The sequence below is a fragment of the Rattus norvegicus genome, chromosome 7, assembly GCF_036323735.1.
Source record: "Rattus norvegicus strain BN/NHsdMcwi chromosome 7, GRCr8, whole genome shotgun sequence".
Taxonomy (NCBI): domain Eukaryota; kingdom Metazoa; phylum Chordata; class Mammalia; order Rodentia; family Muridae; genus Rattus; species Rattus norvegicus.
In genome coordinates, this window is record NC_086025.1 from 71,161,918 (window position 1) to 71,234,006 (window position 72,089).

The following is a 72,089-nucleotide window of genomic DNA, read 5'->3' on the forward strand; positions in this document are numbered from 1 at the left end:
ACATGTCCAGCACTTGATTGAAAAACTACTCATGAAAGAAATCAAATATCTAAATGAATAGAGGGATACCCATGACTATTGATTGAGAGACTTTTTTTTTTTCTTTTTTCTTTTTTTCGGAGCTGGGGACCGAACCCAGGGCCTTGCGCTTGCTAGGCAAGCGCTCTACCACTGAGCTAAATCCCCAACCCCGAGAGACTTTTTTGAGTAATGCTGTTACTTCTGCCCTCACTGGCATGAAGCTTGCATGTAGTTCCTGTCCTAACCCCAGAATGACTTTGAAAGCTCTAGTATTCTAAAGTAACAAAAGTATCTTTAAAAATTTAATAAGACAAGAACAGTGAGAACTTCAAAATGATGTTTAGCAATGTTTACCAAGATTATATGGCATTGGTGGAGAGATTGGTTTAGGTCAACTAGGAAACTACTGGATTACTGAACTTACAGACAGAACTGATCCATGCATACAACAAGTTTCTTACAAAACTGCAATAGGAATTCTATAACTTTAAATTTTAAATTTTTATTTTTAGGGGGCTGGAGAGATGGCTCAGCGGTTAAGAGCACTGACTGCTCTTCCAGAGGTCCCCAGTTCAATTCCCAGCAACCACATGGTGGCTCACAACCATCTGTAATGGGATCTGATGCCCTCTTCTGGTGTGTCTGAAGACAGCAACATTGTACTCATACATAAAATAAATAAATCTTTTAAAAAAATATTTTTGATGGTGGTTCTTTTTTTTTCCCCCACTGTCTCCCTTGATGATGGTTCTTAAATATTTACTCTTTCTTGTAACCCACCACCCAACAGTGGTAGTGAGAAAGAAAGGATATGAGGGAAGTGAACCTGTTTAGAAAGTTTCTTTGGAGCAACTCCTGTCTGTGTTGTCTGGAAATTGGCAGTTCAGTTCACAGGTTAGCAGGCAGTGGCAGCTCGTTCCACTCACAAACACCTCAGGTATACACCAGCAGTCATGTGACATGACTTAGCAGAGACAGCCAGGCCGCAGCCTTAGCAGGAGTCAGCAGGAGGGACCAACAGGAACACTAGGAGAGGTTCTCAAGCTGCGCCTCTTTCAGAGAAGTGAAGATCAGCAAAGACACTAGACCACAATTGTTGCACAGCTAGCTGTACCAGCAAGCCAAGCTCTGTCTCTGTCACTCAGTGGAGTCCTGTTTATGCCCTCCAAACATCATGTGTCCTCCATGTGTCTTGCCTCAGCACGTGCACCCAATCAGCCGGAGTCTGCAGACACAGTAACCAACTGCACCACACCACCAGAAGTTTTTTGGTGTGTTTCTCTCTATGACGTCCTGACAAATGCAGCTCAGCTATGAGATGTAAGGTGGACCAATAATGTGCATTGTCAGTAAAGAATCCTTCATTACAGGGGTTGGGAATTTAGCTCAGTGGTAGAGCGCTAGCCTAGCAAGTGCAAGGCCCTGGTTTCGGTCCCCAGCTCCAGGGGAAAAAAAAAAAAAGAATCCTTCATTACGAGTTCTTTCACATGCGTGCTTCAGCAGAACATCCTCTCTCCTGTGTCTGCTTCAGCGAAACACCATCCAAACAACTTTCCAAAAAGCCCTTAAGTTTTTACTTCAGAATTCAATATCTTTAACAAAACAAAATGCCAGAATAATTCAATAGGCTAGGGAATAACGATGAACTTGACCTCATACAAATATTAACTCAAAATAGATTACAAACCTACTTATGATGTAATCTGCCAAGTTATTGGTAGGTGTATTGGTTAGTTTTCTTGTTCTGTGATAAAATTCCTGACAAAAGCAGCTGAAGGAATGGTTTATTTGGGCTCATACTCTGAGGGAATAGACCGTCATAACAGGTGAACACGTATGCACACACATGCACACACACACACACACACACACACACTCATGCGTGAAAATAAAGGAAGAAACTGGGCTGGAGAGACGGTTCAGTGGTTTAAAGTGCTTACTGCTCATCCAGAGTACTCAAGTGGTTCCCAGCACAACGTCCTGTAACTCCACGTCCACCTCAGGCCTCCATGGGCAGCTTCACACTCGTGGATATGCACCCCCTTCCCCCACATACACATGATTAAAAATAAAATGAATCTTAAGTAAATAAAACAGAAACAAGAGAAACCGATGAGAAGAGTAAATGAATAGAAAATAACAACACAAAAATCTGTGAATTTAACAATGCAAATTAAAAGCACAGTAATCCATTTCGGCACACCTTTCAAAATGACTAATCCAAACTATGCCAGCACAGAATGCTAGCCGGGGGACTGAGTCACTCACACTCACTGATGCAAATGAAAAAGGACACAGCCTCCCCGGAAAGCTGTCTGCCATATGCAAATGACATAGGCTCCAAGCAGTTTCCCTACTGGGGGAGGGGGAGGGTTACCACAGAGAAGCTGAAGAGTCGTGTTAATGAAAAATTGTAATGAATATTTATAGGCACTTTGTTCATAATAGCCCAGATTTTGAAGTAAGCCAGCTGTTCTCCAATGGATGAACAATTGAACAAGCCGTGGTATATCCGTGCTGTGTTTTTCTGTTTTGCTTTTTGTTTTTTTCAGACAAGGTCTCACTAGGTAGCCCTTGGGTGACCTGGATGTTAGGCCTCAAGCTCAGGGTGAATGGCTGAGGTGCCTAACAAAGCCAGGCTCTCCTGAGTTTCCCTTCCCTTCCCCAGCTCTTCTGATTTTCATATAACCTAGCCATGTGGGCTACTGAGATCGCTTGTTCTCTTGGTCTCTTGGCCTCTGGGTTCCTAGGTTCTCTCTAGCCCTTCCCTTTCCTCTTCCTCTTTTGCTGCCCACCTCTCAAGGTCAGGTTCAGTCTGGACCTTTTCAGAAGCCTCTGGCTATGCTCTCCCTCATAGCTACAATAAATCTCCTCAGCCCAAATCTAGGAGCATCGTGTCCTCACATTTTCACTCACCGGCACTCTGTGTAGACCAAGCTGGTCTGGAACCTACAGAGAACTTCCTGCCTCTGCTCCAGTACAAAGATTAAAGGCATGGGCCACCACAGCAGGCAAGAACCACTTTAATATTGGTTACAAGATGTCTGAATCTACAGAGGGATACACTGAGTGAAAACAGCCAGCACTCGAAGGCTAGAGATGTAACACTCTTGCAATAATAAATGATACAAATGGGAAGCCATCTGTGATTCTTAGGGCAGAGGAAAGACGGGAGAGGGATTTGGCTCTAAGAGAGTTAGGTCATGACAACCCTCACCATCTGCAAACATCTGGGGTCTCAACTCTATGGACATCAATATCCTGGTTGTAAACTTTGCAACCCGTCTTCACTGAGAGCCGTTGGGTAAATGAGAAACAGAATCTCTCTGTGTTATTTACCATAACTGCATTTGAATCAACGGCGATTTTAAAATGAAAGAGTATAATTCTAAAAGAAGAAAACTCTTTTCTTTTTACTTATTTGTGTATGTGATGCATTTAGCTGTGCATGCAAATGGCAGCAGAGGGTAGCCTCCCTTCCCTCTCCCCAGTCACTCCTGTGGGGCAAGCTACCTCATTCAACCTGGGCCTTGCATTTTTTTTTTTTTTCAGCTAGGCTGGAAATGAGAAAACCCTAGGGACAGTCTTCCTCCATTCCCTTCTTACTTGGGCTTCCAGGCATTTACAGGGATGTCCAACTTGTTAGGTGGGTGTTGGATCCAAAACATTGGTCCTCTTGGTTGTGGACCAAGAGCTCCTAACCACCAGACAATGGTAAGACTTAACCTCGAGACTGAAATCTGACTTGTTAGATGGTTCATGAAAAGGCAGCCCAGTTTTACTTTTTATAAAGTGTAGGGGCCAGTGAAACGGCTCACTGAATAAAGACATTTGCAGTTTGAGCCTGGTGATTTCAGATTAGACCCCAGAACTCACATAAAGATGGAAAGAGGGAATTGACTCCATAATGTTGTCCTCTGACTTCCATACATATGGATGTCTCACACCCTGCATCACACACTCGTGAACACACACACACACACACACACACACACACACACACCAACTACTTCTAAATAATATTTAAACATAGTTACAAAATGTACACAGTGTTGTCATCAGAAACTGGCTTTATAGTGAGGAACAGGGTTTAAGGTCGTAGATCACCTCCAAATCCAGCGATGACCGTGATGTCCTCCATAGGCAACATGGACCCACGCAAGCATCCACCTGGCCCACCTCCCACTCTTACCTGCAAGCAGTTATGTCACAGCCCAAATAAAAGGCAGACCCTTCCTGACCTTTTTCTCTCTTCATCTTCATTGCTCCCTTTTGTCCCTTTCCCACAAATAAACCTCTCTCCTGTGGAACTGTACTGGCCTGGTGTGATCTGTCCAGACACGAGCCATGATTCTAACACAACACATAGGACTGGGAGTATCAGTCAGTGCCAGAGTTTGTTCTTAGCACTCATGAGGCCCTAAATTCACCTATAAATAAAGGAAGGAAGGAAAGAAGGAAGGAAGGAAGGAGGGAGGGAGAGAAGGAAGGAAGGAAGAAAGGAAGAAATATGCAAGCAAGCAAGCAAGCATAAGCCTTGCGTTCCTCAGGCCTATACTTACCTAGAGAAGGTGAGGGCTTAGGTAAGTTCCACTAGAAGGTGCCAGTGGAAAACACCAGTGTTCTAGGCCTGGACTTCATGGTCGTCAGCTGAGCCTCACTGACTCCTAACTGAGTCCTATATCTCTGACCACAGCCTCTAAACTCTTCTTCCTGTGACCCCTTCCCTCATGTAAAAAAATTTACATAACCCAGGATATGTAGGCATATAAAATATGTATACAAACCAAACATTTACCATTAATACATTTTTTAAAGCAAGCCTTTGGTGTGCATATAAACGTGCCATTTATTAAAAGTGAAAGCAAGTTGCATGCTAATGAAATGAATGTGCTTGGTTTTCTTTTCACAGGAAGAATTAAATCTTGGCTGAACATTTCATACTGTTGAATGTGGAATAACTTCGTCCTTCAAAGTTGATTGATACTTTGGCATTATGATTGTCGAACACCACTTCACATAAATATGTAGTACAAAATGGCAGATGTCATAGTTATGATCATTTCAGAAATTATTAAAATCCACTCCTAATCCAAAGCCAATATTCACATAATGATTTTGTTTTATGAAACTCAAATCAGCCACTCAAAAAGTAATTATAAAAAAATGCAACATTCTAACACAATACAACCCAAAGACCTAGGGAAACAATCTTTCTCTTTTGTAATTAAACCATTGTGTGGATAAGAGTATGGAAGTAAAGACGCCATCATTCTTAAAAATCGGAGCTGAGGTGTAGGGCCAGCATTCATTGGCTTTACCTGCTGTGACTGTGTGTGCTGTGCAATGTGCTCAGACTGTGTGTTCAGACCTAACAGTTCTGTGTTGTCACATGATAGATCACAAGGCAAGGGCCCCATTAGTACATGCTTGATTTTTTATTTTTTTGATTTATTTTTGGCCGTTGTGTGTTCAGAAACACTATACTGTTAGTAACTTTTCTACACTGCTCCACTAATTATATCATCCAATGTGGGGGCGTGACCCACAGTCTCCGAAACCATGAGAGTAGGAGTGGCCTCTTGATAGACCAGATAATTTCCAGTGGAACAAAACAAGATGTTTGGGGCCTTTCCTTCAGAGCTACACTTAAGTCATAATCATATTTTGATCACTTGGGGTCAGCTGGGATACATAACTTCCTGTAGTAGAAGTACAAAGAGACAAACATTCCTCCCATGCAGAAGACACATAGAAATCTGTCAATACAGGGATGGCCCCAACAGGCTTTTAGCCTTCATGTCTAATTAGTGCCAGAAACAAAAGTTCCAGGCCAACCATTCAGAAACAAACTTCACTATTTTGGAAAGATGTGCCACAACTTTGTTGCTAGTTTATTTCATTATGTTTCCTGGGAAAGACATTAACAAATGTCTTTTCATCCTGGAAATAGTAGCTATGACAGACCAAAGAAGCACGCCCACCCTAATCTACCCTGGTAAAATTGTCAGTTATTGGGATGACTTAGGGAGCATAGGTGAGGGGTGATTGTCAGGAGTATGAGTGACCCAAAGATACATATAGCACTAAAAAACCAACCCAGGCATGGAGGCAGCATCCTGGGGCTCCCAGCCGTTGGACATCTGAAGCCTCCTCCCCTAGGCAATTGTTTATATGACCTCTGGGAGGGGCCTCACAACTCCTGTAACTCCCAGGAGCTTCCTGAGACTTGCATAGTTGTTTGTTTTAGATTAATTTATTTTATTTTGGCGTATGGAGGGTTCTGCCTGCATGTGTGTATGTGCATCACATGTGCCCAGTTCCCACAGAGGACAGAAGAGGACGTATGATCCCTGAAACTAGAGTACAGACAGTTGTGAGACACCATGTAGGTGTTGTGACTTGAACTCAGTGGTCTGCAAGAATAGCCAGTGCTCTTCACTGTGTAGTCATTTCTCTAGCCCTCCTTCCAGAACCTCCTTTCTTCCTGTAGGAAGGAATGTGTTTCAGTTCAGAGAAAATAGCTATACAACATAGGCTATCTCAAATAATCTGAAAATATCAGTAAGTTATATTATATTCCAAGTCTTAGAAAAAGATGAGAGGGTGCACTGGCCTCGGAGGACAAATCCATGGTCCACTGGTTGCCTCTGGTTTAACATGGATAGAAACTCAGTGTTGTGTTTTATAAAAAGACTAAGATATGTTTTGTAGAGTGCAGAATGGTGTGTGGGTGTGTGTGTGGGTGGGTGGTGGGGGGTACCTTGGTAGGGCATCCCTTCCCTCTGAGTATAACATATGACAACTGACCTGTATAGTATAATAGTATAGAATAGAGTTTATTTGGGGGCATGGGAGGGGGAGGTAAGGAGGGAGTAGAGGGAGAGAGAGAGAGAGAGAGAGAGAGAGAGAGAGAGAGGAAGAAGGAGGAGGAGGAAGAGAAGAGGGGAAGGAGGAGGAGGGAGGGGAGGAGGAGGAGGGAGGGGAGGAGGAGGAGGAGGAGGAGGAGGAGGAGGAGGAGGAGGAGGAGGAGGAGGAGGAGGAGGAGGAGCCAGGAAAGGCCAGCCAGAAACACTCCAAGAGAGATGGGGAGAGGGAAGGGGAGAGAGAAAACAGGAGAATAGGGAGAAAAAAGAGTCAGAGATGCAGAGAGGAAGCAGACAGAGCGAGGAGGGACCACACATCCCTTTCTATTGCAAGCCAGGCCTACCTGGCTGTTGCTAGGTAACTGTTGGGCAGAGCCTAGAAGGAACGCCTCCACTTAGTTTGTCAGTTATACTCATCTGAAACAGGCAAATGTGATGTAAAAGCACAGTATGATACATTAGCACTGAGTCGTTACCCAGGGACACTCCATACGTGCTTTGATGTACTTCGAAGACGGTGCCCTGTAAGGATCAGGAAGTGAGGATGCCCACTGAGACGTTCGTCGTAACAGGAAAACAGAGGCCATAGACAGCATGAGTAGACCAGGTCCTCTCAGTTGTTACTTTGTGTTGGAAGCCAAACTATAGCAATGTTTATTTACAATGTCAATAAAGATGATTATCATGAAGATGAGAATACATCATGGCGTCTTCATCCTCTTGATCTTTCCCTGTAGAGACACTGACCAACCGGACGCTGGAGCAACGAGGAGACTGTAACCATGGAATGCAAGCAAAAGGATCTACATTAGTGGGTGCTTAACAGTGTCGGGCACACATGGCTACTCCCAGCTCACTTTAGGGAAGGCCTTCTCAATGGACTCTGAACCCCTGGCACATTCGATGACAGGATCGCACTTCTCACACATTAAGAATGGCTGTGTGGCAGAGTCGAGATTAACAAGTTGTTGGCTAACCTTTCTGCTTGGTGGGCACTGCTTATGTTTCCTCTGTGCTTGCTCTAGATAGCTACCCTCTGTCTGAGTCTCATTCGCTTTTGAATATTCATGCTTTAACCTTTTGTACTTGGTTTTACAGTTCAGCCTACAGAGGACCATCTTCTTCCCAGCTCTCCCCATGCTGCTCACCAGCCTGCGAATGCAGACACACAATGGCTTGCAGCTCATTGATCTTAGAAGCCACTCAGAGAGGCTCCGAGGTACAAATCAAAACACATTTTAATTTTATTGACTTCTGGTGTTCATTGGCCCAACTGTTTGAAGCCAAAATGATCCTACATTGTATGGCTTGAAGCCTTGGGGCTTTTCCCACACACGGTGTAGCTGACCAGACTCCCACCATTTTCTGAGTTATTAGTTATTCTTCTTTTTATTGGATATTGTTTTATTTACATTTTAAATGTTATTCCCCTTTCCTGGTTTCCTGGACATAAGCCCCCTAACCCAACCCCCTCCCCTTCTTCTATAAGGGTGTTCCTGTCCCCATCCACCCCCCACCCCGGGCATTCTTCTACACTGAATCCTCTGCTACATATGCAGCTGGAGCCATGGGTCAGTCCATGTATAGTCTTTGAATAGTGGTTTATTTGGTTTAGTGGTCCCTGGGAGCTCTGGATTGGTTGGCATTGTTGTTTTTATGGGGTTGCAAGCCCCTTCAGCTCCTTCAGTCCTTTCTCTAATTCCTCCAACAGGGATCCCGTTGTCAGTTCAATGGTTTGCTGCTAGCATTCGCCTCTGTATTTGACATGCTCTGGCTGTGTCTCTCATAAGACAGCTAAACCAGGCTCTTGTCAGCATGCACTTCTTAGCTTCATCAATCTTAACTACTTTTGGTGGCTGTATATATATGGGCCACAGGTGAGGCAGATTCTGAATGGCCATTCCTTCAGGCTCTGCTCCAAACTTTGCCTCCCTATCTCCTATGGATATTTTTGTTCCCCCTTTTAAGAAGAAGTGAAGCATCTACATTTTGGTCATCTTTCTTGAGTTTCATGTGGTCTGTGGATTGCATCTTGGGTAATTCGAGCTTTTGGGCTAATATCCACTTATCAGTGAGTGCATACCATGTGTGTTTTCTGTAATTGGGTTACATCACTCAGGATGATATTTTCTAGTTCATTCCATTTGCCTATGAATTTCATGAAGTCATTGTTTTTGATAGCTGAGTAGCACTCCATTTTCTGTATCCATTCCTCTGTTGAAAGGCATCTGGGTTCTTTCCAGCTTCTGGCTATTATAAATAAGGCTGCTATGAACATAGTGGAGCATGTGTCTTTGTTGTATGTTGAAGCATCTTTTGGGTATATGCCCAGGAGAGGTATAGCTGTGTCCTCAGGTAATGCAATGTCCAATTTTCTGAGGAACCTCCAGATTGATTTCCAAAGAGGTTGTACCAGTTTGCAATCCCACCAGCAATGGAGGAGTGTTCCTCTTTCTCCATATCCTCACCAGCATCTGTTGTCACCTGAGGTTTTGATCTTAGCCTTTCTGACTGGTGTGAGGTGGAATCTCGGGGTTGTTCTGATTTCCATTTCCCTGATGACTAAGGATGTTGAACATTTCTTTAGGTGCTTCTCCAACATTCGATATTCCTCAGCTGAGAATTTTTTTTTTTCGGAGCTGGGGACCGAACCCAGGGCCTTGCGTTTGCTAGGCAAGCGCTCTACCACTGAGCTAAATCCCCAACCCCCGAGAATTCTTTGTTTACCTCTGTACCCCATTTTTTAATAGGGTTATTTGGGAGTCTGGAATCTAACTTCTTGAGTTCTTTGTATATTTTGGATATGAGCCCTCTATTGGATGTAGGATTGGTAAGGATCTTTTCCCAATCTGTTGGTTGCTGTTTTGGCCTAATATCAGTGTCCTTTGCCTTACAGAAGCTTTGCAGTTTTATGAGGTCCCATTTGTTGATTCTTGATCTTAGAGCATAAGCCATTGGGGTTCTGTTCAGGAAATGTTCCCCAGTGCCCATGTGGGACTCTTCCCCACTTTTTCTTCTATTAGTTTGAGTGTATCTGGTTTGATATGCAGGTCCTTGATCCACTTGGACTTAAGCTTTGAGTAGAGCATTGTTGAACTTCCATGTATATGTGGGCGTTCTTTCGTTACTGTTGTTATTGAAGACCAGCCTTGTCTGTGGTGATCTGATAGGATGCATGGGATTATTTCTATATCTGTTGAGGTCTGTTTTGTGACTGATTATATGCTCAATTTTGGAGAAGGTTCCATGATGTGCTGAGAAGAAGGTGTTTCCTTTTGTTTTAGTATAGAATGTTCTATAAATATCTGTTAAGTCCATTTGGTTCATAACTTCTGTTAGTTTCTCTATGTCTCTGTTTTATTTCCATTTCCATGATCTGTCCATTGATGAGGGTGAGATGTTGAAATCTTCTACTATTATTGTGTGAGATGCAATGTGTGCTTTGAGCTTTAGTAAGGTTTCTTTTATGTATGTAGGTGCCCTTGTATTTGGGGCATAGATATTTAGGATTGAGAGTTCATCTTGGTGGATTCTTCCTTTGATGAATATGAAGTGACCTTCCTTATCTTTTTTGATAACTTTTGGTTGAAAGTCAACTTTATTAGATATTCAAATGGCTACTCCAGCTTGTTTCTTTGGACCATTTGCTTAGAAAGTTATTTTCTAGCCTTTTACTCTGAGGTAGTGTCTGTCTTTGTCTCTGAGTTATGCAGCAAAATGCTGGGGGTCCTCTTTACATATACAGTTTGTTATTCTATGTCTTTTTATTGGGGAATTGAGTCCATTGATGTTAAGAGATATTAAATAGTGATTGTTATTTTCTGTTATTTTTGTTGTTAGAGGTGGAATTATGTTTGTGTGTCTCTCTTCTTTTGGTTTCATTGCAAGGAGATTACTTTTTTGCTTTTTCCCTTTGTGTGTTGGAGTTTTCTATCTATTATCCTTTGTAGGGCTGGATTTGCAGAAAGATATTGTGTAAATTTGGTTTTGTCATGGAATATCTTGGTTTCTCCATCTATGTTAATTGAGAGTTTTGCTGGATATAGTAGCCTGGCATTTGTGTTCTCTTAGAGCTTGTATGACATCTGCCCAGGATCTTCTGGCTTTCATAGTCTCTGGTGAGAAGTCTGGTGTAATTCTGATAGGTCTGCCTCTATATGTTACTTGACCTTTTTCCCCTTACTCATTTTAATATTCTTTCTTTGTCTTGTGCATTTGTTGTTTTGATTATTATGTGACAGGAAGAATTTCTTTTCTGGTCCCATCTATTTGGAGTTCTGTAGGCTTCTTGTATGTTTATGGGCATCTCTTTCATTAGGTTAGGGAAGTTTTCTTCTATAATTTTGTTGAAGATATTTACTGGTCCTTTGAGTTGGGAGTCTTCACTCTCTTCTATACCTATTATCCTTAGGTTGATCTTCTCATTGTGTCCTGGATTTCCTGTATGTTTTGAGCTAGGAGCTCTTTGCGTTTTACATTATCTTTGACAGTTGTGTCGATGTTTTCATGGTATCTTCTGCTCCTGAGATTCTCTCTTCTATGTCTTGTATTCTGTTGGTGATGCTTGCATCTATGACTCCTGATCTCTTTCCTAAGTTTTCTATCTCCAGGGTTGTCTCCCTTTGTGCTTTCTTTTTTGTTTCTCTTTCCATTTTTAAATCCTGGAAGATTTTTTCAATTCCTTCACCTGTGGCTGTATTTTCTTGCAATTCTTTAAGGGATTTTTGTGTTTCCTCTTTAAGGGCTTATACTTGTTTACCTGTGTTGTCCTGTATTTCTTAAAAGAGAATTATTTATGTCCTTCTTAAAGTCCTCTATCATCATCATGAGATATGATTTTTAAATCCAAATCTTGCTTTTCTGATGTGTTTGGATATCCAGTATTTGCTTTGGTGGGAGAACTGGGCTCTGATGATGCCAAGTAGTCTTGGTTTCTGTTGTTCATGGGCTTTCCTCTTGCCATCAGGTTGTCTCTACTGTTAGCTTGTCCCCTGCTGTCTCTGACAGTGGCTTGACCCTCCCATAGACATGTGTGTCACCACTCCTATAGACCTTTTTTTTTTTTTCAGTTGGATCTGGCAACAGAGACCTGCTCCAGAGTTTGTGTGACCTGAACCTCCAGGTGGGTCATTTGGTGCAGAAGAGTTGGTCTTACCTCTGCTCTCAGGTATGTAGGCACCCCTGGTGACTGGCTTTTAGCTCTCTGGGCAGCCAGCCACCTGAAGGGTCCTTCCTTCCCCTGACTGCTCCTAGTTCCCTGTTTCCAGAGAGCACAGATGATACGAAGTGGTTTCCTCTTGGGTCAGGAATGTGGGCAGAAAGTAGTTGTCTCCTCTGAGTTCTCAGGATTGACTGCACTTCTGAGGGTCCAACTCTCTCTCCCACAGGATTTGGGTGCAGAGAGCTGTGGGACCTGTTCAGTTCAGTTATGGGCGCAGATAGAAACCAGCAGTTCCTAATGCTGACTGCTCCTATCTATATTCCTGTATCCAGAGGCTACTATGCAGGTTCCTCTTGGACCAGGAATGTGAGCAGAAGTGGGCAGAAGTGTCAGTCTCCCCTGAGATCTCAAGATTGTCCGCACCTCTGGGAGTTCAGCTCTGTCCCCCACGGGATTTGGGTGCAGAGAGTTGTTTTAGTTATTCTTTTAACAGAATAAAGAAAGCACAGAATGAAATAACATCAATATGCTCACATACATCATTAAGTCACATGTTACCTAGAGAAATGCATATTTAATCTGTAGAAAAACAAATGCATATATGTGAAGATAATTTTTAATTAAAATATTTTATTGTCACTTGTTTTGTTTTGTCTTAGTTTTTGGTTTTTTGAGACAGGGGTTCCCTGTGGAGCCCTGGCTGTCCTGGAACTCACTCTATAGACCAGGCTGTCTTTGAACTCAGACATCTGCCTCCCTTTGCCTCCCCAGTGCCACCAGCACCCTGTTATTGTTTTTGAAAGGGTCTTTCTATATAGACCAGATAGATTTAAACTCACAGAGGACCACCTGCCTCTGCTTCCAGGAATGTTGGGATTAAAAAGTATGTGGCAGAGGTTGGGGATTTAGCTCAGTGGTAGAGTGCTTGCCTAGCAAGGGCAAGGCCCTGGGTTCGGTCCCCAGCTCTGAAAAAAAAAAAAAAGTATGTGGCAGCATGCCTACCTTGTCCCTCTTGAAGAATCTGTATTTGTCTGCTCTATACCTGCAGTCTATATAGACTCTTTTGTCACGAGTTGATGTCTGATGATAAAGTCTGCTGGAAGAATGAGCTTCCTTCTGTGGCTGAGTTCATGAACTCTGTCCATGCTGCTGCTGGTGAGTCCCCTTTTCAGCCTTGGCATGGTCACTGAGAGTGGAGCGATCATGTTCCTGACATCGTCACTGAGAGTGGAGTGATCATGTTGATGAGCATCCTGCACACGTTTAATGAGGGAGTGACTTTTGCTTAGGGCTTATCTTCTACAATGATGAAGATACACCTGGGTTTCCCCTGGGTCCTCTCTTCAAAGCTTCAAGGATGGTTCGCCTTTGCTCCCACCTTCTCTATCAATTGTCACCAAATGAAATAGCCTGGACCAGGAACTCAAGTCTAGATGCCCTTATCAGGAGACGGAAGAAGCACTTGAGTTAGCAGTAGAACTAGGGAGAGCCACAGACAAGTATTCCCTATGTGGAGCTGATTCATGACCATGTGTGGAACTCAGAATCCTGAATTGTACCGCACACATCCAGTACCCTTGTGTGCTGTGAAGAACCTGTCACTGCAAGTTTTTTAAAGTTTCACTACATACACTATTACCTTCCCTTCCCTCCTACGCTGATTCTCATTGATATAGTCAACTTATATCACAAAGAATTTTTAGTCTTGTTATGGCCCTTGAATGTGGCTTTGAAATTTATAAATTTTAAAAATGAGTATTTTTTTTTCTGGATTTGTGAGGTGGCTGAGTGGATAAGACACTTTCTGCTCAAGTTTGAAAACCTGATCAATGCCTAGAACTCATGTGAAGTTAGAAGGGGAGAGCAGACTCACAAAGATGGCCTCCAACAACTAGGACACTTACCTGCACACATGTACACAACACTAATAACAAATAAAACAATCTCAGTAAGGTGGCAGTGGTGCACACCTTTAATCTTACCACTTGGGAAGCAAAGGCAGGCAGATCTCTGAGTTCAAGGTCAGCCTGGTCTATAGAGTGAGTTCTAGGACAGCCGGGGCTACACAGAGAAATCCTGTCTCAAAAAATCAAAAACCAAAATCCAAAAATTGTAGTGAGAATTTTGGTTTCTCTAAGAGCCCAATTATGTTATCTGAATATGTTTTTGTTTTAATCCCAGGTGTGTAATATAGGAGTGCTTCAGATTGTCTACAGTGGCTATGATTGATCTCATCCTCTGGCAGGGGCGTGATTCTGCCAGTTGAAGGCCGTTTACATATGGAATTCTGGGTACTCTTGAGAGGGTATAAAAATGTTCTGAGAAGCTGCTGCTCTCCAAGCTGTTGCACCCCCTATTGTTGCTGGATTGCTATTTGTTGCTTGTTGCTGGTTAAAGAGATCCTGACAATGAAAATTGGACTTGCCCCTAGGAACTCTACGCCCTAATCATTGGGTAGAAAGGTTGATGTCCCATTTCCCCTCTAATTTTCTTTCTCTCCTACCTTTTGTTGATGGGTTGGAAAGGATATGTGTGGAGTAGGGTAGAAGGGAGGTAGAGATATAAGAACCCAATACAGTAACCAAAAGTTATGGTTATAAATGGCACCCAAAATGGGGCTAGGTAAAATGGGAAAGTTGGTTTCTATTTCTGTAGAGGAGATGGCAGGGTAGGAAGGGATGGGTATTCTGTTTCAGGATGTCAACAAAAAGTTTATTATAGGGACTGCCATTGGATACTCCCTTGCTTTGCTCCCAGAGGGGATTTTCTGTTTTGTTTTCCTCTCCTTCTTCTCCTCCTCCTCCTTTTCCTCCTTCTCCTTCTCCTTCTCCTTCCTCTTTTTCTTCTACTTCTTTTTCCTTTTTCTATATTTTGCCTCAAAAGAAAATTTGGGAGAATGGCTTAACAACTGGAAAAGTTGCAGGTAGATATGGAAAGATCTGAGAAACACAAATTGTATGAAAATCTTCTGGGATACCAGAAGGGTCGAAAGAGTTGCAGTATTGGCTGTGCACTGGGGAGGTTATGGGTAGAGGTGGAAGTGCTTCGAAAGGGAGGAGCAATGGAAAAGGGAGAACAAAAGGCTCAGATCTGGTGACTGAAAGCTGGATCATCCTGCAGAATGAAAGAGGGAAGCAAATCGACCTAGAAGGCAGATAGATCACTGCTCTGCCCAGTCTCAAATCCCTGAAGCTTCTGGGTGGGGCAGAGAACCTGTTGTGTGGCCGAGGAGTGGGGGCGGGGGGAGGAAGCTGAAACAGCCCATTTCAAGAGAAAGGATTAATCTTGAGCCAATTGTGCTGCCAGAGGAGGGTCCTGTGCTTACAAAATCACCATGGGTTTTCCCAGTCATTGTGCAGCACATGCCTGCTAATGATACAGATCATGATTTTGATGAGATAGCATGGCATCCTATAGAAATGATAGGCCTGAGGCGTTTTAAAGAGGCTATAGTTTCCTATGGAATTCATTCCCCTTAAGTTAAACAAATATTAGGTAACTGGGCTACCCAAAATAGAGTTATTCCCCAAGACTGGAAAGGTTTGGTCACAGCAGTTAGCAGTGGTTAATGTGGTGGAGGGAGAAAGCCTTGAATATTGAACAATGAAATGGAGCAAGGGGAATGGCTATTGTTAAAGATCAACTGCTTGGAGAAGGGTGAGTTTCTGAACTACAGGAGCTGATTTGATGATGCTGTTATAGAGCAGTGTCACTTGGCTGCTTTAAGGCTTGGGACAAAGTTGAGGAGTCCAGGAATAGATCTGCTTCATTCACTAAGATTGTACAAGGCTCTGAGGAAGACTTCACAGATCTCTAGTGAAGATTGGTTTCAGCTGTAAACAAAGCCCCATCAGGCCCTGAGGCCAGACAGGTGTTGATAGGGACCTTTGAGAATGTGAATACAGACTGTGAGAGTGATTAGACCCTTAAAGACTGAGCAGCAGCAGTGGATGAGTGGATGAGGGACATGACTGGTATTGGCTCCGTGAGGATCATGCCAGTATCACAAGCTATACCTAAAGGTCTCAGATACCAGAATACCTCATGCTTTGAGTATGGTGAATAATGCCATTTACAAAGAAATTCTGACCAAGTTTGTATAAATCTCAGAACTCAAATTTTCTGGTGCAGTAACTTTGAGAAATACAGCACTTTCTGAGACAGATCTCAAAATGTCAGTGCATTAACTGAGAGAAATATGGTGCTTTCTCTCCAGATAAGGAAACAAATAACAGTAATGGGTTCCCAAGATGTAAACCAGAAAAAAAAAAAAAAAACCTAGGCTTTCCAGGGTATGCAGACACTTGGCAGGGGTACCACTGGACTAATAAGTAATTAGATAATTTCTTGTCATCAGGAAACAAAGTGGTGGCCCTACCATCTCAAAACTCCACAGTAAAAAAATACAAGTGCTTTCCTTCTGACCAGCAAGGAGATAATAAGCAGACAGAGACTCTGAAAGTAAGTAGCTGATCCCATGCATGCTACTGAGGGCAACGCCGCTCTAGATTTGGCAGTTAAACGTCTTGCTCTATCCCCCAAAATTCAATGTTACAAAGTTACTGCCGTTATGGTCCTTCAGGGACAGTAGGGACAATCTGGGGAAGAAGTGGATTCACTTCCCAAGGATTCAATGTGCACCCACGTATTATAGATAGAGATTTCAAAGAAGAAATTAAAATTATGGCTTATGTAAGAGAGGAGGGGGATTTAATGAAAGAGATAGGATCACTCAGCTACCACTGTTTCCCTACATTAACTGGCTCCAGTAGAAAGATCGGGGATTTGGGAATGCTAAAAAATGTGTATTCTGGCAAACGGTGTTAATTAATCATAAAAGGTAGAATAAGACTACAGACCTGGCTGAAGTCCTAGTGCCTTTTACTAATGCTCAGATTATGTCATTATGGGTAATCAATGAAGATTGGCAGAGCTCGTGATAAGTATTTGGGAGAAATCCATAACAGATATCCTAAAAGCAAGTGTCTTCTGTTTATAAAAAGAACTAATTGGATTCCCATGTGTTGTAAAGGGAACACCTTCATTCTATACTGATGCAAATGAGGTGGGAATGGCAGGTCTAAGTCAGACAAAGTAAGCACAAGTAATCCAAAGCCCACATTCTTCAGTTCAATAGTCAGGGTTGTATGCAATCCTTAAGGTATTGTTAGATTTTCCTAAATTTCTTAATATAATCACTGACTATCAATATGCAGAAAGAGATGTTTTGCATGCAGAAACTGCTGAGTTTATTCCTGATAATTCAGAATAAGCTTTGTTACTTATGTAACCAGCAATCAGAAATAGTGACAACCCATTATATGTAAAACTCATATTTAGTCTCACAGGTTTGTTAGGTCCATTGGCACAAGAAAATGAGGAAATGAATCAATTGTTAGAAGCCTCCAAATTCCATGAAAAACACCATGCTGACAGCAAAGGTTTAAAGAAAAGTCTCTATCACTTGGAAACAAGCCAAGGAAATTATTAAAAAAAAATGCTTTACTTGTTCTTTATATAACCAAACTCCATTATGTGCCGGAAGTAACCCTAGGGTACCAAAAGAAGTAAACCTTGGCAGATGGATTTGTTTCATTTCGCAGAGTCTGGAAAACTAAAGTTTGTACACCATGTCATCATTACATATTCAGGTTTTCAATGGCAACTGCTCTAAGTTCTGAGAAAGCTGGTTTTGTAATTACACATTTCCTGGAGGTAACGGCTATTATGGGGATACCTGTACCAATTAAGACTGACAATACCGCCTTTTTCCTCCTTGGGCGTCTGAAGGCAAGATGGGTCACCAGCAGCTCTATTGGAGTCACCCGCGGAAGTTCGGCCAGGGTTCTCGCTCTTGCCGCGTCTGCTCTAACCGCCACGGTCTGATCCGTAAATACGGGCTGAACATGTGCCGACAGTGCTTCCGTCAGTACGCGAAGGACATAGGCTTCATTAAGTTGGACTAAGCGACCTGAATGGATGATTCGACTGTCTACCCAGTGAAACCAACTGTCTACCCTGTGATACCAATCATGCTAGTCTTTGTGCACACAGAATAAAAAACTGAAGGCCAAAAAAAAAAAAAAAAAAAAAAGACTGACAATACCCCCACATTTGTCAACAATCAGATGAAGCAATTCTTTGCATATTCTAATATAAAGACCATTACAAGAATACCACACGGCCCTGCAGGACAAACACTTGTGGAAAGATCTAATTGCACTTAAAAAAAAAAAATGCTCACAAAACCAAAAGGAAGACCAAAGAACCCCAGGGATAGACTAAATAATGCTTTGTTAACTTTAAACTTTCTGAATGGTGATTTAAAAAAGAGAGAGAGAGAGAACAGCAGCAGCTGGGAGACGCACACTGTGCTCTGTGTGAGCATCAGAACGGAGGCCTCTGCAGGTTTAGGTTAGGGTGGAGTTTGTTTATGTCTCTATCGGGAATGAAGAAACTTGATAGCATCAAAACTTATAAAGATCAGAATTGAGCAGGGAAGGTCTCCTGAAAACCTGGCCCCCTGATTGAAAGGTGTTTAGTTCATCAATAATGTCTCTGTTTATAACTTTTCACTAAATGCAGTACAATTAATGGCAGAAAACAGAACGGGGGAGATGTAGTAGAAATTTCGGCTTCTTTAAAAGCCCAGTTATGTTATTGGAATGTTTTTTTTTAATGTCATTAGTTTATTTACAATTTTTTTTAATGTTCAAGAGTTTAATCCAATTTTCAGATCACATCTCTGTTAAAGGGATGAATTAAATATCCTTTTTTTTTTTTTTTTTTTTTTTTTTTTTGGAGCTGGGGACCGAACCCAGGGCCTTGCGCTTGCTAGGCAAGCGCTCTACCACTGAGCTAAATCCCCAACCCCAAATATCCTTATTTTTTAAGTAGCGGGTGCCTCACTGTAAAGAACGGAGCAGCAAATCCAGATCCAAAGTACACGGTCATCAAAGCCAGTAACCGCCACGTATTTTCTACTGAAAATGGCAAATTCTTCCCCAGACCCTCTTCATGGTGGCTGCGAAGGACTACAGAGGAGGCGAACCTCCGGATACTCTGGCCCAGCGTTGCCGCTGCTTGAAGTTCCGCGGGGGACACGGAGAAGGAAAGTGGAAGAAAAGGCTGTACCACCCGCTCTCCTTTCTTCACGACCTTGCTTGAATTTTTTTTTTTAATTCCAGGTGTGTGATATGGGGCTGCTTCAGATTGTCCACAGCGGCTGACTATGCTTTGTCTTGTGCTCTGGCAGGGGTGTGGTTCTGACATCCAAAGATAGTTACATTTAGAACCCTGGGAACGCTTCAGAGGGTATAAAAATGCCAGAACCACTAGAGGAGGCGGTGGCAGCTGCTCCCTGTGCTGCTGCGCCCCCCCACCCCACCTCACCCCCACCCCCGCTGATGCTGGATTGCTGGACTGTGGCTTGTTACTGGTTGCTGGTTGGTGATATCCTGATGATGAAGACTGGACTTGACTGTAGGGACTCCTATGCCCCTAATCAGCAGAAAGTAGTCTAAGGGAGTTGTTGTCCCCTTTCCCCTCGAGCCTTCTTTCTCTTCTACCTGGTGTTGGTGGGTTGGAAGGAATCGGGCTGGAGAAAGATAGTAGGTAGAAAAGTACGTACCCAATAGAGAAGTCAAAAGCACAGTTACAAAAGCCCAAAAGCAAAGCAAAGCAAACCAACAACAAAAACAATAACAAAAAACTCATCAAAGTATTTCTTGTCATTCCAAGTAATTGCCACTTGCCCTAACACTCAGCTCACGTGACACCCAGTGGAGACCTGTCAACACTTTCCCATGCTTTCCTTCCAGTTATCACGCATTTAGCTCATGGCCTTGCAACAGAAATTTGTTGTTGCTCCTCTTGGCAGCGGTGATGGCGGTGGCAGTGCTGCTGCTGCTGCAGCAATTCCTCTCCTACCTACAGCATTGCATGCTGTGAAGTTATAACAAACGTAATGCCAACCACCGCCATCTGGAATCTCATGTGTCAACTTCACTGGAGTAAAGGATGCTCTGATAACTGGCAAAACTGATTTATACACATATTTATGAGGGGTTTCTGGAGATTAGCATTTGTCTTAGGGTTTACTGCTGTGAACGGACACCATGACCAAGACAACTCTTACAAGGACAGCATTTAACTGGGGTGGCTTACAGGTTCGGAGGCTCAGTCCATTATTATCGACGTGGGAGCATGGCAGAGCCCAGGCAGACATAGTGCAGGAGGAGTTGAGAGTTCTATGTCTTCATCTGAAGGCTGCTAGCAGAATAGTGACTTCCAGGCAGCTAGAATGAGGCTTTTAAAGCCACGCCTACAATGACACACCTACTTTAACAGGGTCACACCTTCTAATAATGCCACTCCCTGGGCACACCACTGAAATGTGTAGACTAAGTGGAAGACCTGGCCCTTGCCAATGTATATGATCATCCTCCAACCTACTGAGCAGCAGGTAGAGCAAAAGGACAGAGGGAGCAGGGAATGGACACTGAGCTGTCAGTGCTCTCAGTTCTCGAGTCTTGAGATGTGAGGAACTTTGACCCTTAGGGCTCAAGACTTTGGATTGATTTTCTAGGTTTCCAGCTTACAGAACACAGATAAGACTTTCTAATGTCCGTAATCATGGGGTCGATTTTTATAATTTATAATTATAATTTCTGCCAGTTTTATAATTTCTGCCTCTTTTTCTCTGCCTATTACAAATAACTCCTACTACAAATAACATTAAATTATCTAGTATTTCGAGTTCCAAGTATTTTACACATATTAATGAATTTAATTTTTATAACCTCATAAGGCAGAAACTGTTTCTGTCTCTGGGAAGAAACTGGGATATGGAGAGGCATAGCACAGGCATTGAAGCACAGAAAGAAATAATACATGTTTCAAAAAGATGTTATATATTAGTCTTCAGAAAAATACTGTTTCTGTTGTTCCTAGGCTATAGAACTTATGTTTACAGATTTTAGCAAAGCTCTCATAACCCTGAGACTTACAATGGAAAAGAATTAGGAACAAAAGAAATTGTACTAAATTCTACTCCTCAGAGACAGCCACCCTACGTGTAAGTGAACCACCTTTACACGTTCTTGATGGATTACGGACACATTGGTTTGTAGCTTTTATAACTTAAGTGGAATCAAACATGCAGCACACTCCCTTTACCCCTCCCTCTGCTCCACTATCCACCCGGGAGTCAGTAGCCTTTGCACACTGCGGAGTGCTGAGCACACCTCTCCAGTCATTAGAACCGGTGCTGAGGGACCGCTCTGGCCCAATCATAGGGTGGATTTGAGATCAGAGCACATCCGGTCTCTGAAGCCTCTTAGCTTACTTCATAGCAGGCTTTGTTTGGAGTCTGACACATCCTTGAGAAGGCCACAAAGGGCCTTCTAGAAGGCAGGTCATGAAGGGCTGCTGGCCAGTGTTTTGACCCAGCTGTCTGAGTTAGTGTTGTGCCTTAGGCCAGCCATTCCTTTGTTGATGTCTGAGATCACATGTCGACTGGCATCAGGGTGAAGTTGAACTGCCACTGGGTTATTTAGTGATACAGTGGACTATGAACAGTGAGGAACAAAGCAAAGATCTCCCCAGAAGGCCATACAAGTGTTGTATGAAGTATGACTCTCATCGCAGTCTGTGTCAACCACAGTCTTGAGTTGTGCAGTACAAAGCAAGAGTACTCATAGCTGACGAACTGTGGATGAGCAGAGGCTTGCCCTGCAGGATGAAGCTGCACCCTGTGACCAGTGGAAGGAGAGCTCTAACAATAACAAGGCCAGCACTTCCAGCGTGCATAGCACTCACATGCATGTCCTGATGTGTGACATGTATCATGTTTTTTTGAGTGTTTGCAATAACCTGTGAGAAGTCTGGTGAAGTGGCTTTCCTTGCAAGTACAAGGACCCTGAATTCTACCCCCAGAACCCAATTTTTAAAAGTGGGACAGACACGGAGGCCACTTATTGCTGAGTCAACAACCTGAGTTTCATCTCCAGGTTCCACATGGTGAAAGGAGAGGACAGACTCCTGTGAGTTGTCCTCTGTGGTGGATAAATATCTCCCCCCACACACACAAACACACACACACATACACACACTAGCACACATACACACACATAGCACCCACACAGCACACACACATATACACACAAACCACACATGCACACAAACATATATACATACAAACACACACACACACACACACACACACATACACACATTAAATAAATGCACTTAAAATGGTACACACTCAGAATGCAGAGGAAGGAAGATATTTGTGAGTTCCAGGCCACCCAGGGCCGCATATTGAAACCTCATCTTAAAAAAAAAAATTGCTTGGTTGAAGTCACGTCCAGCAAAAGCTCTAATGTTATAGTCTGGATCTCCAACATCCCCCTGCCAATGAAGACCATGCATTAAAGGCTTGGTTTCGGTTTGGACTTGTTAGGAGGTGGAGTCTAGAGAGAACCCTTTGGGTCATTGGGATCCTGCCTTCAAAAGGGATTTGAGAGTCTCAGTCTCTTCTCTCTGCTTCCAGCTACCATGAAGCCAGCAGCTCCTTCCACCGCACCCATCTTGCCATGATGAATTGTCTCTCTCACTATCAACCTCGAAGCAGCAAAGCCAACTGACAACAGACTGCAATGTGCAGACCATGCACCAATAAGCACCCCTGTGGGAAGCTAATTGTTTCAGGCAGTTGTTTTACTAACAGGAAACTAAGACATGAGTTTCCCTGAGGTTTCAAAAGCTCAGGCCAGGGTCCAGTGTCTTTCTCTTCCTGCTGCCTGCAGATCAGATGTAGAATCCTCAGCTTCTTCTCCAGCACTGTGTCTGCCTCTGTGCCACTGTGCTCTGCACCTTGACAATAAGGGACTAAACCTCTGAAACTGTAAGCAAGCCCCCAATTATTTATTTTGTATATGAGTACACTGTAGCTGTCTTCTGACACACCAGAAGAGGGCATCGGATTCCATTACAGATGGTTGTGAGCCACCATGTGGTTGCTGGGATTTGAACTCAGGACCTCTGGAAGAGCAGTCGGTGCTCTTAACCACTGAGCCATCCCTCCAGCCCGCAAGCCCCCAATTAAATGCTTTCTTTCATAAGAGTTGCCACAGCCTTGGTGTCTCTTCACTGCAATGGAACACCGGCTAAGACACCTCCTGAATCTCATTAGTTAGATTTTCCCGGTGCTCTTTGAGGTTCCTTGCCATGTGAGATTTCCTCCAAGACCAAGAATCAAGAGCTTAGGCCCGAGGGAGGAGACACTGGAGTCAGAGCCCTCCGGGAAGGTGTCTGGAGAGGCTACAGGAGAGGCTACACGGCAAGATGGCCCATGCAGCAAGCGGCCGGACCAGGGAGCTGAGGGGGCTGGGGAATCCCACCAATCAGATCTCTGGCAGAATCTGTACTGGACAGCCTGCCCTGAGCTAATTTCACAGAAGACTAAGCCTCAGAGATAGCACCCACAATGGTACCAGTCTGATGTGTCCCCTTGAAATCATATTCATTCAGAACGTTAGACTGTGACCTTGTTTGGAGAGAGTGCCTTTCTATATGTAATTAGTCAAGAGTGGGTCATACTAGATTAGGGTGGGCCCTGAAGTTAATAGAAAAAGTGACCTTATAAGAAATGAGATGGCCAGGGGTAGTTCAGTGGTAGAACATAAGGTTAGTGTGAGAAGTCCTGAATTCCACTTGGTAGTAAGGATATGAGGAGAAAGGGGCACATCTAAATTATACATGGGAAGACCTTGTCATATGATGCCTCATGTAGACTGTTGGAGACGGGACAAAAAGCCAAGGAATACCAAAGAGTGCTAGACATTAGCAGGAGAATAGGATTCGTCCCTAGTTCCAGTTTCTGGTCTCCAAATGTAAAAGATTAGGTTTTATTTTGGTTAATTGATAGATTAATTTTTGAGGTGATGTCTCTCTATGTAGCCCATGCTGGACATCCCCCTGTCTCAGCTTCCCCAGTGCTGGAATTACAGGCGTTAACACCATGGCCAGCCTAGTTTGTGTGACCATCTACAACGGAGCTCACACTGAGGTCACACTGGCAGACCTCAGCGCAGACTCCCAGCCAGGCGCCGTTCTTCACGCTTCATGTGTAGTAATGTCACTGTAAGGACGGAACTCAAACGTCAGGGAGACACGCTACAATCACACTGACTGGCTCTGCTGGACAGAAGGACGTGGAAATTAACAGTTGATAAGTAGAAGATGTATCTTAATCTCAAAACATGTGCCTTATGTTGGTGGTAGGCAAACATTGTTTTTCTGAAGGCTGGGGTAGAATTCCACTTGAGAGAAGTGTGATGCTTTGTTTGAGTCCCTTTGAGAAGAGGGGACAGTCTTACTCCACTCCGCTCTCCTTTTTTATAGTGATGGGAAGAAAAGACACAGGAGCTGGGTGCCGCTGAAGAAGACAGAGGTGCTGCTGCAGTTTTCTGAGGAATGAGGATGTAGAATGGCCCATTCTGACTCTCTCTCTTTTCTAAAAAAAAGTTCTTTTTCTTGTGTATGAGTGTTCTGCTGTATATATGCATACCGCATGCACGCCTGGTGCTCACAGAATCGAAAAAGAGTATCAGATCCTCTGAAACTGGAGTTATGGACAGTTGAGTGCCTTGTGTGTTCTGGGAACTGAACTTGAAATCTCTTGTCTCCCCCCACCCCACCCCCCCGCGCCTCCCATGTAGTAGTTTAGGCCTACCTCCAAGTCACTTAGAGCCAAGAATGTCTTTGAATTTCTGCTTCTGCTGCCTCCTTTCTTCCACAGGTTGGAATTAGAAACCTGCACACGGCACCCGGTTTATACCGGCTGGGATGGAACTCGGGGCCCCATGCACACCAAGCAAGTACTCTGCCAACTGAACTACATCTCCAGCCGTGATTTACTCTCTGTGCTGAGATGTCTTTTTTTCCCATAGTTTGAACCTTTAGAAGACCTCTAAGGTACCAGGCCTCGCCCTTATAACCAGAGCAAGCACAGGGGCAGTGTTCATGGTGAGGTTGAGAGTTCTCTGGAGGGAGGAACACAGGAGGGAACAGGGTTGAAGGCTGTGTTAAGGAGAATTCCTGCAAAGAAACTGTCTACAGAGACTGATAGACTCACAAAAACTTGAATGATTCCAGAGAGTTGGGAATGCTGCTGATCTAATAGCCTAATAACATTTCTTCTGGTCTATTTTTAGATACAGAGACTGGCATGACCCTGGTGGGGACAGAGTGACATGGTTCCTGCCCCAGGAACCAGGCCTGGGTGTGAGCGTCCACAAGTGTGGATGGTTGCATATTTATATAACAATGTATATGTTTTCACGCTCCTCTAAGAGTGTCCTCGCTGTTAATGTTAACAGGTAGCAGGAGTCCAGGAGGTGAAGAGTGTAGCTGATGACTCAGCAAAATGGTAAGTACTCAATCTGTCTGTCCTAGACTGAACTTGAATACAGGATTCTGCTTTCCTCTTTACCTTTCTAACAAATTGGGTCATGAATGCAGCTACCGTTGTTCCTTTAGATTGGTGAAGTCCCTCACAATTCATATTACACTCTTACATTTCAATAGTTGAGAAATTACATAATTTTAACTCATGTATCTATAGCTCTTTCCCACAGCCTTAAGGGCTGTCCTGAGACCTTATGGGGTGAACTGTTAGATTTTTGGAGATTCTGTCTGTCATAAACTTAATATCACCTATCTTTTCCAGCATTGCTTAAGGTGATTAATAATTAGCAGGCTTCTGACAAGATTGAGGGCTATATCGATTGGTTATATCTGAATAGAGCAGACCATAATTTAATGGCAGTAGCAAAAATCATTTATCAAGACTGGCTAGGAATGAAAATCTTAAGTAACTTAGACAAGTTGTTTAAGTAGAGAAAAACACATTTTGCACTAGCAGAGAAACATTTGGCTTAGAGTTGGTGTAGACCAGAATGGAAAGAATCAGAGAACTGACAGCTGTGCCATGCGTGAGACCGTGACAGAACTGAGCTGGCAGGCAAGCCTTGGGAATGGCTAGTCTGCGGAGCGAAGACAGGCACATGCAAGGGCACAATTGAGTCACTAAGCACTGGGCGAGCGATAGACGGTTGGGGACAAGACACGCACTGGTTTGTGAAGCTAGAGGCTGGTGCACGTGCATGGCCATCGAGCTACAGGACGGTTGGGACCAGGTGAGCCACACACTGGTCTGTGAAACCAGAGACGGGCACACAGGCATGGCTGTCGAGCGAGAGGACAGCTGGGGCCGAGACATGCACTGATCTGTGAATCTAGAGACAGGCGCACGGGTATAGCTGCCACAATCTTCATTTTGATACAGGGGTAGTAAGCCGGTATGTTTATTTCAACGAGCGGGGTGGGACTTCCTCCTAGCAGCCGGAAGCCGCAGCCCAGTGCTTCCGGCTGTCTGAGTTCTTCGTGGGAGTGGGGAAAGTGCCTAAAGTAGCAGGTTCCGTATCCCAGCAACATGTAAGCTATTCTAGTGGTGGGCTTCGAACAGAGTCGAAAGGGGACTGGGTGAAAGCTGTTTTTCTCAGAGCAGAGTCCTGGAAAGAGAGAGAGCGCGCACACATGGGAGGGAGGATGGTCACATGTGGGGTGAGGGTGGGGCAAGGGTCTCATCAAGTAGAGTCCCTGGCAGGATGCAAAGGGCGGGGCCAGACACCGTTTTCACTTGGCTATAGAGCCTGCAGCAGCAGGCAGGAAGTGGGCATCCAAGCAGGGGAGGTGGCCAGCAGAGTGCAGAAGCCCCTCATGAGAGACAGCGCCAAGTGTAGGGGCAGCAGATGGTCGCATGGGTACGTGGGAAAGCAAATATCACAGACAGAGTCCCTGCAGGACACACAGAACAGGGCCAGACCCGCTTTTATATGGTAAACTGAAGCGAGCAAAAGAGGGAGGAAGGAGGGGGGAAGCCTATGGCACAGATCACTAACAAGAGAGGTGTTTTAAAGTGCCAGTTTAGTGGCCATGCAGATACTGCTTTCTGCTTACTGTGACCAAGACATCCCAGTAAGTTGGGACATGGGAGAGAACAGGGTTATCAACTGCCCCTACCAGCATTAATAACCAGAGAGATTCTAGCACAGGCTAGACCACCAGGTTGTCACATGATGGACTGGGGCTTCGCTTGGCACCAGTGCCCCTGAGCATACAGAGAGCAGTTTACCCAGGCCCAGCCTGGGATTTTCAGCAGTGAGAAAGAAACTGTCACGAAAGGAGAGAGGAAAATCTCACCCAAGGGAAGAAGTTTTAGAATGATCATCAGTGAAAAGACCGTCTCCATCCTCAAGGGCAGCACAGGAGTAGCTCTGAGCTGAAGAACTGTCCCTGGGACTATGGGGATGTTTATTCTGACCAGTGGTGGGGAGGGTGCTTACCAGTTCTCTGAAGTTTAGGTTACAAAGTGTTGGATCTCCATGTAATAGCAGGGGGGATACAAACATGAAGAGTTACTAAATCTGAGTCACAGCACCACATAATGTATTTATAAAATATAAAGTGGGGGGTGTTCTATGGAGGTGTGCTGAGGTATGGAGTGAGGCGGTGTCTCAGTGGGCTCATTTATTTGAGAGGCTTGTTATTTAGCCTCTCAAAGAGCTAGTCACTGTCTGCCTCTGTAACAGAATTAACATCCTGAAAAACAACAACCAAACTTCAGAAGATACTAACATAGCCAAACCCTGTTTTGCTCCATTCAAGAGCTAAAACCAAAGCTATCAGATTACACCTAAGGCATTTGGCCTGACTGCCACCCGCTTCTCTGATGTACCCACCCTATCAATGCATTTTAAAATTAATTTATGAGTCTCTTTGTTCTGCTACTACAGAACTTCCTGAAACTGCTTCCACACGGGAACATGGACTCTGGAGTGACTTGCCTTCGTCTTCTTGGGAAACTTAGTCCTATTTGGCTCTAGGATTTTTTTTTTTTATTTGGTTTGAGGAGAGAGCTGTGTCTCGTTTACTTGTTTTTGTTTCTCGTTTATGTATCCACAACAGAGATCCTGGAAGAATGAATGCTGTCTGGAGAAGACAAGGTAGCCAGGGACAAGTTTGACAGGAGGCCTTGGGCTGCTCACTGCGCGAGGAATGGGTATTTGCAGAGGCTGTGTTGATAACGGACGACCTTGCAGAACGTCTTATCTGAACCAGGTGTTGGTATTTGATTCTTTGGGTATGCGTGAACTGATCTGACCCCTGTGGGGAGAGAGTCATGGTCCATGAACTTTCCTTAAGGACAGGCTCCTGTCCTCAGCACCCAGAGCAGCTCGTGACACATTCCGAATACTCAGTAACCATTTGTGGGCAGTTAGTTTGGTTTGGTGCTAGGAATTGAACCCAGGGCCTTGTTTATGCTTGGGGAATGCTCTACCACAGAGCTGCCTCTCATCCTCTCATCCGTGGTTCAGTTTAAGATTTACTTATGCGTGTTGCACTTGTTCGGAAGTTTTGCCTGCGTGTATGAGTTATTTCTCCAGCTCACCCAAACCTCAATCTCTTTTCACACTAATAACATCACACTGTACGCATGCTTCTTGCTTTGTGCACTTACTGGAGAAGTGGGATCTAGTTGTTAAGAACTCAGGGTTTGGGAGTCAGACTTCCTGGGTTTCAACTCCAATGTGACAAATAAATAGTTGACCATGTGTCCTTGGGAGAACTCCTGAATTCCTCTGTCTGTGTTCCAGCACTCTCATATGCAAGATTGCACATACAATACTGCCTGCTTCTGCCTGCTTCCTTGACTTCTTGAATGGTGTTGTGGGTTAAATTCTCCCCCCCCCCAAAAGGGGTTAACACAATAACTTTCAATTCCTCAAATTTTCAGTTTCAAAATAAAGGTTTCGAAAATAGTAGTCAAGTTTTTAGGGTCATCTCTGGTACGCTTTATCTGGATCCTTATTAAAAGGGGATGTCTGGGCTAGAGAGTCAGCCCAGCAGCTAAGAGCACTTGCTGGTGGTGAACCTGACAAGATAGAGAACTGATTTTCATCCCTTGTCCTCTGACCTCCATTCCATACACGTGCCCCACCAACTCCCAACATACACAAGATAAATGGATTGATTTTAAAAGTTAAAGGGGAGGATTTGGACATAGAGATACAAATGTACTCTCTCAGAGAGAAATCCTTGTGAAGGCTGGAATTATGTTGCTGCAAGTCAAGCAAAGTTTGGCATTGCCAGGAGCTTGGAGAAGCCAGGAACTCTCCCTTCCCTGCAGCTCAGAGGAAGCATGAACTTGCCTATACTTAGATTTCAGACTTCCATCAGACAGACAGACAGGCAATCGCTTCCTCTTGTTCTCAGCCACTAAGTTCTAGGAAGCTAATACAACCGAGATTAAATGCGTCTGCAGGTCCAGACTACATTTGATTAGTGTAAAATACTGTGTGAATGTGAATGCCATCATTTCATAGCACTTCTAGGGTAGGGGTGGGTGGGGGTGACTCCAGGCCTCACACGTGCTGATAGGTGCTCTATCACTAAGCTGCAGTCCCAGCACCTTCCTTGTTCTTTTTATTGACTGTATACTAATCCGTGGGACGGACAGAATTTATCATTCAATGTTTGACTATAATCAGAACAGTACATTGTTAAAACTAATTCTAAAGTGCTTATGGTAACAAAAGATCCTCCATTCGTTTCAAATACTTTTGCAAGGCAAATATTTTCAGTTATTTGGTTCCTCACCACTGGTGTTTGTTTCCTTGCTTGTAAGTCATGTGCTTATGCATGTGTTTAGTGAGCTGTCAGTTTGGGGCACTCCTGCCTCTGTGTTATGACAACTGAAAATGTTGGTTTATGACATCCCCTACCTCCATACTTTTCTCTTTTATAATCTTTACAATATAATTATAGAACCATTTTTAGTTATGTAACAGGCAGTTAAAAAAGGCTTTTATGTCTCTGGTATTCAGTGAGAATTACAAAGCTGGAAACAATAGACAGAAAGAACCCTCACATCCTAAATAGAGAGTCTTCACAATCCTTGCAGGACTTCAGGTGAAATGGTTCCAAAGTGATTCTTCCAGGCCACTAAGCACCTCTTGTCCAGAAGGAGATGGCTGAGGATTTCCTGGGGCTCTAGGGAGCAAGTAATGGCATTGCTTCAGACACAATCATTGGTGCGGTGTTCCCCTCTCTGCCCTCAGTACTGGATAGGAGAGCATGTCTCTCAAGTACGAGTCAAATGAGGCAATCCCGGGGACTCCCTCCAGTGTGTCCCTAAGAGTTCCCGTCGAGTGACATCTGAAAACTGATAGAGCAGAAGGTTCAGGTGGGGCCAGGATTTTCAAGCTTGTAGCAGAGAAGCTCTGAGTTTTCTGTGGATCAGAGTGAATAGAAGATAGCTTTCACAACACACACACACACACACACACACACACACACACACAGAGAGAGAGAGAGAGAGAGAGAGAGAGAGAGAGAGAGAGAGAGAACGAACCATCCAGATGTCTAAAAGTGACTTCCACAACCCAGGTCTCAGATCAGAACATCTAAAACATCCTCATTGGCCTTGGTCATGTGACACTCGGAGAGGGCACCTATGGCAGATGACGCCCTGCAACTCAAGAGTTGTCAGATCATTAGAGCAACCTTTCTGTGTCTTCCCAAATCCTGGAGAATCAGAGACAGCCCAGTGAGGGAATGGAAGTTAAGGATGGTCACCTTGTGCCTATAGTTGCCAGATCTAACAGAGGGAAGGCTCAGCCAATACGAGTACTTGATACCCTTCCAGAGAACTTGAGTCCAATTTCCATACGCACAGTGAGAGGCTCAAAACTGCCTGTAACTCCAGCTCCAGAGAAGCCAGCACCCTCTTCTGTTGTCTGAAGGATGCAAACAATAGGCATGCAGATCACACATACACACAAACACACATGTACACACATGCACTCACGTATGCATGCACACACAGACACTCAAAAAATAAAAAGATACTAAAAAATCTAGATATCTAGCTCACTTTAAATTTGAAACAATGAAGGGTGTGTGTGTGTGTGTGTGTGTGTGTGTGTGTGTGTGTGTGTGTGTGTGTGAGAGAGAGAGAGAGAGAGAGAGAGAGCACAATCTTGTGTGTTATTTCAGACCTGATTCTCCTAAAAGTAAGTGTTCGTCCCTGGAATTTGCATCTAGTTGGGCAGGCTGTGTTTTACTTGGCATCCCTACCTTCACAAACTGGAAGCCACATCAGCTCAAAGCATGGGCCAGGAGACACACAAACTGGGTCAGAAGCAGATGCTATGATATCAGACTAAAGTGGGCTTTAGGTTCCCGCAAAGGTGGAGGAAGACTACCCATGAATAACACAGAGTGCTTAGACACGCTGTAGAAACTAACCCTGCATCTAAGAGGTGACAGAGGTGACAGACAGGTTTGTAGCTGGAGCATTCCACACCTACTTTTTTGCTGAGCAAGTTACATTTAGAGTATTAATATCACGTAAATATTATTTATGGCCGAGCCAGGCTGCAAGTCAGATTGCTATTCTTATCCAACTTTTAATTTTTTCCCTCTAACAATCATCTGGTTTAAGCATTTTTTCATTTTTAAAAGCCATTTGTGTTTCTTTTTCTGGAACTTGCTTATTCAGGCCCTCAGCTGGGTTGTTGAGTTTCCTCTTACTCATTTATAAAACTTTCTTATTATGCAAACAAAACAAAACAAAACAAAAAACCTGAGGAAAAGCTCTTCTCCTGGAGAACTGGAAATGCTAAGTGACAGGTTATGGGTGGAAATTTTGTTTTATTTTTAAAATGTATTTGTTCTTTCAAATATCTATATCTACAGATGTAAGCCTTTGCTAACACCCCTCCCTATATATATCCTCCTCCTCCTCACACAGAAACCCTACTTCTCCCAGTAAGTACCCCCCACATTTACATCCATGTCTGTGTGTCTGTGGCCCAATGCATGTGATTGGAGTTGTCTTTATGAGCATGGGTAGGCAGTTATTTCCTTGAGCAAAGGCAATTTACCACTGTCTATATCACCGAGGAATATGACTTCTCATCTTCCAGCAGCCACAAACCGTCTATTACTCCTTTGGAAGGGGTGGGCCCTTATGAGCCCTTTCCTCATCCATGATGGGTGACCTGCACAGTCTTGTGTCAGTAGGTGGTCACTGCTGCTGTGAGTTCATGGGTGCAGCCCAGAAGATGTCATACATCATGTGTTCTGTCCTTTAGCTCTTATGTTCTTGCCCCTCTTCTTGGGTTTCCTTGTGCCTTGGATGAGGTAATTATATCTAAGGGGTATAGTAAAGAAACCACCATCATGACTGCTCCAGAATATTGTGACAGGGAAAGACAGCTTCCTCCATTTTGTATTCTTTCTGAGGCCATTTCAGGTTTAACTAAAATTTAATCTCTGTAATGAATAATATTGTGGAAAATTACCAATCTCTATTGTAGGACCTGAGGCCAAGTCGCACTAACTTATCCTAGCTTCTGTTAAAGCTGCCTGTTTGTTCAGATCCACTTCCAGATAACTGCTTATCTTAGCTTCTGTTCAAAAGCTTGCTTCTGCAAAGCACCCCCTGTAGCTGCCAAGCGAGATGCCAAGAAGTGCTCTGAGTACATGGGGCTACACTAGATCAGGATACCTGAGTATAGTCTCTGCTGGACTAAGGACTTTCAATTGGCTTCAAACTGTGACTGAGCGGTCATCTCTAGTGGACTCCCCATAACAATATGGTTAAGGTTTTTATTGTAGGAGAGAGAGAGAGAGAGAGAGAGAGAGAGAGAGAGAGAGAGAGAGAGAGAGAGAGAGAGAACAGCCAGAGGCATCTGGAAAAGTTCAGAGCAGAGGGAGGAAGAAGCAGACTGAATATGGCCCGCAGACTGCACATGCCCAGAGCTATCCGTGATGGGAGGAAGACTAACCAGAGATAGAGAATAGAGTGTAGCAAGAGAGTGTAAGATATAGAAAAACAGGTAGGTAGGTAGATGATAGATAGATAGATAGATAGATAGATAGATAGATAGATAGATAGATAGATAGATAGATAGATAGATGGATGATAATAAGAATAACAAGAGCAGAGATTAGTAAGACTAAGGGTTACTAAGGGTTATAGGAAGGATAAGTAGTGGGTAGCTGTGAGAGGGAGGCCTGTGAGCTGGAGGGAGTTTAGGGGAGGGGAGGAGGCCAGAGGGACTAGGATGCTGGCATGGACTTGGAAATGTATCACAGGTACTGGCAATGCTGAGGGAGTCTGGAGGCCAGCATGGGCTGTGATAACACTGAGAGGCACCATGGGTAGCCATGTGTCCCTCTGCCAAAGGTAAGGGAAATCATTCCTTCTGGCAGATGGGATCCAGTTTCACAAGTTCCTGAGGAACCCTAGCTTTTATCTAATTGCTAGAACTCCTCCCATAGTCCAGGTTGAGCTCATTTCTGGATATATTATGGACTGCCTTTTGGAGTACCGGGAATTAGAGTTTCCTTTGTCGTGTACAGGGTCGAGCATGTCACAGCCCCTTATTCTCAGCACTTTGACTAGTATGAGTCTGTACTGGCCTTTCACAGCAAACAGAAGGCTCCCTGCAGGACTGAGAACAGCAGTAATGGGAGAAGGCAGTTTGGGGCTGTGACATGGCTTAGTGGATGAAGACAAACTTGATGGCGTGAATTCATGTAAAAACAAATAACACAGGGCTGGTGTTATAGCTTAAAGGTAGAGGACTTGCCTGCTACATGTAAGGCTGTGGACTCAGTCCCCAGCATTGAGACAACAGCAGAAAAAATGTAGTTGTGTGTAGTATCGCACACCTTTAACCCTAGCATTCTGTGGGCCTGGTTATATTAGTGGGTTTTGGGCCAACCTGGTCTACTCTGGGGGGTTTTGGGCCAGCCAAGATTCCATAGTGAGACTGTCACAACAACAAAGATGTTTAAGAAGGCCGTTCAGTCAGGCGCAGGCCTTTTCTGACAGGTGGTTGGAGGATTTCCCCAGGTGCTATTGTTACTACAGTGTGGCTTCAGACCACACTTTCTCAAGTCAGTAGTTGCTGTAAGCATTCCTCTAAAGCTCACACATTCACTCCTTGGTTAAAATTTTCCTAGGGAAGTTGTAAGTGCCTCCCAGCCTTTTCCTCCTTTATACATGATCGCACGTCCTTTTTTTTTTTTTTTTGAGAATTATAATCCAAAACAATTTATTATGGAATTTAGAAAGCTCTGGAAGACCTACAAGGCTACTAACATGAAGAGTGCTAAGTTGGAAGTGGAAATGTTAATTACCTGGTTTGATCAGTACATTTCTATATGCATGTATGGAAATATCACATTCTATCCCATAAATACATTTAATTATTCAAATAATTATATATATAGTGATTATATGATACAGATATTCATAGTACATCATGCCCTGGCTACACAACCTTTTTATTTATTTATTTATTTATTTATTTATTTATTTATCTTTATTAACTTGAGTATTTCTTATTTACGTTTTGATTGTCATTCCCTTTCCCAGTTTCTGGGCCAACATCCCCCTAACCCCTCCCCCTCCCCCTCTATATGGGTGTTTCCCTCCCCATCCTCCCCCCATTACCGCCCTCCCCCCAACAATCACGTCCACTGGGGGTTCAGTCTTGGCAGGACCCAGGGCTTCCCCTTCCACTGGTGCTCTTACTAGGATATTCATTGCTACCTATGAGGTCAGAGTCCAGGGTCAATCCATGTATACTCTTTGGGTAGTGGCTTAGTCCCTGGAAGCTCTGGTTGGTTGGCATTGTTGTTCATATGGGGTCTCAAGCCCCTTCAAGCTCTTCCAGTCCTTTCTCTGATTCCTTCAGAATCCCGTTCTCAGTTCAGTGGTTTGCTGCTGGCATTCGCCTCTGTATTTGCTGTATTCTGGCTGTGTCTCTCAGGAGAGATCCACATCCAGTTCCTGTCGGCCTGCACTTCTTTGCTTCATCCATCTTATCTAATTGGGTGGCTGTATATGTATGGGCCACATGTGGGGCAGGCTCTGAATGGGTGTTCCTTCCGCCTCTGTTCTAAACTTTGCCTCCCTATTTCTTCCCAAGGGTATTCTTGTTCCCCTTTTAAAGAAGGAGTGAAACACTCGCATTTTGGTCATCCGTCTTGAGTTTCATGTGTTCTGTGCATCTAGGGCAATTCAAGCATTTGGGCTAAAAGCCACTTATCAATGAGTGCATACCATGTGTGTTTTTCTGTGATTGGGTTACCTATGATCGCACGTCCTTAAGACAGTTGCGAGGCATCTGCCCAACACAAGGAAACAGCTGTATTGATCAGGGTGCAGAGCCCATGAGCATTCCTCTTAAGAGGCCAGTACTGTGTGGTCGTCGTCAAGTTGGAACTCAGGATGGCAAAGACTAAAATCTTAACCTCTGTCCTCATTTTGCTCATGAACTTAGGATACTGATTTGATAACATGCTGCACAGTTTACTTTCTCCTCTCTGGCTGCTGAGGTGTGGTCTCTGTGGTATCTCTGAAGTAAAGGGAATAGGTATGAGGTCACTGTCACTATTCAGGCTACCGGCCTTGCATAGAAGACTTGTAAATGTAGCAAACCATTCAACTCATTTTCGCATATAATTCGTTTCAAATAATTCCTTTGTTCTTGTCAGAGATTAAACATTCCCCAAAACAAATATATTAAAATGTAAATTTGGAGATGCTTTTAGTGAACAAAAGACTGAAGAATTGCGTTTCAGATTAGCTGTCAGTGGAGCCCCCATTTTTTCAATACTTCCTCAGTAGAGCCCAAGATGTTCTCCTCCTCTTATTTTTATTTATAAATTCAATTTAGGACTTGGTGAGACAGACTGCATCTCCTGTTTCACTGTCTAATCTACTTACTTCTCTAGGATAAATGACATGTCGGAAGGGCTGCTGTTCAGAATCCCAGGGCTCTAGAATAAAAAGAAAGCCTTTGAATGTCTCGCAAATGCCAGATCTGTTTAGCCTCAGCAATGCCATCTTGTGCTCTTGTCCCTGCTCGATGGGGAGACAGCTCTATCCTAAAGCTTGACTACTGTTTTCCTGCCTTTACTCTTCCGCAGCATGCGACTTCATCCGTGTGGTTCCATGCCTCCGTAACAGAACGATGTCCAGATAAAAATGTTGTCGGCATACAAATCAATCAAAGATCTGTAATGCAAGCTTTTCAAAGCATTGTGGGAAAGAATAGAAATGTCTGCCAAGGGACAGTCACATTACTGGCACCGTTGTTGGGTACTTGGGAACGAGTCTGTTGAGATCCCAGACAGTTTCCTTCAGGCAAAGGAGGAATCAGAAAGCTAGAAAATCAGTCACTTGCTAAGCCCTCTAGCTGGTAAATGTCAGTTTCCCATGGCATCTTGCCTCACACACAGCCTCAGCTGAACTCCATGCAGTTCTTAAGCTGGTTGATATTATAAAGTGTGGCCAGCAGATCACATTTAATGGATTCAATATGCCCCTGTTAAATTTTTTATTAAAAAAAAAATCAATGGCTTCACCAAGACAGTAGGATTACCATGAGTATGAGAAGAGCCTGGGCAGCCAGTAAGACCTTGTCTCATGAAAGCAAACAAACAGAGAATTCCCCAAAACCAAAACAAAGTAAAATCTAGGGTTTGGGAATTCACAGGAATAGTGAATACCTAATATATTTGTTATAAAAAGAAACCCCAGGCAGTCACGATGCTGTGTAATCCTCTACTTTATCAGTATTTGCCTGATGCAGGAGTATAGGGTAAACATGCACATGTGCTCTCCCCACACCCTTAGGAGCGAGTTCCAAACCAAGCCCTGTAGGCACTATGATTTCCTATATATGCACAACTACAATGGTAACAGCAAATAAACACAAAAAGGAGGAATAATTTTCTTTCTTTTAACCATGACTAGAATACTAGAATGATTATATAATGTTCAGGACTATTTCCTTTAGTTTTATGGTCTTTCACCTACTTATCAAACGACCCTTGAAGCCCCAACAGAAATGACACATTCTACTGAGCCTTCATGTCCTCCTACAACTGAGACAAATGTACTCATAGCTCTCACCTTTCTCTTCTATGTCTCTGAGATATATATGTACATATATATATATAATCTCTATATATAAAATCTATCATCTATCTATCATCTACCTATCTATCTCTAATCCACTACCATCTATCTAACTTTAATCTATTCACCATGTCTATCATCTATCCATCCATCTGTCTGTTGTCTGCCTGTCTATCTATCTATCTATCTATCTATCTATCTATCTATCTATCTATCATCTATCACACGTTCCTAACCTTGAGTTCACAGTAGGAAAATAACTCTATATATCTGTGTTAATGAATCAGTGTCTCATTCCTCTGTGTCATCAAAGACGGTCTGGAACTCTCGATCCATTTGGCTCAGTGTTCTGATTCAGGCACACGTGATAACGTGATAGAATCTGTGAACTAAGGCTGGGGAATTAGCCAGGAGTACATGCTTCGAGGGGAGAGGGTGAGGGATGCCAGCAAACAGCTGCTTGGTTTTCAGAGAGGAACCGTGAACAGGGAGAATTAGGAGCCCAGGATGCCTCTCTGGGAACTATAGCACACCTCAAAATGGTTCTCACTCTACAGAAAAACAAACAAAAACAAAAAACCCTCACGTGCCATTCATTATACCTGCATTGCAAAATTTTCATATGACCTGAATATTAATTAAGCACCAGAGGGAACAGACTCTTCTGTTCCCTAGGTCGGGACAATCAGAGCAGTGTGTTAGCTGCTTTCGGGTAATTCCTTATTTTCTGTATTTGTTCACTTTGTACCCATCAACATCAAGTGGCACTAAAAATTCTATTAGGAAACTCTCCAGTGTCCCCCATAGACTGTGGGTGTTACCTCTCCAGTGCCCCCCCAGGCTGTGGGTGTTACCTCTCCAGTGCCCCCCCAGGCTGTGGGTGTTACCTCTCCAGTGCCCCCCCAGGCTGTGGGTATTACCTCTCCAGTGCCCCCCCAGGCTGTGGGTATTACCTCTCCAGTGCCCCCCCAGGCTGTGGGTATTACCTCTCCAGTGCCCCCCATAGACCGTGGGTGTTACCTCTCCAGTGTCCCTGATAAACAACTGTGGATGTTACCTCTCCAGTGCCCTGGTAGACTGTAGATGTTACACAGTGAATGACATTCACACTCTTTCTATCTTCAGAGTCTTTTTGTTTCAGCAGAACCCACGTCTTACTGATGACAGAGTAATTATGAGTAGAATCTCTGCGGCAGGTTTCTAGAACAGCGCGTCCAGAAGGGGATATTTTGGAACTTCTGGTAGAACTTGCTAAAAATGTATCACCTTTCTGCTGCTGCCGCCCAGTCCCTGGGAAGGGAGCAGAGGCATTCTACCTGGAGCCCACAGCTATAGCAGAGGAAGGGGTCTCTGCCTGAGGCATCTTGGACATTAAACATGCCTGCTACTTTTCAGGAGGTGTGGGAGATCCTTGTAGCCATAGAAGCCTGGTACAGTCACCGACAAGAGTCAAATCTTTCTTCGCATGTCCACATCTGGCTTTGGTGGCCTTTGACTTTCCTGCCGGAGAAGGTCCTTTGTGCTGGACATCAAACTGATCTAATTATGGCTGATGACAGCAAGAACTAAGGGAATTGGGGGGGGGTGCTAAAAATGACAGGGAAAGTGAAGAATACTCCTCGTTAGTTAGGACTGTAGTTTGGAGGCCAAGAAAGGAGACAAAGCATGGAAGTCCAGCCTTGGGTGTTGCCATCGGTAGGTCGAGCATGTGCCAGTAGTAGACCATGCATCCATGATGTATTTGATCTGCTGGACACAATGCTAGGGCACAAAGGTGGTGGGCAGGGAAGGGCCTGGGAGGAGTTGGGAGAGGGTGAATATGCTCAAAAGACCTTGAATGGAACTCTCAAAGAACTAATGAATACTTTTAATTAAAGAATAAGGATGCTAGGGACGGGGCAGACGCCGTTAATCCTAGCATGCAGGATGTAGAGGCAGGAGAATCTCTGTGAGTTCCAGGACAGCATGACTACATGGAACGTGACCCTGCATCAAAACAAAAACAATAACCCCCCAAAATGATAGGGTTAGAAATGTAGCTTAGTTAGTAGGCTGATTGCCTAGCGTGCAAAACCTGGCTTCAAGCCCTCAAACCTCTGAATGATGCATGTGGTACTGCATGCCACAATCCCAGCATTCAGGAGGAAAAGACGGGGTCAGAAGGTCAAAGTTGTCTTCCGCTGTATAGTGATTTGCAGGTCAGCGCCGGCCACCTGAAAATTTCTGAAATAAAATAAGACCTAAGCTTAGCCCCAAACTCCCCATGGGCTGACTTACTCAGAAGTCTCCCAGTGGGTGTCTCCCCGGGGTTCTGCTGCACTTTGCTGAAGGACGGTGATTGATCTGCCTCTACACTGATGTGAATTTCACAGTCCTTCTGCACCAGCATCCCATCTAGAGGCAAGCACACTCTTTAGTTTCTTAGAAGTTCTTAGAATTCATCGGGACCTTAACAGTTTTGAAGATTCTGGCTAGGTGTCTGGTAAAGTATTTCTCGATTTGGATTCATCTTGTATTTTGCTCATCATTCTAGGTGGGTTCTAGATAGAGAAGAACACAGAAGTCAGGTGGAACCTCCTGTCAAAGCACACACATCCACATGATACATCACCACTGACGCCACCCTGGATCACAGGTTTCTCCTCTCTAATATCTCCCTGACCCCTCCTCTAATGCTGTGGTTCATTTTATCTGTCTGTCTGTCTGTCTGTCTGTCTGTCTATCTGTCTATCTACCTATCCATCCATCCATCCATCCATCCATCCATCCATCCATCCATCCATCCATCCATTTGAAGCAAAAGCCAAGACTGAAGGGGAAGCAAGATCTAAGCCTTGGGGACCAGAGCATCTGTGCAAAGCACTTGGCATCTTTGGGATTCTCCTGAGGGAGAGCCTTCCCTTCCCTTCCGGCGTGTCTGCTGAGGGGTGGTATTTAGATTAGGCCCTGGAGTCTAATCCAATACTGAGCTGTTCCTTCCATCACTCTGGTCAGCAGCACATCAGTGTCTTCAACTCTCCATCTCTCCGTTATGTTCAGCACTTCGAGCTTTGCTGGGCTTGCCCCCATCCCCGTCCTTATCAGGGACAGACATTTTTGAAGTTTTTGCTTAAAAAACAAAAACAGAAAGAGACGTTTACTTACACGTATGTGTATTGGCCTGTGTTGCATTATGTTACCATATGAATACTGCAGCCCACAGAAGAGAGTGGTGGACCCCATGGAGCTGGAATTCATGGTTTTGAGCCGCCCTGTGGGTGCTCTGTATGGGGCTCTCAGGAATCACAGAGCCATCCGTCAAGGCCCTGTTATTATGGTTGTGTTGTATGTTAATTTTTAATTATATTATGTATATTGTGTTTTTTGCCTGCATTTATGTCTGTGTACACTTGCACATCTGGTGTCCGTGAGAGCCACAGGTGGATGTTGGGTCCCTGGGACCTGGAGTTTATGGTTGCAAGCTCCCATGACCTGGCCATCCCTCCAGCCCCACCATCTCCCCGTTTGTTTTTTTTGGGGGGGGGGATGTTGTTTGGTTTTGGGCCAAGGCCTCACTTTCTAGCCCTGGCTACCTGGAACTTACCACATAGACCAGGCTAGCTCGAACCTGGGGCAGTCCTCCTTCCTTGACCACCCGAGTGGTGGTATTACAATCTGTGCTGTACTGAACATGCTGCTGCCATTTCTTTTTTGAAGCATAAACTCCTGCTTCCTATCCCCAGAGCTTTAGACCCAGTTTGTCCAGGGAGGAACCCAAGAACATGCTCACTGATTTTTTTTTTTAAAGATTTATTCATTTATTATATATAAGTACACTGTAGCTGTCTTCAGATACACCAGAAGAGGGCATCGGATCTCTTTACAGATGGTTGTGAGCCACCATGTGGTTGCTGGGAATTGAACTCAGGACCTCTGGAAGAGCAGTCGGGTGCTCTTAACCGCTGAGCCATCTCTCCAGCCCAAATGAGAGTTGTTGTTTTTTTTTTTTTTTTTTTTTTTTTTCCGGAGCTGGGGACCGAACCCAGGACCTTGCGCTTCCTAGGCAAGCGCTCTACCACTGAGCTAAATCCCCAACCCCTACTCACTGATTTTTTTAATAAAGTAAAATGGGGCTCAGAGTCCAGCTTGGGCATAGAGCCCTTGTCTAGCATAGACACAGGCCTGGGTTCAGCCCTCAGCCCTGAAAAACCATCATGCCCTTAATACATGCTTATGGTAAAAGTGAATTCAAACAATGGAAAGGTTTTACACATGCATACATGTGTACACATGTGTGCACACATGCCCACACACTCACACACCTGCACACGCACGCACACATTTGTGATTTTTTTTTTTTTTTTTTTGTATAAAGGAGTGTATGAGTTGCTTGTTCATGCTTTTGTTCCTTTCTCCTACTGGGTTAATCACCTAGTGACATTTTGATTATGATCTCTCTTTTTTCCTTCCAGTTTTTCACAGACAGGGTTTCATATAGCAAGTAGCCTTGAACTCCTGATCCTCCTGCCTCTGCCTCCCAAGTGTTAAGACGGGTGTGTGTCTCTTCATGTTTTTTATTGCCAAGACCAATGCCAGACGAGTGACTCCAAGTAGAGAAGGCGACATTTTAGTGTGTCCATCGTGATGGGGAGGAATCCATCACTTCACAGAGCACAGCTCACACCACAACGGTCAGAAAGCAGGGAGACAACACAGGCTCCCTGCTCTGCTTTATTTGCTTGGCGACCCAGTCTAAGGACTGGTGTGCCACACATTCAGCGTGGACCTTCACTCCATAGCCAACCTTCTCTGCAAATGTCCCCTGAAGCTCTCACCGACACCCAGAAACGTGCTTTACTAACCCCAGGCATTTTTTAGTCCTTTGAACGTTGATAATTAACTATAATGCTTCCTCAAGTTCACACCCAAACAGCTCTCCCTGAACCAAACGTTCCTGGCCCTGAAAAGTCATTGTCCTTCCCACAGTGCATTCCGTCCATCCCCAAGAGTTCTCATAGTCCTAATGGTTCCAGTTACAGTCTGCATCTCCCCTGGGATTCGAGGCAAATTCTTAGCTGTGAGCCCCTATAACACCAAAACCAAGCTCCGCATTCCTGAGACACAGTGGCACAGAGTAACCTTGCCATTCCGAAATGAAGGGGAAGGAAAGGAAAATGGAGCTGAGGCAAACCCCGTGGCCACAAGGCAGGCACTAATCTTGCGTCTGCGTGCCTGGTGCCCTGCTTATGTGGTGCTGAGAAGGAACATCCAGCAGATGTCAACAGCTGGCCTCTGCGGTCTGGACAAGCTCAGCCCACGCGGCCTGTCGCTGGCTGCCTCTGTTTGCTGTCTGTGTGGTGACAGACTTTCTCACACTCTTGGCCTTTCAACATCCTGGGGCTTCACCCTTAGAGCTTCACACATCCTTCCTGGGAGCTGTCTTTAAGGACTCACATCTGGTCGTGTGCAGCCTGGATTCCCAGGCCTTCCTTTGACATCTGTGTGGAAGCCTCCATGACCCGATAGCTTTTACACTATGTGGCTGAAAAACCAACACCACACAAACAGCCCTAAAGCCTGCCACCAGCTCCAGTCATGGCCTGATCCCCGATACTCCCCACACCATTGTTGCCATGGCCCAACATGGTGGGTGAACATGGAGAAATATTCTGTGTAATGCTGTATGAGCAGGCCACCCTAGAGTTCTCCTTTCAAAGCAAAGCCTTTCCAGTGATTCTCCAACTTTATGCACATAGCCTGCCCAGTTCCCAGAGGCCTTCAAGGCATCTCCTCTCCCCAGTGAAAGGACTTGCCTTCTTCAATCTCGGCACACTTCTTCCTCTAAGTCTTTCAGGTCTTTCTGCTCCGCCTTTTAAGAGAATCTCATGTCTCTGGCTCAAAGCAGCTTGTGATCAGAACACCACAGCCTGGGTGCTGGATTGCCTTAAAATCTCCTCTGCCAGATCGATTATCCCATCAGCTTTAAACTCAGCCTCCCTAGCCCACCAATGCTAACCCCAAGCTCCTCGAAAGGCTCAAGACGGAGATAAACCACAGCAAACTCTTGGCCATGATCTTGTGCCACATCCTCTATGGAGTCCAATTCTCAATTTGAATTTCTACGTCACGAAGAACCATCTTCACTGTCCACACTTCTAATGATATTATGTTCTTCTGAGTGGGCACCAAAACTTAGAGCTTTCCAAGGCTTCTATGACCTCCTACTCCAAATGCTTCTGAATTTCTCCCACAAACCAGTTCTAAGGGCTTCTGACCCACAATGCAGCCATAAAGATCTCACATTATGAAACACAAAAAGCACCCATTTTCTGTTAGTTTTTTGTTACTGTGACAATTACTAGACAGAAACAACTTTAAGTTGTTTAAAGGGTGAGGGTTTTTTTAAGTTCATAGTTGTTTATTAGCTATATATGGCTAATAATCGATTTCTTATTGATTTCTAAGGGTTATCTGTATGTTAAACAAAACATGCATCTGTGTGCTCTGATCATACACATTGTCTCTGTTTCTATCTGTCATCCTCCCCAGAGGCATGTTAGTGTGTAGTATGAGTGTGTGTGTGTGTGTGTGTGTGTGTATTCTGTGTTGGGGATGAAACTGCCAACACCCACAGACTCTGAATACATCTAAATGTATTCAGGTATCCCAGGTAACTCCAATGACTTACAGGTTAAAGAATCATTACGAGGGAAGTTTATGTCAATCAAATGTAACATATCCTGTATGTGAACCTTCAGTTGTAGATACAGATAACAGCAGCCTACCATATGTGGCCCAAGGCTGACAATAAAATCCACTCAAAGTCATCTTTGCTATTGCACTGCCTTATTTAACAATTGTCTAATGAGCATTGTTTAAGGGGCAAGGCAAGGTACCTGCTACCAGGTACATCAGCAGCACACTGAGCAGTTGTACACTGACTGGTGCTCTCTTCCCACCATTCTCTGGGCTCAGAGATAGAATAGACTAAAATAAACACCGAAGTGGGTTATCTTGGCATAGTGTCTGTCATAGGGCCTGTGGCCTTTTTATCAACAATGATCAGAATCTGATTGTCTTGAGAGCAAACAGGTGTGTGTGGGGGTCCATTTCTCATACCTTCCATGGGGCCATAGGGTAGGGAATAGGAGCCTATGTGTTTAGCCCCAAAGAGGATTGGAGGAGGTCAGCAGAGGAAACGGGAGGAGGGCAACATGAGGGCACACAGGGAATGAGCACATGCAGGCGAAAGGGATGTGAAGGAGAAGGAAGATCTCCAAAGACCCTGGTCCTGGAGCGTCACAGCACAGTCCTGGTCAGTGAAAGAACCGAAGAGAAGCTGGAGTGGAGTAGAGGAGCAACCTCTCCACTTCATAGTCTCTAGGGTGGGTGCAGGGGCTGACTGTAGGGTGGGTGGAGGGGCTGACTGTAGGGAGGGTGCAGGGCTGACTGTAGGGAGGGTGGAGGGGCTGACTGTAGGGTGGGTGGAGGGGCTGACTGTAGGGAGGGTGGAGGGGCTGACTGTAGGGAGGGTGGAGGGGCTGACTGTAGGGTGGGTGCAGGGCTGACTGTAGGGAGGGTGGAGGGGCTGACTGTAGGGAGGGTGGAGGGGCTGACTGTAGGGAGGGTGCAGGGACTGACTGTAGGGAGGGTGAGGGGCTGACTGTAGGGAGGGTGCAGGGGCTGACTGTAGGGAGGGTGCAGGGGCTGACTGTAGGGTGGGTGGAGAGGCTGACTGTAGGGTGGTGGAGGGGCTGACTGTAGGGTGGGTGGAGAGGCTGACTGTAGGGTGGGTGCAGGGGCTGACTGTAGGGTGGGTGGAGAGGCTGACTGTAGGGTGGGTGCAGGGGCTGACTGTAGGGTGGGTGCAGGGGCTGACTGTAGGGAGGTGGAGGGGCTGACTGTAGGGAGGGTGGAGGGGCTGACTGTAGGGAGGGTGGAGGGGCTGACTGTAGGGAGGGTGGAGGGACTGACTGTAGGGAGGGTGGAGGGGCTGACTGTAGGGAGGGTGGAGGGGCTGACTGTAGGGAGGGTGGAGGGGCTGACTGTAGGGAGGGTGGAGGGGCTGACTGTAGGGAGAGTGGAGGGGCTGACTGTAGGGAGGGTGGAGGGGCTGACTGTAGGGTGGGTGCAGGGCTGACTGTAGGGAGGGTGGAGGGGCTGACTGTAGGGTGGGTGCAGGGGCTGACTGTAGGGAGGGTGGAGGGGCTGACTATAGGGAGGGTGGAGGGGCTGACTGTAGGGAGGGTGGAGGGGCTGACTATAGGGAGGGTGGAGGGGCTGACTGTAGGGTGGTGGAGGGGCTGACTGTAGGGTGGGTGGAGAGGCTGACTGTAGGGTGGTGGAGGGGCTGACTGTAGGGTGGGTGCAGGGGCTGACTGTAGGGTGGGTGCAGGGGCTGACTGTAGGGTGGGTGCAGGGGCTGACTGTAGGGTAGGTGGAGAGGCTGACTGTAGGGAGGTGGAGGGGCTGACTGTAGGGAGGGTGGAGGGGCTGACTGTAGGGTGGGTACAGGGCTGACTGTAGGGTGGGTGGGAGAGGCTGACTGTAGGGTGGGTGGGAGGGCTGACGATGCTATTCAGTGCAAGGTGAGATCTCCAACACACACCACACACACAGACATACATAAACACATAGACACACACACCACGGTCAATTCTGAGAGAAACTGCCTATGGGGGAACAACCAATACCTGCCCACAGCATTCAGATTTAGCAGAAGAGACCAATAAGCCAAAAAGCCAAAAGAAGGCAACAACATTACATACTAACATGAAAATGTCTGAGGAGGGGCTGGAGAGATGGCTCAGCGGTTAAGAGCACTGACTGCTCTTCCAGAGGTCCTGAGTTCAATTCCCAGCAACCACATGGCGGCTCACAACCATCTGTAATGAGACCTGATACTCCAGCTACAGGGTACTTATATATAATAAATAAATAAACCTTAAAAAAAAAAAAGAAAATGTCTGAGGAGGAGATGCTATAAAAAGGAAAGAAGATGGAGTGTTGCACACCTTAAGTCCCAGTACTCCAAAGCTCAGAATAGCCAGATCTCTAAGTTTCAGCCCAGCCTGGTCTACACAGAGAATTCCAAGCCAGACAAGGCTGCATAGTGAGACCTTGTCAAAAACAAAATAAATAAATAAATAAATAAATAAATAAATAAGAAAGAGTTTAAAAAGTAGTTAGTCATTTTTAAACTGGGAGAAATTAATAAAACAAAAAACAAAAACAAAAACCCAGGGATCATCCAGATGTTATTCCCTTGGGGTAGAGAACACGGCATAGAGCCATCACTTTTCTATGTGCATGGGTGCTTTGCCCACATGCGTGTCCCCGTATCCAGGGCTGGTACCCTTGAAGGTCAGGGAAAGGTGTTAGGCCCCCTGGGACTGGAGGTTCAGAGAGTTGTGAGCCACCATGGGGTGGCGGCTCTGTGTGTGTGTGTGTGTGTGTGTGTGTGTGTGTGTGTGTGTGTGTGTGTAGAACTTTAGTGTAAAAAGCCATCTTATCTGTAGTCTAAAGTCAGCAGACAAGAGGGAGCTGGGAGCACTGGGATTGGGAAAACCTTATTTGGGTAAAATCCTAAGGTCTTTACTGAGGAAGGACAGCAGAAGTTGACACCACAGTGGGCAAGCTGGACTTCTCAGCTACAGCCTGCCTGTCACGTGGTCCTGCAGGAGAACAGACAAAGCAATCTAAGATGAAATGGATCTCTCTGTACTTTTCCAGCTTTGTGCTGAGTGAGGCTGATTTTGAAGACAAGGATGTCAGCATTTATACTGGTGAGTTCAGGTTCCTATGGCTTTGGTTTCCAGAAGGACCTGACTTATTTATACTACAGTGTGAGAGGCAAAATGGGGGCCCTTGAGCCATAATAGTTATCTCATGATTCAGCTGCTTTTACACACACACACACACACACACACACACACACACACACACACACACAGTGGGGGAAGTCAATTTCAAAGGCCATGTTTTTGTTTACCTTAGAAAATAACTTATTGTTCTTATAGCCCATCCATCTTTCTATTCTGTCGTAATATGTGTTCTTAAAGTTCTTTTTCTTAGTATTAATTGAAACTAAGAAAACAGTACACACATTTTGAGGCAAGGTGTCACTGTATGGGCCAGGCTGGCCTAGGACCCTCTGTCCTCCTGCCTCAGCGTCTGATTTCTGAGGTTGTAGGCTTGGACACACGTGGCTCAGAGGCTGACTTTAGCCCTCTTTCTTTTCTTTTTCCCAAAAGTGACTGCAATGACAATCTTGTTCCTTTAACCTACTGTTTAAGCCCGTTTGAAAGCTTCGCCCTGAACAGTGCATGGCATAGCTCTTATTATGTGTGAGGGCTTCCTTCTGTAATTTGTTCTCTTCATTCAGATGATAATTTTGAAATTTGCAGTCCCTGCTTTGTGAGCTAGGGATACAGATGGCTCAGCTCCTACCCAGCTTGGTGAAGCTCTCACTCCATCCCCAAAACTTTAAACAACAACCACAAAAAAGATGTATTTCTTACTTTTGTGTGTGCTACTTTGCACTTTAACATTCAAACGATTCCATTCCTTCATCATCAACAGATATCTGGGTTGTTTTGATTTTCTACACAATGCAGCAAAGCAGCCCCTCATACAGTCCTCTTGTGAGAATGTCTTTCTAGAGTTCAGGGCAAGTGCTGACCTATAAGATACATACACCACCACTGTTGTTATAAGATACATACACCGCCACCGTCGTTATAAGATACATACACCGCCACCGTCGTTATAAGATACATACACCGCCACCGTCGTTATAAGATACATACACCGCCACCATCGTTATAAGATACATACACCACCATCATTATAAGATACATACACCACCACCGTCGTTAGATGCTGCCAACCGAGTCTCCACAGTGGATGGTGACAATGTCCTCCCCTCTAGCGGCAGGATTGATTGAATTCTTTCCCCTGGAGTCTGATAAAAATATACCTCGTCTGGGACCTGAAGATGGCTCAGACGACCTGGATTTGAATCTTGGAACTCACTGAAAAGCCAGATGCAGTGGCCCACATGTGTAATCCCAGAAATCCAGCAGTGAGATGGGACGGGTAGATCAGAGAATCATAAAAAAGGAAACCCGAAGTCAGCAAGGAGGAAGGGAGAATGGACTGCAAGGTTGTCCTGTGCTCTCTCCATAAGCAAGTGCCCTCTCTGTCTGTCTGTCTGTCTGTCTGTCTCTGTCTCTCTGTCTCTGTGTCTCTGTCTCTGTGTGTGTGTGTGTGTGTGTGTGTGTGTCCGTCCCTCTCTGGATTAGTTAATTAGTGAGAAAGTGTGTGACTGGTCTTAGACCTCCTGTCTTCTCCCACCTTTCTGTGTTCAAGAACTACTTCTCTGGATCTAGAAGCGAAAGCCCACCAAGGAGTCCTTCAGTCCTACCTCCCCACACTCTTGTTGATCCTTGAGACCTTGGTAACTTGCTGCCTGGGGCCTGTAATGGATGGTGTCCCAGACCGCTTGGTTAAACCTCTCAGTTTGACTTTCTGCTGACTGGATAAAAGCAAGTGGAGACTTGCTTTTGCTCACTCCTGCACTCTAACATCACTCCATCTTGCCTGGGAAGAGTACTCTTACCGAACATGATTGGCATCACCTAGGTCTGACCCTGGGTTACCCGAGGTCAAAGCTGCTGTGTGGTTTCTCATGCGTTCGCTGACAGATGGTGATCTGAGCACCTGGACGAGAGCCAGCAAAGGTGGAGATACGCTGCCGCCTGCAGAGGTGGCTCAGCTACTTCTCTATCGCTGTGATAAAACACCATAGCCAAGGAAACCAATAGAAGAAAGAGTTTGTTTGGGCTCACAGTTTCAGAGGGATGGCAGTCAGTAATGGTAGGGCAGAGGCAGTAGGGGCAGCCACACAGCCAGGGTGGCAAGTGGAGGTTACCTCTTCAACTATAAGCAGGAAACAGAATGAACTGGGGATGGTTTGTGGCTTCGAAAGCCCAAAGCCCGCCTCCAATGACTTGCTTCCTCCAGGAAGTCCTCCAGCATCTCCTAAACACACCCAAATGAAACCACCACCTGGGACCAAGTATTCTGAGCCTATCAAACCACCAGGAAGGCATGTAGTTCCTCTTTATCCTACCAGTCCTTCCAACTGGTCTGGGCAGTAGGTACTATGTTTAGATAGGGTTCGTGTGACAGAGCAGGAAGCCCTGAGGAAATGCAGATTAACCTGCCCAGGCAAAGGTAGGATTTTAGCCTGCATCCTTCTATCAAAATACCTTTGATAACTACAGCTGTCCTTGCTATCTCAAAGGGTGGATCCAGGTCTCCCATGGACTACCCAAATCCTCCCATTCTCGTCCCTCACATGGGATCCTGTTTGCACACAACAATTGTGTCTTTCCACGAACTCGAAATCATCTCACTTCTAGATTAGTTCTAACACTTAATCTAATGCCACCACTGTGGACATAACTGTCACACTGCAAGGGGAAAAAAATGCTTGCACATGTTCAGTACAAATTCGGTTTTTTCATCTTGATACTCTGTGTGACATCTTGCCATGTAGCTCAGACCAGCCTCAAGCTTGTGATCCTCCACCATTAGCTCCCAGATGCTAGGGACAAATGTGTGTGTGCCACACTCCAGATGTGTGCTCTCTCTCCACAGAGGGTTGGGTTTGTAGACGTAGAACTCATACACTGGGAAAGCCAGCGTTCTCATGTCTCTGTGATTTGTCAGGGGTTCCAGAGTGGAGCTGTAGTTAAGAGGACCCTTTGATTAAGCCCCAAGAGGAGCCACTGGGGTAACAGTGAGTGACAGGATTTGCTGAAAAAATTCTGCCCCTGGAATCTACTGTGGCAGGAGAGATCTGGCTTCTGAAAGTTATCCTCTGGACTCAGACCTGTGCAGCAGTGTAGACACATGCACCCATACACACATACACACACATGCATGCACGCACACATGCACACACACATGTACACACACATGTACACATGCATACAAATGATGAATGAAAGTTTAAAAAAGGTAAAGGCACCAGTGAAGAACATGGAAAGCCAGTGTTTCCGGATGGGATCTAGGAGGCAGTTGGGTCTTTTCTTGCTGGTGCAAGCAGAGTTTGCTCAGAGGTGTGAGGTAGAAAGAGTAGAGTCCATCTAGGGAAACTCGAATGTCTGAGGCAAGAGGAAGCCGTAGGAGTGAAGTCAAACAGAATCAGGGAAACAGGCCTGGATTCAGCCCCTGAGGGGTGTGAGTAACAGCAGAGGGAAGGGGAGGATGAGTCAGAGTCCTCAGGGGCTTTGGGGTGGAGAGTCATGTGAGGGAAGCAGCCAGGAGACTAGAGCTGGGATAAGGGAACATGGCAGTCAGGCTAGGCTACAAAGCTCTCCTGAGAGCCTCAGAAGCTTCCCGTTGACTCACACTGCCTTGCACTCCTGGTCCTGCTGTCCTTGTAGCCTTGACTGCCAGCAAGGACGCTATGAATCACAGAGGAACAACTCCAGCCACTCTTGGGGGACTAGGGGATGTGCCTGGGCTCCAGGCATCCTGTAGCCAGGCCTGGTCGGTAGTTCTGACTCTTCCCTCCCTTCTCTTGACCTCTCTCTTCGTCCCTAGTTCTTCTCCAAATTATGTAAACCCCATTTTTAGGGTAGTTTCCTCACCTCATAATTCACATAATGAACCTTGACTAATATGCATGTTGAGATCATTTACTATATAAAAATGACAAGGCCTCAAAGAATGAAAAAAGCACAATTAATTTTTTAAAAAGTGTCTGGAGGAAAGGCTGGCAATGTTCACAGCGCTGACTTTAAATCTGAGGCCCTCAGGCTGGCTTGTATCACCTCTCTGTTTTCCCTTCCTTCCTCCACCCCTTCCTCACATCTTTTCTTAGCCTACACGCCCATTTCCCTCTCTCTCCAGATTAGAGACTCTATGTAAGCATTGTCTCATTCGCTGTCACATTCCTCTTTGCCAAAAGGAAGTGTCAACCCAGCGCCAAAATTCCCAGAGGGAGCAATTAGTTCAGGCTGGCTGGGGAGAGCTCACAGTCTTGGGGGAGGTGCTGGCGCTTGTCTGGTGCCTAGATGACAGAACGGGAAGCTCGGGTACAAGCTAGAACAGGCAGCATTAATCTGCAGTGTGTGCCAAGCACGGGGTTAAGAGCTGTGTGTCATCCCACTCGTCCTTCCATCCGCTGTGTGAAGCAAATGGTAGTACATGTTCATTTCACAGGTGGGGAGGCTGGGAGGGAGTAACCAGAAAGCCTATTGCTGGGATCCCCTACTAAAATCTGCGTAAGGGGTATGTATGTACGGTCAGGGTTGGCCTGCCCTAGAATTTCAATGTTTAAGGGATTATTATTTTTAAAGATTTATTTATTTATTATTCAGAGGGCATCAGACCCCATTACAGATGGTTGTGGGCCACCATGTGGTTGCTAGAATTTGAACTCAGGACCTTGGGAAGAGCAGTCAGTGCTCTTAACCACTGAGCCATCTCTCTAGCCGGGATTATTTTTAAGAACAGTTAACTCCCAAACCTCATCTGGTTCTTGAATATGTAGAGGAAAAAAAAAAAGGAAAGTGGGAGGAATTCGTGTGTGTGTGTGTGTGTGTGTGAGTGTGTGTGAGTGTGTGTGTGAGTGTGTGTGAGTGTGTGTGTAAGTGCGAGTGTGTGTGTGAGTGTGTGTGAGAGTGTGTGTGTGAGTGTGTGTGTGTGTGTGTGTGTGTGTGGTCTGCCGTCCTCCTGGAGGTCTAAGCAGAGTCCGGACATCTGGTCTGGCTGGGACTGCCAGCTTGTTACAGCTTGCTTGTAGAAGAGAGTTGAGGTTTGGGCAGTCAGCACAGGGCAGACAGACAAGGTCCTGGATCATCAGTTACTGTGGCAGTGACACCACCAGAAGCAGAGACAGCAGAGGCGGGGTGAGACTGGCTGACCAGTGGGGGTCCAAGGTCCAGCGATGAATGCTTCAGGAGAGAGAACTCTCCCCTAAGTGTTACAGCTCAGTAAAAACAGATACTCTCAGACGATTCTCAGTGAAATAACTTGTGTACTTTACTCCATATAGAGACTTTATAAACATTGAGGAGTGGGGTGGGATTTAGGGATGGGTGCTTCCTATTGGCTCAATTTGAGATGTTAGTGATGCTCTGTTTGCATGGGGAAGGACTCCAGATATTTCCTTATGACTGACTGCCCAGGGTCCTCTCAGTGGGGTGTCATGGTTAAGTGTTGCAGAGCAGGTACACAAATGGGTTGGAAGCAGCTCTACTCCTGCTGATCTCAAGTCTCTGAGATTCCTGGTATCTGAGCTTGCCTTGTGCGTGCGTGCGTGCATGCACTCTTCTATGTTGTGTATGTATGTGTGTTAAGGATGATAGTGGCAAGCTTTGTATAACTTGGTTTTCTTCTGAGAGAAGAGAAGCAGTAAGTGGAAAGGAAGGAAGACTGGAGGGGTTGCATAACCTAGCACAGGGCAGCTGAAGTAGCTAAGGGATGTCTCCAAAATATAAACGAGAAACCTCTGGAGAACAGCAATGTTCACTCTGAAGTCGCCTGGTTTTCTTCCATGTAAATGTCTCTATCTCCCTGAGTCTTAGTAAACACCAAGTCTACTCCACACAGAAAGATGTATCAGTGTGAATTCACGGAAAACAAGAAAATGGCTCAGTAGTGTGCATTTGGCTTTCTGTTTGGTTGGATATATTCTCTCTCTCTCTCTCTCTCTCTCTCTCTCTCTCTCTCTCTCTCTCTCTCTCTGGTCTGGTGCCCAGGCTTCCTGGGAACATGTAGAAATCTTAGGGCAAGGGAACAGACATTTTAGATGATTTTCTCTGGATTACAGGAAGCCAGAAGGCTTCTCCCGACACTTCGTCAGTCTAGGGATCTGCATGTGGATGAGTGGGACAGGAAGACAGGGAAAGGGAAGGAGCCTCTTTGCTCTGCAGTCTAAAAATCTCCCCACAGCTGGAAGGCAAGAATTTGAGCATAATTATCATTTGCTGTGAAGGCTTTGCTGTAGGCACAGTATTTCTTTTGTATGGAGATATTTCAAACAAGAATATACAGATACCAAATACTCTAAGCCTTGGAGTCCTGTTCCTTTGCTGTAAACCTGCCATGTTCTGACACCTCATGGGCATGACTGTGAACTCCATTTATAGTAAAGGATGAGTCTCCATCTCTTAGAACAGCGGTTCTCAACCTACGGGTTGGGATCCCTTTGGGGCTCAAATGACACCTCCCTTTCACAGGAGTCACCTAGGACCACCAGAAAACACAGAGATTTACATTATAACTCATAGTTAAAATTACAGTTATGAAGTAGCAATGAAAATAATTTTATGCTCGTGGGGTCATCATAACATAAAGAACTATATTAAAGGCTCACAGCATTAGGAAAGTTCAGAACAATGTGAGTGACCCGTGTTACCTTATCAGATTTAACTCCATCCAAATCGTCAAGAACTATCTGATGATCTCATTTCCCAAAAAGAGACATCCACCCTTCAGAAGCAAAGCCCTTCAGGAACCCTTTTGAGGTGTAACTCAGATGTGGTTAGCATAGCATCCCCACTAAGACAGTTAGGACAGCTCTCATGTTTGGTTGTATACTAACTACCCTTTTGCTAAACACCTCTCTCTATGAAGGCCCATGTTTAAATCAACGTTAAAATCTCCTCTCAATAAACTCCAACTCAAGCTGGAGTTTCCTTTTCTGCAACAAAATCAACTCTTGTTTCTCCTGTGTAGAGATCTATGCCCAAAACCCCTCAGGTCACTCCAGGCACAAGTGTGCACCATCTCCAGTTCACACCACCTCTGCTGACAAGTGGAGGATGAGCTAGAGGAACCTAAGGAAAGCCCAGGAGTGGGCCGGCTGGAGGGCGGAGGCCGAAGAGAAGCACCCAGCTGGAGGGCAGAAGCCAAGGAGGAGCACCCAGCTGGAGGGCGGAGGCCGAGGAGGAGCACCCATCCGGAGGGCGGAGGCCGAGGAGGAGCACCCATCCGGAGGGCGGAGGCCGAGGAGGAGCACCCATCCGGAGGGCGGAGGCCGAGGAGGAGCACCGGAAAAGTTGAGGTGGCAGAAAGCTGCTCTGCTCATAGAATTCTGGGACTCACACTGCACAGATCACAGGAGGTGAGAACAACATGGGAAGGCCTCTAATTTAGTGTCACAGAAAAAGCCCTATGTAGTGGATCCTTTTGAAATCTCCTGTCCTTTGGATGTCTTTCAATGACATTTGGAAGTGAAGCTTTTGAAAACAGACCACAGAGTGTTTAGAAGCACCAGCCTCAAAGGGTTTGTGTAGCATGGACCAAGGTACCCTCCACCTGACACCCTCCTCACATCTCTTCCCAAACCCCACACAGGGCCTGTCCCCCTCTGACCCTCCAAATCCCAATCTGAATTAAAAGGAAAACAGAAACAGCTCCATTTGATCAGGGACTTGATTTTGACTTCTAAAAATAGTTTGTCCTTTAAGAATTTCCTAGAATGCAACCCTAAGTGTTAATAATGTTCAAATCCGTAAGTGTTTGCTGGGCTCAGAGCATTCCAGGCGCGGGAGGAGGCTACCCTGTTAAATAAAGGTTACCTGAGACAATTGTTTTAGACTCAGCTCCTGCCTCAAAGACAAGGCTGAATACCAAAACGGGGTTACTGTCACCAAATGTCACCAAGTGTCACAAGCTGGAACTGAGCTGTTTATCTGATCTTCTGAGACAAGAGACAGATTTCTCAAACAGGCCAGTTGCATCTGCCTCAATCCCCACACCAAACCTGATCCTGAGGACCTGGTGGCGTTTACTAGATCACTCCCTGTTATTCCAACTCTGATCCTGTCTTCCTGTCTGTGAGTAAACTCAATGACAATCTCCATTCTGTTCTTGCTTCTGTCCATACCGGGCTCTAAGGCACTCTCTTCCACAATGAGCTTTCTCTTGGCTCCTTTTCTTGTTGAAATGGTTTGTTGCTGTTCCTTTTGAGACAAAGTCTCCTCACATGGTTTAAGCTCACTAGGTCTTCTAGCCTACCATCAAAGTCATGATCGTCCTGTCTCAGTTTCTTGAGGGCTATAGTCCCAGCCTTGTGTCACTGTGTTCAACATGAACTCATTGTTGATGGTGTTCAGTAAATATGAACTTGCTGAGAGAAATTTTTTTCTCTTTCTGAACGAAACTAAAGAGAGCCCTGTCATGTTTCTCAAAAGAGGCCAGCTGCTCCACAGAGAAGGGTGGGCACCATCAGCTGACAGCATACCCAAAGTTGAGTGATATCAAATGTAATTTTCCAACTTAATTCAGCCAGAAGCCCACAAATACTCCTTTCCAACCACCCTTTATGACAGAAAATAAAATCGTGTGACTTGAAACAATGAAGACATCCTGCAAAACAATGTAGGGTTTTGTTGCAAAAAAGTGACTCCTGGAAAGGCAGTTAGGAGCAAAAAAAGGACCAAGAGCTGTTCCTCCCATCCTGGGAACTGCAGTAGAGAGGCAAGCAGGGGTTGGGGCTGGCGGTTGGGGTCGGGGTGGGAGGTGGGAGGCTGGCGGTTGGGGTCGGGGTGGGGGGCTGCTGCCTAGGAAACGGGGACAGGTCTTGCCTGCCCATGGAAGCTCCCCTGGGACCTGTACCTGCTCAGAAACAGCTCCACTGCGCTGCAGGGACAGCCACTGGCTGCTCAGTCTCAAAGGTGGCCTTCCAGGCCCTAGAAACACCATCACCTTTTCAGTTTCTGAGAATTGCACCAGCCTGAGTCTACTTCAATAATGTTGTGGTTTGAAGGAGAACGGCTCCCACAGGCTCACTGATTTGAATGTTTGGTGACCAGGAAGTTTTAGGAAGGGTGTCACTGGGGTTAGCTTTGGGGTTTTTTAAAAAGCCCAAGCCAGGCCCAGGGGCTCCCTCTTTCTGCTGCTTACAGATCTGGATATAGAACTCTCAGCTACCCTTCAGCTACCCTGCCCGCCTGCTGCCCTGGTCCTGCCATGATGATAATGGACTGACCCTCTGACACTGTAAGCCAGCCCCAATTACACGCCTCCTTTTATCAGTGCCATGGCCATGGTGTTTCTTCAGGCAGCAGGACACTGACTACAACAGGTAGCATTAGGTAGGTTTGGGGTGTGCTTGATTCCCTCAAGTGTGGGTGAGGAGCTAGCTTTGGATTAGTCATATCCTAAAGGTCACAACCCCACAGATTTATCATCTGTGAGATGCTTTTGGACTACCTACTGTGGATGGGGTTCTTCCCCTCCCCCTCCTCTTCTCACTTCTTTTCACCCAAAATTCCCCTTCATTTTTTTTCCCTATCCTCAACTCAGCCCCTCAACTCAGCCCCAGGCCTCCCTTTGCACAATACAAGATAGCTTGGCTAAAGAGCCCAATCGAATTCTTAGACTAAAGCTACCAGCTCCCCACGTCACTGGGGAAGTAGCATAGTCATTTAAAAGGATGTCCCCACATTCCTTGCTGCTTCTCCATTTACACCGTGGTCCCTAACAGGTGTTAGGGAGGATGTCTGTAATCTCAGCACCGAAGAGGCAGAGGCTCGAGGATCACAAGTTTGAGGCTCCCTAGTAAAGCCAAGCTGCAAAGAGTGGTGCCTTGTTTCCCTCCCCTTATTGTGGGCCGAACTTACAGCACAATTCCAGCAAAGAAAGTCGGCAGACGTGATGTATAGCAGGTAAGAGGTTACTACCCTCTCTCTCCCACCCTGGGGCAAGCCAGTCTCCCCCTCCCACGCCCCAACACACACGATCGCTCTCAAACAGGAAGCTTACGGATCCATCAGATCCGTACTTTTTGTGTTGGTTTCTGTGGTGATTCTTCCTAGTTGAACCCTGTGTTCATTGAGCTCTACATAGTTGCCATATATACTACCGCAAGAAAATTCTTTTTCTATCCAAGATAGTTAACTCACCAAGGACTAGTTTTCTAGAAATCCCTACAACATTGCAAAAATGCTTAAGAAAATCTTTTATTGTTCCTTACCTGGTGACACTAGTCAGTGTCAAAAAGACCATGAGGTCAGACCCCAACCAATGGGGAAAAAACATAGCCATGACCTATGCATTAGACTAAAAACCAGGTGAAATTCCAACCCCAGTGTGTTTGCTAGGCTAGCTTGCATTATAGTGAGATGTTTTTACAAAAAAGAAATTCCTCGGCAGGTGTGATAGCTGTCAACTAGATATAGCTGAAATCAACTAAAACCCATGGCTGGGTATACCTGTAAGGGATTTTTTTTTTTTTCTCCTCAAGTAAACCACTTGCTGTGTGAAGATCTAGTTCCAATCAGAATCTTTAAGGTAGGAAGATCCCTCTTTAATCTGGCCCACGCCTTCTGCTGTCAGCCTCTGTAAGGACAAGGGAGAGGGAAGCTCTCTTTGCCTGCTACTCTACAGAACCCCGACTGGCATAGCAGCTGCTTTCACTTGGGTCATCTGTGTGATGCCAAGACTATTCTAACGTATGGGCATCTAATACACAGCTTTAGTGTGGTAGGGGGAAAATCCAGGCACCTACTTGGGAGTTCTCAGTCTCAAAACTTAAGAATGGATTCAAACGGAAACTTGAGGATAATTTTATTAGTGTTTAAAGAAAATTCCTCAGAGCAGACAAGCTGTAAATCTCAGCTGCTACCTAGAGGAGGAGAGAAGGGGGTGGAGAGGACACCCTGTTGAAGTCAACTCAGAAATATCAGACAGTTGATGGATGAGCTGTCCCAGGGCAGAGAGAGAGGCTTTAGAGAGAGTGAGGAAGACTGGAGTACCAGAAATAGCATTTTCAAGTTCTGGCCAGCATCTGAAAGAACGGGATAGAAAAGGGGGAACGTTTCAGGTGATCAGGACGGACTTGACATGCTCCAGCACTTCCTCTTGTTTCGCCACCAAATACCCCATTTGCAAACCCCTGATGTCCAGGTGACTGAGGGCCCCCATCAGAATGTTAAGTCTCCACTCAGGCCAGAGATTATCCCAGAGACCAGGGGTTTTCTAGTCAAGTGCTAGTCTAATGGCTTCAGCTTGAACACGAATGATTCCAGTTTGACTTTTTGCCGTGTCTGTTGGGTCTTGGTGTGGCTTGGTCCCAACACTGGCCTCCAATGTTTACTGAACAGCTGCAAGGATTCTCCCCAGAGCTTTAGGAAGAATATGGCTTTGCTGACAAGTCTATTCTGTAATTTGGGTTTCTAAAATAAGAGAAAATAAATTTGCATTGTTCTAGGTGCCAAGTTAGTGGTCATTCTTTACAGCATCATTACAAAACAAATATATTTGTTTTTATCCCAACTTTACACAAGAACATAGCTGGGCACGGTGGTGGGGGACTACAGTCTCAGCTCTGGGTGAGGGTCAGGATTCAAGTCCAAGGTCATCCTTTGCTACGTAGTAAGTATGAGGCTAGCCTGGGCTATATGAAACTGTGTAAAGAGAAGAGTTAAGAGGAGAGAAAGGAGAGGAGAGGTGAGAGTATAGAGAGGGGAGGGGGAGGGAGACAGGGAGGGGGGAGGAGGAGAAGGGGGAACAACCTTGCTCCAGTCTGTTTTTAACACAAAGAACCAACTAGGGTGGTTGCAAATAAAGTCACAGAGTGCCCGCTAGAGAAAAGATTAGAAGCTAAAACAAAATCAGGACAAACAAGTAGTTTCAGCTTTCTGCCAGAGAAAGAAAAACAAGTTTGCATCATTTCAATCAGTGTGCAGCTTCACACAAATGCCAGAACTCTTCTAATTGGGTCAGGAGAAACCAACCTTCTTGAAAGGAGAAAGCTAGAAAATAGAAGCCAAGCTAACGTGGAAAGCAGTTTTGCCCTGCCCATCATTGGAGAGACCGCCCAGCCCAGCCTGAAGCAGCCCAGAGCAGCCATGGAGATGACATTCACAAAGCAATTAGGAGCAGGAAGCAGGCAGGCCTCTTAAAATCTGGGCATGGAAGGTCTTTGTGTATAATTGCTCTGTTGGAAGGATGGAGTCACAGGCTTGAATTTCATTGTTTCTTTGTGGAGATGCTGAAATGGCAATTCCAGAGAGAACAAATGCTCACGGGTCTCTCCGATGCTAACGTCAGGGAATCGGGAATCCTTAAAGTCCACCAGTCCCCAAAGCACCCAGGAGCTCTGCCTGCTCTTGGAGGTTTAATCAACTCCCAGAGCACAAGGGACCACATTCTCCTAACCCAGCTCATTCTCATGAGCCTTGCCTTTCTTAGAGGCAAAGAATGCATTCTTTCCCAGTTACAAAGTAACAGACGTGCAGCACATAAAAACTGGAAAACTTGAAAAGGCACAAAAAAAAAAAAATTGAAGGGAAAAAAAATCACTGTAATTCTAACTCTGATATATTGAAATATATTCATCTCATGGTTTATATTAGAGCCAAAATGTTATAGGAAGAAAACGAGAACTTTTAAAAAATATTTTTAAATTTAATTAAACTTGTTTGGATATTGCTATGTAGACCAGGCAGACTCAAATTCAGAGATCCACCTGCCTCTGCTCCTGAGTGTGGGATTAAAGGTGTGTGCTACCAAGGTCTGATTATTATATGTATGTGCCGTGTGTGTCATGTGTGTACTAGAACTCACAGGAGTGGAGTTACAGGTCCTGGGAACCCATCTCTGGCCCTGGGGAAGAGCAGCAGCATTCTCAACTGCTGAGCCTGCTCTCTGCCCCTAGACATTTAATGTAACTATAAATGTGTGACTTTGGACCAAGCTAGGAGCTGAGAGTGGTGACATACACTTGAGCGACATAAACCTGATAGCATATGCTTGTAATCCCATCCATGTAGAGACCAGGGCAGGAGCACTGGGAGTTCAAGGTAAGCCTGGACCACTCAGCCAGATCCTTTCTCACAAAACAAAAATAAAAGAGCTGGGGCATAGTTCTGCATGTGAGGGAAACCCTCAGTCTTCTCTGCAGGCAGGCAGGGAGGGAGGAAACCCCTCAGTCTTCTCTGCAGGCAGGAAGGGAGGGAGGGAGGGAAGGAGGGAGGAGAAAGGGAAGGAGGGAGGGAGGGAACCCCTCAGTCTTCTCTGCAGGCAGGGAGGGAAGGAGGGATTGAAGGGGGAGGGAGGGAGGGAGGGAGGGAGGGAGGAGAAAGGGAAGGAGGGAGGGAGGGAACCCCTCAGTCTTCTCTGCAGGCAGGGAGGGAAGGAGGGATTGAAGGGGGAAGGAGGGAGGGAAGGTGGGAGGGAGGGAGGGAGGGGAGGAAGTGAATGAAACCCTCAGTCTTCACTGCAAGCAGCAGGCAAGAAGGGAGGGAGGGGGAGGAAGGGAGGGAAGGATGGAAGGGAAGAAGGGAGGGAGGGAAGGAGGACACACACACACACACACACACACACACACACACACACACACACGTGCACTTACATGGCTCAGATGTTGTTCCTCTTTCCTCTCAAAACAGTGTAGGTAGCAAGTAGCAAGCATGATTATTCAGTTTCTCTTCTGGCCAGACCAGACATCTGCCACAGTCATCAAGGCTTCTTGGATTGTGATGCCTTGGGTGAAAGATATGAGAGGGAATGGAAGGGGAGGAGGTTGCGTCTGCCCACCCGAGGTCAAGCCTGGGAGAGCCTCTTCTGGCTCTGAGCCTTGAGAGAAAGGAACCAGCTCATGTGTGCTCTATACCCTATGCAGCAGTTTGGGGGACATGGCTGTATCCTGCCTTTGACCTAGGACAGGGAAGAGGAGAGACAAACCTCTTTCGGCTGAGAGTCAGCTTGAAGACTTGATCTGCTTGAGGACTCAACTAAGCAGGTAACCCATTTTATTAAGTCCAAAAGATGACCTCAACTGACATCTCAGAGTGAGAAATACAGGCGTGACTGTGTGCACATACGTGTTATCTGTAACATGTACATTTTGTGCATTGTAAAAACAAACACACACACACAACATAAAACATGTTCAAAGAGATGTGTGAAAATGATTTCTGCCGGTAGTTCCAGATACTAAGAACACTGAGCTGTACTGAGAGTGAAGGGCTCTAACAGGCTGGAGCCTGGTGAACATGGTGCCGACAGGCCTTGCCCTTGTCCTTTCTCTCTTCCTTGCTAAAAACCATTAGATTGTATTTCTAAAGCTCCCAACGTTCAGTCCCTTGTTTGACCATTGACTCATTCCTGAGACTAAACACCAAGGTCCAAGAGTTAAAATTCATTATTTGGGTAACATGTCCAATCAGAATTTACCAACTTCTCCTAGCACACTCTCCTCTTTTTCCTTAAAAATCCCCATTCCTGCAAAAACTGCTCATTCTTGTCGCCTTTGCTGCCAATTACCCCACAGGTTAATACATCTCCTTTGTGCTGGGAATGTGATGTTTGCATGTGACCTGTACGGACTCCATGGGTGCTGCCCTCACTAATAGAGGGTTTCAGGCCAGCCTGGGCAATTTAGTAAAACCCACACTCACACCCTGGGTTGGCTCACCCAACCGCCCCTCCCACTTCTAATCCCCCACGCCCCCTCCCATCTGAGCATGCCACTGTGGTGGCTCCTGCAGCAGGCTGGTGACACAGCTGTGGGGCCCTGGACATCACCCATGCTGTGTGGCAGCAAGCAGGCATCTGTGACCAGCCTGTGCTTGGCTTAGCTGGAGGAAAGGTCTGTGGGTGACATGGTAGTCTTCCTCCCTTCTCGCTGTGCTGCCTGAATTTGATTTGATTTAATTTTTATGAGTCCTAGGCATAAGACAGCTTTGGCCACCAGGCCAGGAGTCAAACTGAGATGAACAAAGGACTGGCTTCTGCTCTGCCCATGACTATAGATATAGGGACACCACTAGCACTAAGTGTATCATTGCCCATTGCAAGGGGGGCTAATATATTTTATAATCTCGGCCAAACTGCAATAATTTGCTCCACAGGTGTCATGTTCGAGTGATTTGGTTTACGTTTTATCTTATGTATGAGTTTGTATTTAAAATTTATAAACAGATCTCTGGTTTGCTACACACTGTTGTAACCAATGAAGGTCTGACAGGAGCAGGTGGCCCAGCAGAGCTGAGAGAGCAAAGAACATCAACAAAAGGAGAGGCATCAGTGTAGGCTGGGCATAGGGAAACCAGTTAGAGGCAGGAAACAGAGCCCCAGGATGGCTCTACATCTACAATAGTTCATTATTTCCATTTGCGACTCTTCTTTCTGCCTGAGAGCCAAATACGTTGTATCCGTATAGTTTCTTCTTGTGGCTTGCCTTTGTCTCTGGGAGACTTGTTTTCGCTTGATTCCAGAATATTTTTACATTGTAAGCATATCACTGTTGCTGTGTTGTCCCAAATTTTTCAATTGGTGTCTTAGGATTTTCTTGCTGTGAAGAAACAGAGCAACAACAGCATCTCTAAGAACAACATTGAACTGGAGCTGGCTTACAGTTTCAGAGGTTTAGTCCATTATCGTGGCAGACACGGTGCTGGAGAAGCAGCTGAGTTTTATATCTTGAGCTGCAGGTAGCAGAAGAGATTGTGTCCCGTACTGGGGATAGCTTGAGGATAGGAGACCCCACAGTGACACACTTCCTCCAACAAGACCACACCCACTCCAGTGAGGCCACATCTCCTCATGGTGTCAATCCTAGAGGCCAAGTATTCACACACATGAGTCTATGGGGGCCGTTCCTATTCAAACACCACAGTAGGCTTATACTTTGTTCTAGGTAGTTCCTTCTCTTTTGATCCACAGGCATTTAGAATAATGGTCCAATCTATTAATCTTCATCTATCTTTTAGGAAGATGCTCTGGAGGTTGGAAGAAGAAACATGTCCCTTAGGGTCCTATATTTGAACATTTTGTCTCTAGTTTAGAGTGCTGTTTGTGAAGTTATGAAATTTTAGGTTGAAAGTCTTGTTGGGGCAAGTGTGTCACTGAGACAGGCTTTAGAGTGTTTAGCCTCTCCCCACTTCTAGTTCAAGTTCTGCCTTTCGTGTGTAGTTGAAGTGTAATCTGTCAGTTTCCCGTTCCGGCTGCCTGCCTCCCTGCCTTCCCACCATTATGGCCAGCTAGTCTCTAGAACCATAAGCCTAAATAAACTACTTACTGACTTGCCTTTGGTCAGGCAATTTTACCACAGCAACAAAACAGTAACTGCCACAGAGGCCAGTTTCAGAAAGACTACAACAGCACTAGTTATCCAGTTTAGAATTGCCTTCTGAACCTTTAAGGTGTATCTTCTAATCAGAGCAAGACTTTTCTCCTGAATTAATATTCATGCTAAGCCTGAATAAAACTGCATTTGTTTCTTCTTCCTATAAAATACTTTGAATATTTCAAGGACAAGTTGTCAGCATGAGTCATTGCACCCCCTGACCTGAAGTCAGGAAGTATGACTGTCTTTTCCTGAGAATAGAAACCAAAGCCTTGCGCATGCCCAGCAAGTGCTGTGGTGCAGAGCTATTTCCCCAGTACCAGGGTGGTGGTGGTGGTTGTTTTATTGAGTCTGATTCGGACACTACCTGGACCTAACATCAGAGCCCACAGGCTAAGTGCTCAGTGACACAGAACACCTCAACCTCAGATGCCAGTCACGGTCTGGGCCTCTGTCTGGTACTTGTGCCCAGCAATCTGTGAGTCAGAGATCCCACTAAAACATGAACATTTAGCAGTTTAAGGGACAGCTGAAGCAAGATCCCTGAAGTAGTCAACTCCAAGGACGCCCAAGTCCTGGATAAAGATGGTTCATCGGTGGCTCTGTAGGTAAATGTTGGTATCAGGAACCGCTTTCACCTCCAGCAGTGACATCACCTGCTCACCTGCAGGTGACAGACAGGGACCGGTGCATCTGTTGCCACGGCAATGGCCATAGTTCCCAGCATACATTTGGTTCAGCTCCCACCTTCACCTAGGAGCAGTTACGTCCCAGTTCAAATAAAAGGCAGACCCTTTCTGCCCCCTTCCTCTTCTTTTTTTCTCTCTTCTCTCCCTGCCCAACCTGCCCCCCACCTCCCGTGTCCATTGTCCCCAATAAACCTCTTCTACATGGGACTGTTATTGGCCTGGTGTGGTCTGTCTGGATGTGAGCCGCGATTCTATCACAACAGTAACGTTCTTGCCATCCAAACATGAAGGCTTGAGCCTAGGCCCCCAGCATCCATATAAAAAGGTGGGTGTGGCCACATGCACCTATAGAACCAGTGCTGGGGATTTAAAGACAGGCAGATCTCTGTGCTAGTCTCAGTCTCAGTTCAGAGAACTTACTTCAAAAAAATAAGGCATAGAGAAGACATCTGACATCTCCCCTCTGGCCCTCACATACATGAGCACAAATGTACATACCAAAGAACACACACACACATACACACACACACACTCACATGCACTCACACTCACACTCACACACATGCACTCACACTCACACACTCACATGCACTCACACTCACATGCACTCACACTCACTCATGCTCACACTCACACACACTCACATGCACTCACACTCACACACATGCACTCACACTCACACACACTCACACACACTCACACTCACACTCACACACACACATACAGATGGCAGGGTGTTTGTGTGTAGCCCACGTACACCCTTCCGTATCCTTTAAATCATCTGGCTTACTTACTCTACCCAAGGCAATATATATATATATATATATATATATATATATATATATATGTGTGTGTGTGTGTGTGTGTGTGTGTGTGTGTGTGTGTGTGTGTGTGTGACGTCAGTTACTACATGTGTCATTAGGAACAATGGCAAGAAAAAGAAATCCTTACATGTTCAGTATGTCAAATTTTTTCTTATTTTTCTTCAGAAGCCGGAAAAGAGTGTTAGATCCTCTGGAACTGGAGTTGGCAGACAGTTGTGTGCTGCCATTTGGAATCTTGGAATCAAATCCCAGCTCCTTAGAAATGCAGCCAATGCTCTTAACAGCTGAGCCATCTCTCCAGCCTTGTACCCTTCCACAACAGCACTTATAAAAATATATTTTCACTGGGCAACGGAGGTGCACGCCTTTAATCCCAGCACTTGGAAGGCAGAGGCATGGGGAATCTCTGAGTTAAAGACCAGCCTGGTCTATAGAGCAAGTTCTGGGACAACCAGGGCTACACAAGAAACCCTGACAAACAAACAAACAAACAAACAAACAAACAAATAAATAAATAAATAAATAAATAAATAAATAAATGGGTTTTTTCTTTGTTGTCCATGGAATTGAACCAAAGCCTCGTGCATCCTTCCAGGTAAGCACCCCACCACCACACTACATCCCCAACCTCTAAAACGTTTCTGATCTTTGGTTGGTTGAATCCATGATGCAGAAACTGTGAAGACAGAAGCTCACTTTGTGTTCAATTTTACTGTGCTCTTTAGTGTGAAAAGGCATTTTCAGAGACAGAGAACATAGAATCACATTGCAGCTTGTTATTGGCTAATTCAGGCTGGAGAAATGGCTCAGTGGTTAGGGGCACTGACTACCCTTCCAGAGGCCTTGGGTTCAAATCTGGCACCCATAGGGCACTTCATAACTGCCTGTAAGTCCAGGATCTGAGACTCTCACATATATGTATGTGCAAGCAAAACACTGGTGCACATAAAATAAAGGTAAACAAAAATTTTAAAAAGATTTAAAAAAAGACATGGCTGGGGTTGGGGATTTAGCTCAGCGGTAGAGCACTTGCCTAGCAAGCGCAAGGCCCTGGGTTTGGTCCCCAGCTCCGAAAAAAAGAAAAAAGAAAAAAAAAAAGACATGGCTAATTTGGTATAGATTTTGGTGATGGATGGCACTGAGTCGCTTAGTAATCCTCTCCAAGAATTTTATTTTCCTATTAGTAGACAAAAAGTATTATTTACATTATGCTAATTATATCTTGAATTCTTTGTCAGCATGAATTTTGTGGGGATACATTTACTTTGTCTTATAAACACATACACAATAAACTCAGCTTTACCTTTAGTCAACGAAGCTCTGATATTTTCTACCTGGCGCTTAACAGAGTGTGGGCCCAAAGGCTACCCAGCCAACCATAACTTGGATGCTATTGTTTAGGGTTAGAATAACACGGCTGATATAGATCTCTAGCTGGGCTGTGATGGCTGACACTGGACATGCTGGGTAGCCTATTAGTCAGCACAAAATGGATGACAGCCCATGTCCAGGACACCCAAATGTAAGCAGTGGTATGATCTGTTATGTGTCTATTTTGTCATAATGTTACTTGTGTATGGGTTTGTATAGGTAAGGCCTTGAGGTGAGCATTGAGTGCCTTGGCTTCCCTAGTATGATGGATCCTCACCTGCAATTACAAGCTAAAATGTTCACATTTCTCACCTCAGCTTTGGTTAGGCTGCCCTATCAAAGCAATCAGATGTACCACATAGTACACGCTACCCCAGGCCTCCTGGCCACTTACCCGAAATCTCACATGGCTGGTTGGCTTTATCACTTCCACTGCTGTGTCCTCTTCTCTTCCCTCCGGTCCCTGATTCTCACTGTCCTACCCCTCACTCAGCCATTGCCTACTGGCAACTTTATTGATAGATCAAAAAGTAAATGAGTGCAAAGACCTTCAGCATCAGTAAACACAGATTCCCAATTAAATCAAAGCATCAGAACCACCCTCTCCATGCATGACCCGGACACTGTAGTCGAAGTTTGGAGGGGAAAGCCTGGGGTAGAGCAGCCTCACATGCCCAGCTCAGCTACCCATCCCCACCGCCAACCCGAGAGGCAGGTGAAAATCAATGTGGTCACACTGGGAAGAGGTCTAGTGATCCCAGTTAATCTTTGATATACTGATTCGAGCAGTAGGCTTAAACAGAGGAGGGATTGGAGTGAGAAGCGAGGGCTGTGCAGAACTGAGCAGTCCTGTCAAGGGGAGCTCTGGTAAGCAGTGACCGCTTCTCCGCTGTGCTTCAGCAAAATGGTCAAAGCACTTACGGAGGTTCTCAACCTGTGGGTCATGACCCCCTAAGACATTGGGAAACACAGATATTTACATTATTATTCATAACAGTAGCAAAACTACAGTTCTGAACTAGCATCGAAAACAATTTTAATGTGCGGAACTGTAAGTATCAAAGGGTCACAGCATTAGGAAGGTTGAGAACTTGTCAAAGGAGCTTTATCAGTACAGTCACTTAAGCAATCTGGTGCACACTCAAGAGATGGCTTCCACTCCATGGCTCACAGCTATCTGAAATTAGTCACCCTCCTCTGTGGACACTGCATGAAAATGGTGCACAGACATGTGTAGGTAAAACATTCATAAACAAAAAATAAGATAGATTTTTAAATGCCGCCCCCCAAAGAAACAAACAAGCTGGTTTATTACAGAAAAGAGGGGCAGAGGCTAGGCGTCTGTCCTAGGCGAGGGGCCCCAAACAGTTGTACAGGCTCATTTAACTACAAGGTTTCCTGGAAAGGGAGGAAACTGTCAATATCATGGACCACTTGCTACTTTGCACGTGTTTCAGAATGTGCCTGTCCTTGTGTTAGAAGTCCCTCTGGGTGGAAACCTCAGCAGGCCAGTGGGTCCAAATGAAAGTGTGCTAAGACTCAGGATCAGTGCTGGGGTTTTGGTCTTAGTTAGGGTTTCACTGCTGTGAAGAGACACCATGACCATGGCAACTCCTATAAAGGACAACATTTAATTGGGGCTGGCTTACAGGTTCAGAGGTTTGATTTCGTCCATTATCATCGTGGCAGGAAACACGGCAGCATGGCAGCACACAACAGACATGGTGCTAGAGAAGCAGCTGAGAGTTCTACATCTTGATCTGAAGGCATCAGAGGGAGACTGTGTCCACACTGGGCATAGCTTGAGCATAGGAGACCTCAAAGCCCACCCCAACAGTGACGCACTTCCTCCAACACGACCACACCTCCTAACAGTGCCACTCCCTATAGGCCAAGCATTCAAACGCATGAGTCTCATGAGTCTATAGAGGCCATTCCTGTCCACACCACACAATCTTAAGCAGTGAGTCTATGCTGCAGCCAGCCCCATGAGTTGCATCTTCCAGTTTCAACTCTGTGTTCACACAGCCTTCGGTGTTCAGTGGAAGCTTCCTTCAGGTCACAAACCTTCCCCCTTTTAATTTTACTTTTTAAAAATGCTTATTTTTATTTTGTGTGTGTTCGCTGTATGTATGTACAGCATAAGTGTGCCTCGTGCCCAGGAAGACCAGAACCACCCCTGGAACTGTAGTAACAGGTGGTTGTGAGCTGCCATGTGGGCACGGACAACTGAACCTGGATCCTCTAAGAGCAGCCAGTGCTCTTAAGCACCAGCCCTTAGTTTTATTTTTAAAATTACACGTATGTATTGTGTATATATGTATTGTGTATATGTATGTATTATACATATTATATATATAAGTATATATATTTAATGTACATATATGTGTGTGGGTATCCATGTGCCACAGCAGGCTTGTATAGGTCAGAGGGCAACTTCCAGAAATTGGTTCTTCTTTCACATGTGGACTCTGGGAACCGACCTCAGATTGTGGCTTGGCAGCAAGCACCTTTGCCAGTTGAGCCATCTTGCTGGGTCCAATTTTCCCTCCTTAAAAAGGACACCAAACAGAATGGGTTACAGCTGCATAACTCCATTTGCTCGTGTAAGACGACGCTTATGAATAGAGCACATTTGGAAATTTCACAGGTGTGGACTTCAATGTATCTTTTGTGGGAGCACAACTTAGCCCAGAGAGATGGCAGTGAGACAACACCTACGTCTGAGTGACTGCTAATAGAGTGGTGGCACCGAAGGAGCCCCTGGGGTGTAGTGAGGTATCCTGGCTTGTTGGCTTTTGTTTTTTGTTTTTGTTTTTGTTGTTGTTGTCTTCTTTCTTTCTTTTCTTTCTTTCTTTCTTCCTTCCTTTCCTTCTTTCTTTCTTTCTTAAAGCCTTCACTTTTTATTCTTTGTGCACACCATGATCAGTTTCACTGGGTAGATAGTCGAATACTCCATTCAGGTCGCTTAGTCCAACTTAACGAAGCCTATGTCCCTCCTGTACTGACAGAAGCACTGTCGGCACATGTTCAGCCCATGTTTACGGATCAGACCATGGTGGTGAGAGCGGACGTGGCAAGAGTGAGAACCCTGGCCGGACTTCTGCAGGTGACTCCAGTAGAGCTGCTGGTGACCGACTCTTGCCTCCAGACACCCAGTGAGGAAAAAGGTTGTTGTTGTTTTCTGTTTATTTGCTTGTTTTATTTTTCAACTTGACAGAAGATAGAATTATCTGGGTAGAACAACTTCAATTCAGAAATGTCAGGACTGGAAAGACAGCTTAGTAGTTAAGAACATTAACTGCCCTTTCAGAGGACAAGGTTTAATTCCCAGCATCCACATGGCAGCTCACAAGTGATTGTGAAAGACCCTAGTTCTTATTGAAGTGTAAGAGCTATTAAGAGGCTTGGCCTGGTAGAAAGTAGGTAGCTTATGGGGTTCCTGTGAAGGACCCTAAGGGCTTTCACCAACTTTACACCCACTGCCTCAGGTCAAGATTAAGCTAAGTACCAGCTTCCTGCCTCAGGTCAAGGCTAGGCCAAGTTCCATTCTCCACCCACATTTCTCAGGAGGAGCAGAGACATTCTTGAAAAACTGCAGAATGTACTGACTGATAGTCACCTGACCTTCTGGTCCCAGATAGAGTTCGAATGCATGTCATATGCTTGCTAGCCAAAGATTCAAAGATCAATGTGCTTAGCAAATAAGTTTAAACTGTAACATCACTGATGTAATCTGTACCCCTAAAAAGTATAAAAATTGCTTGTTATAGCCATTCAGGGTCACCTTCTAGTCACTCACCACAAGGGACTGACTGTCAATCCTGACGTGCTGGAAAATAAACCTCTTGTGTTTGCATCAAACTCCATTCTCGTGTCTCACTTGGAGGGGTCTCCAGGTAGTTAAGACTCACTTTGAGTTTTACAATTATAACTTCAGCTCTAGCTCATCCAACATTCTCATAGAGAATGCACATGAAAAATAGGTCAAGACAGGGGGTGGGGATCCATCATAATGCCTTTAGACTACTCTGTGGGGGATTTTCTTGATTGCTAATTGGTAGGAAAGGGCACCCTACTGGGGTAATATCAAAACTGGGCTGATGGCCCTGGGTGCTATTAGGAAGCAGGTTGAGCAAACCACAAGGAGCAAGCCAGTATATAGCATTCTTCCATGGCCTCTGCATCAGCTCCTGCCCCCAGGTTCCTGCCTTGAGTTCCTTCCCTGACTTCCCTCAGTGATGGAGTGTGTGCAGATGGAGAAGTATAAGCAGAAACACACACTTTCCTCCACACATTGGTTTGGTCATGGTGTTTTATCACAGCAATAGAAACCCTGACTAAGACACGGACTTGCATCATTTCAGTCCCTGCATTTAGCTGCAGAAGCACCTGGGAAGCAGCTGCCATAGTGGTGTGAATTTATTAGCTAATTAGGGAAGGAGGTGCCCTTAGGAGCAAGCGTTCCCTTCATGGTGTAGGAAGCTGCCAGCCCTCTAAAAGGCAGTTCCCTGTACTTTTGTTATTTCTTTTTCAGCTGAAACTCTTTGGAGGAACTTATAATGAGCTAGTCAACATTACTAAGATGCTCTCACTGCTTTAGGCTGGCTAGAGTAAAGTTGGCTCATTATTACACTGAATTACACATATCTAGAACTCGTGTTCATCACCACCTAATTTCCTTTTGACCTATGACCTCAAAATGAGCGTGCTCAAAGATGTTCACCTGAAATTGAGCAAAATGTACCCAAATGCCCAAAAATGTATCCCTTGTGCCTATGCATGCTCTTTTAGGTTACTCTGAATGAACCCTCCAAGCTTCTCCCCTTCAAGGAGAACAGTTCCCCTTGGGAACATAGCCTCATTGCTGTCCTTACTGGCTGGAGTGATACATCTCTCTCTACTCTTTCCTATTCTGGCTGTGCATTTGGGGTTTGCAATCACTGAGATGGACCCCAAACATAGCAGACATATTGTAGTGAAGTTGTTACTGTTTGACACTCCACTAATGGGGAAACCGAGGCCTAGCGAGGTCAACAGACAAGGATTAGATCCTCAAGGACTCTAACATTCCTGAAATGTGGAACTTGTCTGTGTCACTACCATCTCTGTTAGTCCTCCCTGCCTTATAGCTGGGTGAGAACCTGTCAATCAATCACCATAAGGTGACAGTACCTTCTCTGCAGGTCACGTGGTTTACTCAAACTTAACTATGGTCATCATAGGAAAGCAGACATGAAATATTTTTCCCCTTGGTCAGACAGTGTTTCAGCTCCTGGGGTTTTACGATGAAACCACACCAGGGAGCCCCGTGTCAAAGATCACACAGCCCCCAGCCCTCTACATGAGGACCCCAGTCTAGGCATGGCCTTCAATTTTCTCAGTTAGCTCCCAGACGATGCCTAATATATTTTAGTATCTCCACTCTTTTTCCAGTTAAAAGAACTGAAGCCCATGACTGACAGTGCCTGTGCCGTCATGGTACCAACAACTGGGCGTAGGCCTGCGAGATTTAACAAAAAGATATATTCTCAGGTCATTCATGTTACAAGAATGCCAAAGCTTTACTGAGGTTCACGGAATATATGCCCCAAGTCCACCGAGTGGAAAATTCCAGGAAGCACAATGGAAAACTGAGATTACATTCTCAGCAGGAAAATAAAAACCGAAAGAACTGACATCAAAGATGTTACCGCCCATGGCCAAACAGCAAGGCCAGGAAGTACCTTTCTAAAGAACAAAGGCTTTCACAGCAAGGCTCAGCAGGGGGTAAACACTGAGGGGGCCCAGGAGGGTTCCACAAGTCCCCCTTTTTTATTTTTTAAAGTAGCGCCTGTCTTAGGGCACTTTGGGAAAAACAATTCCCTTGCTCGTCTTTGGGAATATCTGCTAGTCTCAGAGCCCCTGTCTTAGGTGAGCATTGGTCCCAAAGAGTTGCCCATCTTTGGCTAATTACTTTTTGTCAAGGCTGAGCCAGATTTGGGCAGAGGGACTGTCTCCTGCCAAGGAGA

The 72,089-nt window shown here is 45.3% G+C and overlaps 1 long non-coding RNA gene and 1 pseudogene across 8 annotated transcripts; both read left to right on the top strand.

Moving 5' to 3' along the window:
- Positions 1-7,245: 7,245 nt before the first annotated feature.
- Positions 7,246-55,494, top strand: LOC120093637 (uncharacterized). 8 transcript variants are annotated; one of them, XR_010053782.1, is made up of 9 exons: positions 7,246-7,494; positions 7,625-7,875; positions 7,986-8,106; positions 11,957-14,510; positions 16,406-16,509; positions 24,454-25,480; positions 28,081-28,235; positions 53,852-54,239; positions 55,450-55,494. It is a non-coding gene; the product is annotated as an uncharacterized LOC120093637 (long non-coding RNA). The 8 variants fall into 8 exon arrangements; XR_005487056.2 differs by having other exon boundaries at positions 11,957-12,054; positions 14,230-16,509; XR_010053783.1 differs by having other exon boundaries at positions 11,957-16,509; positions 28,081-28,233.
- On the top strand, positions 17,813-18,120 carry Rps29-ps17 (ribosomal protein S29, pseudogene 17; annotated as a pseudogene).
- Positions 55,495-72,089: the final 16,595 nt, after the last annotated feature.